The 72,089-nt window shown below is 41.1% G+C and overlaps 4 protein-coding genes across 13 annotated transcripts; 1 reads left to right on the top strand and 3 right to left on the bottom strand.

Moving 5' to 3' along the window:
• Positions 1-13,384: 13,384 nt before the first annotated feature.
• Positions 13,385-22,024, bottom strand: LOC127757291 (nuclear pore complex protein NUP1-like). Its single transcript, XM_052282792.1, has 9 exons — positions 21,560-22,024; positions 21,170-21,219; positions 20,663-20,757; positions 19,278-19,383; positions 17,957-18,226; positions 17,247-17,327; positions 15,775-16,338; positions 15,321-15,697; positions 13,385-15,046 (listed from the first exon to the last, which is right to left on the bottom strand). The coding sequence occupies exons 1-9, from the start codon at positions 21,912-21,914 to the stop codon at positions 13,762-13,764; spliced, it is 3,183 nt and encodes a 1,060-aa protein (XP_052138752.1). The 5' UTR covers positions 21,915-22,024; the 3' UTR covers positions 13,385-13,761.
• A 6,373-nt stretch (positions 22,025-28,397) lies between these two features.
• On the top strand, positions 28,398-31,408 carry LOC127757320 (iron-sulfur cluster co-chaperone protein HscB homolog). The gene is made up of 6 exons (XM_052282832.1): positions 28,398-28,881; positions 29,922-30,018; positions 30,111-30,200; positions 30,428-30,493; positions 30,675-30,743; positions 30,836-31,408. The coding sequence occupies exons 1-6, from the start codon at positions 28,565-28,567 to the stop codon at positions 30,971-30,973; spliced, it is 777 nt and encodes a 258-aa protein (XP_052138792.1). The 5' UTR covers positions 28,398-28,564; the 3' UTR covers positions 30,974-31,408.
• A 23-nt stretch (positions 31,409-31,431) lies between these two features.
• LOC127757318 (putative pentatricopeptide repeat-containing protein At5g06400, mitochondrial) lies at positions 31,432-37,969 on the bottom strand. 10 transcript variants are annotated; one of them, XM_052282826.1, is made up of 6 exons: positions 33,977-37,969; positions 33,754-33,809; positions 33,572-33,674; positions 32,649-32,720; positions 32,252-32,463; positions 31,432-31,770 (listed from the first exon to the last, which is right to left on the bottom strand). In XM_052282826.1, exon 1 carries the CDS (start codon positions 37,572-37,574, stop codon positions 34,185-34,187), a length of 3,390 nt encoding a protein of 1,129 aa, XP_052138786.1. In that variant the 5' UTR covers positions 37,575-37,969; the 3' UTR covers positions 31,432-31,770; positions 32,252-32,463; positions 32,649-32,720; positions 33,572-33,674; positions 33,754-33,809; positions 33,977-34,184. The 10 variants fall into 10 exon arrangements, with proteins under 10 accessions (XP_052138786.1, XP_052138788.1, XP_052138782.1 ...); XM_052282828.1 differs by lacking the exon at positions 33,572-33,674 and having other exon boundaries at positions 33,754-33,874; XM_052282822.1 differs by having other exon boundaries at positions 33,572-33,809.
• Positions 37,970-56,450: 18,481 nt separating this feature from the next.
• On the bottom strand, positions 56,451-57,092 carry LOC127758182 (uncharacterized). The gene has a single exon (XM_052283805.1). It carries the CDS (start codon positions 57,015-57,017, stop codon positions 56,724-56,726), a length of 294 nt encoding a protein of 97 aa, XP_052139765.1. The 5' UTR covers positions 57,018-57,092; the 3' UTR covers positions 56,451-56,723.
• Positions 57,093-72,089: the final 14,997 nt, after the last annotated feature.

Raw genomic sequence — 72,089 nt, 5'->3', positions numbered from 1 at the left:
GAAGTCATCTCAATCGGGCCGAAAAGTGCCCGATTGAGATATGGTCGCATAGACATGTTAGATGGGTATAAAACTTAAGCCCGTCACGGATGACACCTATCAGTGACGGGCCACAACTTTAGCCCTGATTGAGATATGGAATGTTATCTCAATCGGGCCTAAAGTTGTGGCCCGTCACAGATGACCCTCATCTGTGACAGGCCACAACTTGAGGCCCGTTTGAGATAACATTCCGGCCTAAAGTTGTGGCCCGTCACAAATGACCATCATCTGTGACATGCACCAACTTGAGGCCCGTTTGAGATAACAACTAGGCCCGTCACAGATGACTCATCAGTGACGGGCTATATACTTAATCTCTATCGGGCATTAACTAAAGCCCGTCACCGATGACTATTTTTCCATTTTTCATATGAAATGTTTATATTTGTAAGTTGACTATAGCAAAATAATTTTACGGGTAGTAAATGATTTCAAATGGAAAAAATGTCAACAACAAAGTTGTATAACTTATCAATATTTACAACTTTTAGTTCGGTCATTTTTCAATATAACATTTTTTTGAACAGTTTGAATTTGAATTTAAAAATATGACAACTTCAAACAACATTTTCAAATACTAAATGATTTCAATTGAAAAAGTCATCAACAACAAAGTTGAATAACTCATCAAGATCTAAAACTTTTATTTTTGTTATTTCTTCATCTGACGAAATGTTAGTAGTATTATTCACAAATTTTACATATATGTGTTATAGTTTATAAAACCAGATAAGAGATATGTCAATTTTGTGAACAATGTTACTATCACTTTGTCGTATGAAGAAATGACCAAAATAAAAGTTTTAGATCTTGATGAGTTATTCAACTTTGTTGTTGATGACTTTTTCAGTTGATATCATTTAGTATTTGAAAATGTTGTTTGAAGTTGTCATATTTTTAAATTCAAATTCAAACGGTTCAAATTGTTTAAATAGATTCAGATGGAGAAATGACCAAAATAAAAATTTTGCACCTCGATGAGTTCTACAACTTTGGTTTTGGTGACTTTTCCATTTGAAATCATTTAATAACCGCAATTTGACATCTTGGCCTAGGGCATAATAGGATTAATAGAATACTCATACTAACATGTTACAATTACATTTCCGGAAGCCAATCTCTAAAGAACTTTGATGTTAAGTGTGCTTGGTCTGGAGCAATTTTAGGATGGGTGACCGACCGGGAGAACTTCCCGCGTGGGTGCACACGGGCATTAACTCAGCCCGTCACAGATAAGAGTCATCTGTGACGGGCGCTAGTTGTGGCCCGATTGAGATAGGTCATCTGTGACGGGCTATAGTTTGACTGGTCGTCTGGGTCAAAGCTATCGGTGATGGGCTTTACTTAGGGCCCGATTGAGATAGAATCATCCGTGACGGCCGTTTGCCCGATTGAGATAGCTCTTCACATCAGTAACTTCTAACCTGTGATGGACGCCATGCCCGATTGAGATGGGGCTTACCGCCCGATTGAGATGAGGGTATCCGTTCTAGTGACACCCACCACTGCAGCAGCAACGCCGGATGTTAGAGACGACGAGTTCACCATTAAAGCTAGGTTCCACTAGCAGTTGTTAGTCTAACCTGAATTTATAGGCTTGGGTGTTTTCTGAAATTTATATCTCAAGTATAATCCAAATAGTCATGATAATGTTTGAAGAAAGAAAAACAATAGCTAGAAATCCTGAGAATTTTGGCAATCTCTTGTGCACGAAGCCAAACTCCAACAATAATCAGTAGCATATATGCCATGATTTTCATTTTAACCTTTGAAAGCAGCTTTCCGAATGGTTCCCAGTTCGTTATGAGTTGGATCGTCGGAGGCAAGGCAGTGTTCGCTTAGACCATAGTCTAGACAGTCTAGACCGCGTCTAGACGCTAGACGACGGGTTATCGTCTAGTTTAGGACCTAAACTGTGAATTAGACCATTTGACCATCTAGTCGGTCAACTAGACCATCTAGACCACACAATTAAACAACATTTAGACGAGTGTAGACCGTAAACCTATCGTTTAGATTGTGGTCTAAGCAATAGATGTGACATCCCGGCCCAATAAGGATTAGGCCTGTGTAGCCCATGTGAGCTGTGTGCGCATGTTTAGTACCACCTTGCTAGTTTAGCATGAGTGGAACCGACTTATAAGGCCTCTTCCCTCCAACCACATCACTCCCGGGTTAACCCTTTTACACGAAGCGAGGACGAAAGTGTAAGTGGGGTGGTGTGTGTAAGTGGGCCTGCTCATCGGTTGGGCTGGGCTACGCGGTTCTGGAGGGAGGGCTGTTACAAATGGTATCAGAGCCGACCCTCGCGGTTGCACGTACGGGTCAGTGTGCGGGCATATGGCGCATGGCGCATGTGGGCTCTGTGTGAGGCACAAGGCATGGCATATGACATCGACACTGGACGTACGGATGTGCGCTAAGAGGGGGTGTGTTCCTGGACATTTGCCTGTGTGGCTGGGTAAGTTGGACCGACGGGGACGTCGGGTCCTTTGAGGGGGGGTGTATGTGACATCCCGGCCCAATAAGGATTAGGCCTGTGTGGCCCATGTAAGCTATGTGCGCATGTTTAGTATCACCTTGCTAGATTAGCATGAGTGGAACCGACTTATAAGGCATCTTCCCTCCAACCACATCACTCCCGGGTTAACCCTTTTACACGAAACGAGGACGAAAGTGTAAGTGGGGTGGTGTGTGTAAGTGGGCCCGCTCGTCGGTTGGGGTGGGCTACGCGGTTCTGGAGGGAGGGCTGTTACAATAGACCAATGCATTTTTTGTATTGCTGGAGCTGAAGCAACAAACCTTCGAGCCCAGACCAAAGCCTTATGGTTTTGACCCCATTCCATATTTCTCTCCTCTACTCTTGGCTAGTCACAGCAACGAAATCACGTCGTCTCTCCTCTGCTAGTCGTCGCAGTGGACCTTGCTCCCACCTCTCTCCAACCCACAACTTTACTCGAGTGGCTACCCCTATCATAGCACTGCTAGTTCTCTAATATTCTGTGAAAAATGTTAAGCATATTTACATGTGTGCCAAGAAAAATATGCATGAATATATTACGATGCAAAAATATTTATGTTTGTAAAACTACTTTTATGATATATGTAAGTTACTTTTATCATATATATATATATATTACTTTTAGATTTGACTAAGTTACTTCTTAAACATTCATAATGCTCTAAAATAATTATTTTTATTATTTATTTTAGTCAATTCTATAATTTCTGGACTTTAAATTTAATTTTTAGATAGACCATATTTTTCTCCCTCCAACGAATTTACTTCTAATGGTGTAATAACTTACTTCCATTTTATGTTTGTCAAGGTTATGGATACCACATACCTAATAGTAGTTAACTAAATCTCGGCAGGACCCACCACATACCATGTCTTATACAGAAACAACCTTCGGATATAGGAGGAGTTCCGCATAAGGAAGGATGAATAGAGTTCTACATGGAAACGACAAGGACTACTCGGATTGTATCCATATTGGTTTCTCTAGTTCTATTTGGACAAGAGGACACCTATGGGTATAAATACAAGGCCCCCTAGGAGGAGAGGGGACACTGAACAATAGATCAAGACACAAAATGAACATACAAGCCAACATGCGCCAAGACAAGACGCTAGATATCGACTTCAGAAATAAGCATGGCTAGTCCCCTACGGTGTCTACAGATACTGTCAGGAGAGACATAGCGTTGTCTTTGATCTTGTCGGATGTGGATTCGAGGAGGAAGGCTACCGACTACGAGTCAGCACTTTAGACCGCCAGATCGACAACAGTTAGATAGGCTACCCCAAATATTGTACTGGTGTGATTATGGTGAATAAGAGCAACGACCGGCTTCAGCCAACAGGAGTAGGGTTATTACCTGACAATTCAGGGGTCCGAACCTGTATAAAAATCCTCGTCCCTATCTCTTTTATTACAATCTAGCATATATCCTAGTACCAACGATCCCCATACTATGCAAATACCGGAATCACGACATCAAACATCAACAATGTTAAGTTGCTTTTATGATTTATGTAAATTACTTTAAGACTTTATTGAATTTACTTTCATAAATGCATTTAATTAAAAATCTTCTCTACATTTTTCTAGTGAATTTACTCTACATATAATTTCTTATTTCAACTCAGTCATAACTTAGTTGCTTCTAATCTATAGAGAGTTACAATTTAAATAAATTACTTTTAAATTAATAAAATGTTTAAATATATTCAACATGGATCTTGTTTTATCATATATTTTATGTAGAGTACAATAATATAAATAGATCTTGAAGATAATATGTAATTTAAAAGATATAAATTATTAAAGATATTAAAAAAAGACATGCACCATATACTAAAGGGAGAATTATATATGGAATGGAGTGGTCTACGGTTAGGACTAAAGCACTACCATGCGAGTTCAGATCCCCTGGAGTTGAGGCCAACTCCACCAGATAGATTTGGCTAAATCTGAACCCTCCGTTTGCTTCTACGGCTGGCATCCCCCCCCCCCCCCCTCCCCTGCATTTATTAGTGTGGATTTGGAGGGAAAGTTTTCAGGTGTTCCTCCATAATTATGATCACGCTCTCGCTAAACAGAATACAAGGCACATTCTTTCCACAAAGAACAAATCAATACGTAGTGCAATAAACTAATCAAACATGCATCTCTTTCTCCACACACAACATGACTTGTTAGAGCAATTCAGAGCGACAACATTCAACACATTTGATCAGGAGAACCGTATGGTATATCCCCGAGGCCACGCACTGGCCATCGTCGGCACCGCGTGCCACTGACAAGCCATGGCCGCTGCGCTAGGCTCCACGCCTAAGGACGTACTCCCTCTGTCCCAAAAATAACTTAATCTACGATGGGTCACATCCTATCCTAGATTGAGCTATTTTGGGACAGAGGGAGTAGAAGCAAAACTTAGATTTTTTTTATAATAATTATTAAGAGATATGATCTCAGCCGTAGAAGAAAAGGAGGGTCTATATTTGGCCAAATCCACCTGGTGGGGCCGTCCACAACTCCAGGAGATCTGAACCCGCACTCTACCTAGTCACGTCCATTAGGCAAGATGGGTAAGCAGAAGGGCAAGACAAATTCGGATGGAAAAAATTCCACCTTGAAATTTTTAAAAACAATTCAAAAAATTTATTAATTAGCCGAAAGAATATTCTATACGGGGACCGAAAACTGCAATCCAAAATTCAAGATGGGTAAGCAGATGGGCAAGACAAATTCGGATGGAAAAAATTCCACCTTGAAATTTTTAAAAAAAATTCAAAAAATTTATTAATTAGCCGAAAGAATATTCTATACGGGGACCAAAAACTGCAATCCAAAATATGAGCCAGCCAAATCCTAGTCCTTTAAGGCAGAAGACAATTTTCCACGGGAATTAGTTATTGGTGACAAGAAATAGAGTGCAGGTATCTTCTATGATTATGCTATAATCTATATATGAACCCCTCATTGATTGAGCACGTTCTAGGATTGGAATTTGGATTTGAGGGCATTTCACACATTTCCCACATTTGTCTGTTATCGTTCAAATCACTTCATGTGCATCACTAAACATATACAGTACGTGTGTTCTCTTATCTTTTTTATTAAACTAGTGAACGTGCACGTGAAAGACACGTTATCGTAATATATATTATTGCAAATAGAAACATATCAATTATTAAGTGATAGTTACAAAATAACTTATCCCTTCTATTAAAAAAATGTAATTGTAAAACAATGCTGTCACCTTAGCAATCTGCAACCAACAAATTAATGTTTCATGACTATTGGATACATGTGAGATCCCTAGCTAGATATGTGAACTAAAAGCATGTAGGATTTCTTTCAAAAACAACACAAGGGAAAAGAAATCAGATTTGATCCTTATGGGCTTTCACCTTGTCAAATTCAGTGTCCTATACTCTCATTTGATCATACCAGATTATATAAGATTTCTTTCATAAACAACACAAGGAAAACAAAATCAGATTTGATCCTTATGGGCTTTCACCTTGTTAAATTCAGTGTCCTATACTTCAAAAAAAGGTATCTTGTTGCTGCCTCTAGCAAATCCTTATGCACATTCTAATTCTTGAAAATGTCACAAATATACATAACTTATGATTTTTTTTTTCAAAAGGGAAAAAGTCAATATCAACATTTGCTTTAGGCTTGTACGATGCTATTGTCTTTATGATCATCACGATTCCTCGTGTTTTTAGGAAAAATAAACACAATAAAATGATCTAGATTTACCTACAAAATATCAGCATACGTATAGAAAAATAAATGTAAAACTGGATCATGGCATCTTGCAGTTACAGAACAAATTGGGCAATTTATCAAACTTGGGAAGCCACACATAAGAGAGCAGATTTATATGCTTTTTAGTGCATGTACAATTCATACAACAGAAGTTAAACACCATTATATTTGCCAATATATTCTTGAGAAGTTAAATACATTTCCTTTCTATGGAATCCCAACTTCGCCTAAGCATCTGTAGCTAGAAGTGCTCATCTCGTCCCTTTCCTATGTGGTCTTCCTCAAAAAGACTCACCAGAGATGGATGCAGCGGTGATTAACTTTCTGAACTTATGTCATATCTTACAAAGATTCCTCTCCAACAAGCTCATTTTTGCCACATAATTCCTCATATTTGAGCTCCCTTTGGTGCATCTGCTTGTTGCCCTCCTCCAAACCAATGGCTAGAGGTGCCACCATCCCAAGTAGGTTGCCTCCTCTTGCATGCACAGATGAAAAAAAAAAGGTATATTAAGAACTCGTTGAAATGCTGAAATAATCCAAAGAGCAATACATATATAGAAATCCATATTTTAATTACATTGATAGCACACATTGTGCCACTGGTTAAAGAACACAGAAAGTGAGAATATCTGAATCTGTGATGTTGAACCTGATCATCACCTAATTCTCTGATATTTATACTACCAATTAGATTCCCCTTGACTGACCAGTAGGATGAGACAGCCTTCCTGATCCAAAGCACACCAATATATCGTCATCAGTATAATCCTTCAGAATAAAGCTCATAGACCACAACAAGTTCAAAAACACTACACTTGAATGCAACTTTAGGTTTATACAGACGTTAGTGATGCAGTACTTTGCAGAGTCAACTGAATGCAATCAAAAGAGGAAGTTACAACTTGTAAATATAAAGGGGTGGTTGTTGATGCAAAAAAACACACACTGGCCTGGGAGATCCGCTTAATTCCAGTGCACGTCCTAAATCTTGCTCTTGGGTTCAAAGGCGTGCCAGTTGATTTGATCTTACAATCAACAAGAAGGAAAAACAAGAAAGACAAGGTTAAATCCATAAACGATAACCGATCGGCTAAGGGCCGATGGCATATCGTTAATCATTGAACCGATGTTACTGGCATTAGATCGACAATGAAGAATAAAGCAATATAAAGTTAAATCTACTCGATCGGCTGTAGATATCAACGATATATAATCCTCTTCTCGAGATATATTTAAGCCAAGTGATTGGGATAGATCGAACAGTAAGTCGAGACAGTATAAATCACTTATGCTTAAAGGTACTTTAAGATGAAGATTATATATACGTTCATAGCATAGCCGATCAAATAGATCTAACATGTATCGACTAATACTCTGATACCACTCTTTATTAAGATATTAAAACAGACAAAATATATCAAACGACAAGTCTAATATACTTTAATGCAATAAGATCTTAATATAAAGGACAGATTTAGCATATCAAGTGAACATGTAAGCATTAAAGGTAACTAAATCAGGTAAGATCGGCTGAAACCCCGATACTATCTCTATTGATGATCATAAGACAAGCTAGATATTGTAATTATGAATATTACTTAATAGATCAAACTCAACCGATGCAGCATTAAGCATAAAAATAAATACAAGATCTAAACAGGTTGATGAAAACCTCTGAAAGATGGTAGATATGCTATATAATCTAGATTAACAACGATATCTAACTCTATCAGCTGCCTTCCAATGATAGATGTTGGCCGGTTTAGGGTTAGATTATGATATTAATAAATATTATGAAGCATATATGATAACTCAACGATTTACATAACTAAGATTAGAGTGTCATAAAGATGTAAACACTAATCCCGAGAATGCAAGCCATCATGACAAGTTTTACCTCTTGTTGAAGATCAAAATCGATGCAGCTCAACCCAAAAGCAAGAACTCGTCGAAACAATGAAAATAGAAAAAGGTGGCGATGCGCCGAAAGTGTTATTGAACTGTCGTTAGATGTTTACATGGGATCGGGTTATATTTATACCCGAGATACATGACTGGTCCTTGCCGAACACGACTCTTATCTCTAACAAACTCTAAGATACGAACAAGTCTTCACGACAGACTCTTGCCGAAGCATATCTCTAAATAAACTTTTTAAAATATCCTAATTAATAGATACAATTGTCTATCCGTGTGCTTATCTCAATCATGGTAATCCTTGCACAGCACGTTGATCAATCTCGGAGACGATTATATAACCACCTTAACGAGATCGGCTACATCGGCTGTCTTCTGTCTGATTTAGCCGATGCAGTCTTCAGCCAATGCCCTCGTAGCCGATGCGTACTCTGTTTCCAGAAGACAATTCCCTATCAAATCCGCTTCGATCCCGATGCCGAATCTAGTTCATGGCTTACCAAATTTGATCGTTAACAGTGGCCTGGACATTGAACTGTTATTTTTTTTCACTCACAGATCTCCTCGCTGCCTTTTCTCTGGTACAGAACAAAAAACAAATTTCCTCACTAGGGGATTCCATCGAGCACCTACTACAGAACAAACATGATACCTAACAGAGTTTATATCCACAATTTATGGAAACAAACATGGTACCTATCCTAGTTCCTGGACAGGTTTGTGTGACTATGGAAGCATTAGTCTCTTCACGGGTTACATTTTCTTGACCTTGAGCAGCCTTTCCATGAGTGGGAATTACAAATAGAGAGCATGTTTAAGAAAATGGATGAAGTATTATACTTGCTTGTGGTGTCATTCGAGGGCACCAGCCTCATTCGGGCATCCGGACTGGCAACGGCGGCGATGGGTGTAGCGACCTGGGGGCATGGAAGTGAAGTGAGGAATCATGTGCATATATGTAAATCAAAAACAATATCATTTCAATGACAATGTGAGAATAAAAATAAAATAAATAGAAAATCTAGATTATCACAAGTGGAGCATCACAGGTGGTATGTAAAATAAAAATATAATTCTGTTGTTTCATTCATACGAAAATTTCACACGTCCATTTGCCATGATCAATAAATTCAGAGAGAAGTATTTCCTCTCATAACAGCACGACAATGACTCGTATAGAAAAAAGAAATTCTTGTGAAAAAATCCATGTTTGTTTTCATTGTTCCATTTTCTTTTGAATAACCAAACACCATATTAATTTGCATTTAAGAAATTAACATAAAAGCCTGAGTATGGTCTGATATAAGATGCTTTCTTTAATGTGTAATACTCATAATATAAAGCTTATGTCAATTTAAGAACTATACATTAATGCAAGAAGAATTGTTGGTATGTGCAGACAAATAAAGGTTAGAATGTACTAATCTAAGAAAAGGAAATTAACATAGCACTCTTTGAAATTTGAAACAATAGGGATATGTCTCAATTTCTTAGATTATACATAGTTGGTTAGATGTTGCTCTGAAGAAAAATAAGCATATTTAATTATAAATAAACATAATAGACCATGCAGTTCTTATTCAATAGAACATATGCATCATGGGTTAATCCCATCTCTGTAGAAGCAGGTCATCAAGGCATATAAATACGAATTAACATTCATTGACAAACGTAACTAAACTCTGATTTTGCTTGGTGCCTATGCTTTCTTACCCTGCAATGCCATGATGTCCCTCTTCTCTACCTTGACGACAACAAAATCCATTTGTTACTCCATAAACAAAAATAATAAACAAGATCATGATAAAAAGGAAGATGATCACCAATAAACCATCATTGTAGGCAATACATATGTCAATTGTCAAGTCAGTGTGTAGTACCATCACGGTTTTAGTCAATTAGCATAACTCCCAGTAAACAGATTAACAGAAATTGTGCGACATCAAGGTAGTAGTAAGGTGGCTGCTGCTCCTCGCTGGAGTAGCCCTGATACCCCGAAGGAGAATGGTTTGGCAACAAGAATCTGAATCAATCAGGGAGTCAAGCAAAAACCTGGGTAGCCTCGTCATGGGTAGGATAGCCGCCGCCAGGATCACCATTGTATATAACAATCAGAAATTACCTCTATATTAGCCTTTGTTAGTGTCCTCTTCTCTCGAAAGTAATGAAAAAATACATAAAGATTTTGTTCATTTAAATTAACTAATAGAATGTGCATTCAAGGGAAAACCTATTTTCTAAATATCATGCCAGCACGCGCATCTACATTCAAAGGAAAGCAACCTAAGCCATTGATCCTGTTCACTTGTAAAATCTTGACAAATAGATATTTTAAATGACCATCAGAATCATGACAAGAGCTAGCTATATCGTTTGAAGATATATTATTTTCGTACCAACTATATCATTTTATGAATTAGGTCTGGATTTTTGAATTTATCCTAGTGATCGAATTGAAATTTTCTGTTTTTTGTGTGCATTTACATTCTTAAATTGATTGTTCAGGGTCCTGATTTGTTGCTACTTGATTAGCCCGCAAATCTTATTGTTTTGGATACCATCGAGTGGCTAGAGGCTGGAGAGCTACCTTAAGACACAAGAAGTGTCGATAATCATCATTTCTCACAACAGGGCTTTTCTGAATTTGTGTGCTCTGTGATGACTGATGAAGCAATCTGAAATTCTGAACGTGTTCGCTGTCTGTACTCAGAAATTCAAAGAATGTGTATTGAGTTTGTAGTGTATTTGTGCATTTTTGCCAAAATCTGAGAATGTCTACAACTGGTTCATTGATCAAAACGTGAGCATATGTATCTCTGATTTTTTTTGTCACAACCTGACCATGTAATTCTGCCATGATTCTGCAAAATGTGCAAATACATTATTCATCACTCATTTAATATAGTCCTAATGGCTGTGACTTATCTAAACTCATTTTTTTCAGTGATTGATTCTATATATGGACTGCACATCATAACCATAGGTACGGCACCACTGGTATAATACTCCCTCCGTTTCACCATCTAAGTCATTCTAGCATTTCCCACATTCATATTGATGGTAATGAATATAGACATATACATCTATTTAGATTTATTAGCATTAATATGAATGTGGGAAATGCTAGAATGACTTAAATTGTGAAATGGAGGGAGTAGAACATAAGGAGGCGATTGGAGGAAAGACTTAAAAGAACACCATATATAGCAGGATGAACAACAGGAAGATCTTTACAAGTTATCAACGAAACATAGCCATAGGTTCGCTGGAATCAAAGAATTTTTTTTTACCTCCACGAGACGACCAGTTAGCTAGGATACCGCCGCCTTCTCCTTCTCTTGATCCTCATTGACTTGCATAAAGTATGTACACTAGTAACATCGCTACTCATTTCTATTTTATTTTCTCCAGTTACTCTCTGCCCCTATCTGTAGCTTTCCCATCAACATTACAAATGTGAAATGTGATGCCCTGTACATGGCCAAGGTGAATTATACTCTCAGAAATCTTTGGTGCCTAGCTAAAGAAACAGAAAATTCCCATGTTTATTCATATTTGAATTTGATTGACTCAACAAACTCCAGTTTTCAGTTTTTCAATCAATTCCCCTCCCCCGTCCCACCCCCTCTCTCTCTCTCTGTATTAAAATAAAATTCATTGCCGTTTCTGATCAAATACAAAAGAAAGGACAAATAAGAAGCGGAAGGAGCAAATCAAGAAGACGATGGACGTGACCTGGTGGCGGTGAATCGGCGACGGCGCTAGGGATGGATCGGCACGGGGGCAGATGGGGCGACGGTGAATGCTCGACGACGAGCTTAGGGTCGGCGGCGGCGCCAATCTGGCGAGGCTGGAGGTCGGATATGGCCGATCTGGTGGAAGCGTGGACGACAAATGACGCGGGGCAGGTATGGCGGATTGGAGCGGCCATGCTGCGGGGCGAAGTCGGTGGCGGAGGGGACAGGGGTGCCGGGCGCAACGATGTGCGAGGGAACAGAGGAGGAGCGACGGGGCTGTAGCAGCTTGTAGCGGCCGCACCACGGGGCGAAGTCAGCAGTGGAGGGGGACGGGGGGCGCAGCGATGTGCGGAGGATGGCATGCGACGGCGGCGGGTTACAAATTGCGTGCGTGCTTTTCTGCCGGTGAACCCGCGAGCAGCTCCGGCGGGCGCGCGCCCGGAGTCGGCGGCGGATCCCGGTGCGTGCAAGGAGGCGGCGAGGTAGGGCGCGCGACTACGCGAGGTGGCGGCGAGCGGCTTCGGCAGGAGGCGGTAGGCGGCGGGCTGGCGAGCGAAGAAACTTTTTTCGTTTTCTTTTTCGCTTTGATCGATCCCTAACCGCTGTTAAGACGTGGGAGATCGCTAATTGCAGGGCAAATCCAACTCTTGGTATGAGCCGTTGGATGAATAGATCTAAGGATCAGAAAACATCTTATTTAATGAACTTACGTTTCATGCTTTGTATTTGGGTAGAAGCAAGAATTATGCCTGTGGTAGATGTATTTTGACCATGGTTCAAAATCTCATCTCAGTATATGTGATATTACTCAGAAGATTAATTGTTGAGTACTAAACTCCAACAAGGTATAGATTTTTCCTCGATTTCCGTTAGCACGTTTTTCAAACTGCTAAACGGTGTATCGTGCGAAAACTTTCTACATAGAAATTACTATAAAAAAATCAATTAAATCTATTTTTCAAGTTTTTAATAATTAAAATTCACTTTTGCTACACTTAATATTCATCTTGTTAGAGAATCTAACGGAGTCTAAGTACGAGATTTGTTAGAGGATGGAACTGGATGTATATGTACTCGATCAGAAGTACATCTGTCCACTATCTGGCCTATGCACCTACCTTTGACACGTATATATCTTGAGATGTGCGTACTTTCAGAAGGAAACAATTACTCCCACCTCAACAATTTTTTCCTGGTGTTTCTGCCATCGTGCTCGTGCCGTGAGCCAAAATCAATTCTGAATGACAGGAAATAAACAAAAAGTTAAAACCTAAATACATGAGATGGTACACGAGAATGCTTTATCTTCATAACTTGTCCCTACAATCCAATTTCCATCTGAACACGAATAGGAATCCTTCGTCTATATGATGCGACCATGTAGTGGCATAGAGTAAATGAAATTGTACCCGTTCGACCATATATCGATATGGGAGAATAGAGTAGAAGAGGTACACAGAATCAATGCCAGGTTTGTAAGAACAGATGACATTCAAATTTTAACAAATTCGCAATGGTTCATGAGGATAAATCATACAAAAATTCAGTTCAAAAAACAGTCCATTGGGTACCTCCATAGCTCATGTGCCAAAATTCGGATCAGCCAAAAGAAAACACTGGCATCTTTGCCAGCTCAGGCAAACACTCCTGGTATAAAATGAAGAAATGTGAATTTCTGTTTGCCGATCGCCTCAGCCCTGAAAAACCAGAGCAATTTGCAATGCAGGCTGTAATAAGTTCTCATGATCCTTGTCCTTGACAGAGGACGAAGTGACTTATTTCTTTCGCTTAACTTTTAGAATTCTTCTTGCTGACTTTTCACTGTTGCCACCAGTAGTGCCTATTGAGAAGCCACCTGGGGATGATTGACTATGCTGGCCAAATTGGAACATGCCCGGTGAAGCGGATGTAGCTGAAGCAAACTGAGTTGCTGGCGTACTAAACAGAGTTGGAGTGGATGGTGAACTGCTTGGAAGACCAAAGGGTGAAGCTGCTGAAAAAGCAAACGGGTTCTTGTCCCCAGCCATCTGACCTCCATTCATCTGATCAGTTCCTGTACTTAAACCAACAGTCGGGCTCGGTGTACCAAAAAGTGGTGTTGTAGGTGATGCATTTGGTATCGTAGGCGTAGCTGAGGTAAATGAGAATACAGGGCTCGAGGTTGAGCTAAAAGGTGAAGTGGCAGGGGAGCCAAAAGGTGGAGCATTTGTGCTAGTTAAACTGTTGCAAAAAATTGGTGAAGATGCTGAAGCAGGTGTTGCAGAAGTAGTGCCAGAACCAACTGCAAACGAAAACACAGGGCTTGAGCCTGGTGCTGATGAACCAAATGCAAAGCTTGGCGAGCTCCCAGGATTTACTTTTTCTGAAGATAATAGGTTTGAATTGCTTGAAGTCTGTGCAGATAGTGAATTGCTAAATTGGCTTCCAGACAGCAAAGTAGACTGAGAGGAGACTGCATTGGATTTGCCCTGGCCTGCAAACGGACTTGTACTGCCAAACTGTGGAGAGAAACTAAAAGGGGCACTGCTGCTTGCTGCCTTGGATTTGTCTTGGCCAGCTAATGAACTTTCACTGCTAGATTGAGAAGAGAATTGGAAGGGAACACTGCCACTGGTGGTGATGGAACTAGATTGAGAAGTAGCACCAGCAAATATCATTGAGGATGGCGATGAACTGCCCCCAGCTAAACTACTCACAGTGCTGAATGGAGCTGTTATAGCAGGCTCTTGAATACCGCTAGATTGCACTGAAGAGGTTGATGTTCGGAATCCAGGCTGAAATGAGAACTTTGGGAACGAAGGTGTTGAAGAGCCAGCATTTGTAGAACAAACTGACTTGGTTGATCCATTGGAAGGAAATACAGCAGCAGAAGCAGATTTTGTTGTATCTGCCAGGCCATTGCTTAAGGTTGTTGGTTTTGAGGAGATGACGTTAAATACTGGATTACTAGTGAAAGAAACAATTTGCCCAGAGCTTTGAGAAATTGGTGGTTTATCTGTATTCGACTTTGTATCACGTTGGTTAGAAACTGAGGCTTCTTCTGAAACTGGTTTGAAAACCCTGGAGAGAAAAAGACATGTCAGATTAATGTGCTGGAAATAAGTGAGTATCCTCATAAATTGGAAACTGAAGCATAATTGGCATGTGTCAGACTACCATATCTCAACTATAAAACGATAATCAAGTCAAAAAACACTATAAAATGATAACATAAGTACTTATGTGTTAACCTACTTGGTAACCATTACCCATTTTCATTGCAAAGGTACTTCAAATTTAAAACTATGCTTTTGACTGTAACTACATCAGTTCAAACAACCAATCAGAAACTAACCTTGGAATACTTTCCACTGAAGTAACTGGTGCACTAGATGATGCAGACAGCTGCTGCTTCTCAACAGATAGTACAGGTGGAGATGCCAAAGTAGGTGTTGGAGGGGCCTGAGAATGGCCAGTCAGAGCAGCCGGAACCGGGAATGAAAAGCCATTTGATGATGCTAGGATTTTGTTTCGGTCAATTTCACTGGATAATACTAGATTTGAAGGAGCATGACTTCTCAAAGGCAATGTTGGAGGCTTCTCCTTGTTTATTATTCCAGAACTCATATCATTATTCTCTGGGATTGGTGATTGCTTTCTCTCAGTTTTATCATTTCCTTGGTTGAGTGACAACTTTGTACTTCCCCTACAGTTATCCATCTCCAACCAATCCTACAATAAAGAAAATGTCAGTATGTTGATAAAATATTATGTACCCTAGGAGGAAAAAGGTGCCATCCATACATTACCTTGGGCATCAATTTAGCTGATTTGTCAGATGTAGCATCAACAGTATTGCTGTCTTTTGCGGCGGAGGTAAATTTAGCAGCGCAGTTGGAGTTATTAGGTAAAGACTCCTTAACTCGTGACGAAGATGGTTTCAAAAGACTGCCCTGTGCTGATACTTCAGTTTTCTGAGAAATAGGATCCTCAACATCTAAGATGTCCACATGCTTTTGCCTTGTTGCTAATGTGCCTTCCTTCTGTGAAGGAACTATCGTATCAAGCTGCTTCAATATCCTTGCAGCCATTTGAATTGACTGTGCTGGTGCCTGACCAAAACTGCTATCATTTGCTCTGTCATGTACACCACTTCGAGTAATATCACCAACTTTATCCAGACACCTACGTTTTTGACTTTGTACTGAGTGTTCCAAACCTTCATCAAGTTTGCTAGCATGACTACCACTATATCCATGGTGGCCTGACCGAGTTTGCAACAGTGGTGACACTCTGTTGTACCTCTGATGCATTTTGCGTATGGGACCAACAGAGGCACTCTCGTTGAGAGCAGCACTCTTCCTCTTCAGGACCTGCTGATTCATTATTAACAGTAAATGTTACATACAAGGTAGCATCAAATCTAAGCAGGTAGGACAGCAGCAAAGAACATTAAGTGGACTGTAGCCCACAAGTAAATTATGTCACCATGAAAATTTGCACAGGTATCCAATTCAAAATAATTATTAGGCATTTAAACAATGTTATGCACTATTGGTCATTTAACATAAAATATATATTGTCCAAATACTGTGTCACTAACTGCTAGCAATATATAAACTGTAAATCACATCCTGGAAATTAGTGTTTGCTATATTTATGCATTCGGTAACTACAATAGTAGGGTAAAACCTTAAGGTAGTGCAAACAGTGTAAATGCAGGGCCTGAAGAAGTTTAAGGTAAACAGTGCAAACAGTGGTGGATGCAGGGCCTGAAGACACTTGTAGGGACACCAGGCCTCACCATCACACAGCAAAATGGAGGGCATGTCATACCACTAGCGCTTGATGACGCCAGATGCTAGCTGAAGTTGTTTTTGCCCAAGATCTAGAAAACTTCTAGGTCCACCACTAATTGCCAACTACTATTACCAATTTACCATGATTAAAGAGGGTTCAAGAAAACATATTCCAGAGTCGTCTAGTTTATCTATAGATTTCAAAATAATAGCTTGTGTTTTACGCATAAAATAGGCAGCATCCGATCAAGAAAATCTGCAATTAACAATGTATCGTGTACTTTAAAGCAACAAAATTATGTGGTGAGTCAATCAGTAATCAATATTGAAGGTCCAAACATTTCATGTCATAAATCATTCACTAATCAAACAAAGAAGCCAAGATAAAAGTCATGCAGTAGCAGTTCAACATAAATCCAGAAGCCGGTAATAAACCCAAAACAAATTTACAGCAAAATAAGATTATGTTTTGTGATTAATACCTGCCTTCCAAATGTATGAAGGCTGCTTGGAGCCTGATATGGAGATACAGTACCAAACAAATCCCTGGAAGAAACAGCACTCTGAACAGATTGAGGAACTTGAGTTAGAGATGTAACCACATAGTAACAGAGATAGGGTATTGTGCTCAAGAATGAGAATAAAATAAGGCAGTATGTAGAGCACTAGCTAATTGCACATGTTTTTGATAGAAAAAGAACAATTATAAAATTCCTAATATTACTTAAAACAAATAAACTGATATTTGTTCGCTAAAAGACACATTTGGCATTGTTCACACACACTAATTAAATTTAACTCATATACTAGATATACATACGACAACTTGGTCACCTTGGACCTTTCCATGTTAAATTGTGATTTTAAGAGGCCAAATAAGAAAATAATGTATGGAAGGTTTATTTTCTACTAATGAAATTCAGAGAGAGCAACTGCAACAGTGTGGTAACATAATACTTGAATCAAGGTAACTTGATGATTGCCATGCTGCACTAAACAGATTGATTAAGGTGTAATACATTTTTAGTTGTCTCTTTGAGTTTCTCAAGTAGTCTGTGGCTACCTATTCAATTTTTCTATTTAACAAATATGCAAGATCTGATGTACTATTGTGCTCTTTGTGCAAATACATAACAGAAATACTGCGGGCATAAAGTAATTAGACATTAAATGAAGTAGGAAATAACAGAACCTTAAAATAAGGAGATGATGACATTTTGTATATTGCTGATCTATTTGGTGTCGTGTAGTTGCTCCCAAGACGATCAGAGGTGGTTGGAGCATGATTTCTTGCACTCGCGAGCAGAGAGAGGGTGGGAGGCCTCGTTATTTGTGTTGTATTAGCTTCTATCGATTTGGAAAGTACAGAGGGGTCATGCAATCTAAGACGTAATGGTGATCCCTTAGAAGATCTTGAACCCATGTATGCCTTTGCAAGTTCTGCAGGTGAAGCAACTTGATCCTGCAGGAATGAATAGCATGAGATTATGTTACCCTTGTAGTCACGGAACATATGGCATATCAATGGTATAAACAACAAATGTGTCAGGAGATAAAATAGTTCATGGTACGAGCTTTGCTATTTTGTGGCAAATGTAGATAGAATCGCAAGTGAAACTCATGTAGGAATAGAAAAAAGAAGTATGTGTACCAGGGACTACTAAAAGTTGGGTTTCTAAAGTCGAAAATTGCACGTATAGGCCCCTAAACATGTGTATGTGCATAAGTACAGGTTTAAACCATGCCTAATAAGCAACTACAGACCACTTATACAAGTATACCAAAAAAAAAAGTAGGATGACTTTGTTGACCCACTTATACAATTTTATGTACCCACTCAAATCCAGAGACCCAAGTGACCTGCAAAAATTTAGGGAATAAGGGGGACCTATGATATGCTTTCCTCAACTTCGAAAAAAAAATAACAAACTATTCTGCTGGTCAAGGGTTTTAACTCAACAATATGCCATATCTCTACTATTATAAAAATTGAAGATGTTTTTGCCAGTATTTTGGTATGTCATCCGGGTTTGAGTCGGTTTTTAAGTTCGTTCACTTTTAGAAATACAGATCCGTGTTTGAGTTGGATTTTAAGCTCATTTGCTTTTGGAAATACAGAAGGAGTCGTATAAGAAATATCATTAAAAAAACTCGCATGCTAACTTGAGATGATATACGGACTCTTGCAGCTTATGATTTTCGAAAAAAAATATCCAAGCAAATTCCCACAGTGAATTTTACCCTAGCTAAACCGTATAACAACAATAAAATTAAAATAGCATTTACCCATTGCAACGCACGGGCATTTTTTCTAGTATCTTAAAAATAAGAAATTATATTGTTGCTTCAACACTTTAAATTATGTTCTGTACAGTACAGTATGGGTGATTGTAAAAGAAATCAATTTCATCATATGAACAGGAATATTTAGTGAGCAACATGACTTGCGTATTAACAGAAGTGTTGAATGTTCTAAAGGAGAAATCAACAGGTAAGTCTCCAGATCGACTTGCCTTCTCAGGAAAATGCATTTTCTTCATATTACCAACTCCTGGAATCAATAATTTGGACCCAACCGTTCTAGATAACAACAACTCAGACAAATATTCAAATTCACTCCTGCAAGACAGAAAATTATTTGTAAGATAGAAATATGTTTTCGCATTTCTACTGTACACTTGGACATTAGCAAAACAAATTTGCAAGTTACAATGCAATAGGCAAAACAGGTATTCACAACAATAGGATCTAGCAAAGAAAACATGGCATTGCACTTCAACTCATACAGAAGCATGGAAGTATTAAAGGATAAATGAGGATTGAACTATCAAGAAGATGTGTTCCCCCAACTGCATTGCTACTCCATACAAATCATGTACGCAAATCATATACAACTGCAGGCTGATGCATTAACTGCTACAAAGAAAATGCGAACTTCTTTTTCTATGCAGGATGTATCAATTTTCTTAGTGTTCTCCAATGTATACCAGCCTAAATGGAACTACAATAAAGTAAGTTAATTGTGATGAGCATTGAGCCAAAAGGCTGAGGGCCATAGGCAGCCCATATAGAGATAAGATTATCAGTCAAAGATTAGATTGAGTCCTTACTTAAAGATCAAGTTATATAATCTATATAAGGATGGCATTGTGTCTATTATCATTAAGCAATGAATCAGATTAGTATAATTTCTTTCCTTAATATCTTCTTATCCCTAGTCTAAATATACATCCCTTCTCCAATAACCGGCGCCGCCCGGCTACCCTCCCAGTGGTGGTTATGCCATCATGGCCTCGGTTCATGACATTAACAATGAAGTATAACTTCACCACAGAAAATTGGTCTCGGTAAGTGAGAAAAAAAGAAGGGAGAAGGTACAGGAGAGAATGTGGTAGCATAAACAAACGTACGAGAAAAAGAAGACACGGGTAAGAAAAATTATCTAAGGTAACAGAACCTTCCAGAAATGTCAATGGTATTTTCTACAACTAACTAATACCAAGGTAAATGCCATACAACTGTCCATTTCTTAGTTCCCAGCTTTAGAACTGAAGTACACTTCTTTTTCTCCTAAAAAAAGAAAAACCAGTTAGGGAAACCCATGTTTTCTATAGCCTCATGGTTTATATTTTCTTGGTCACATAGAAATTATTATTAGTACAAATCATTTCATGGTAATAGTGTGATGCTGTGTTATGAACTTCATGGATGTACCCCATCATTGCAGATCAAGTTCAGTTCCTTAGGTGTATGCTGTATTTGGGGTATTATGCAATTAAAAGATACATCGGCGGTACCTATGCCTACCAGTTACTGAAATGCTAGCAACAAATCTAATACTGCTCAAATTACTTGCTAAACATGAGCCTATTAATGTTATACAAAAACAGGTACTTGCCTCGTGAATGTCCTCTGTTTCAATAGTTCTTCAAGATCCATAACGTCATAGCTATCAGACCTTCTAAGAATGTCATCTCCATCTTTGGCAGAATTCTGAGGATTGACAATGGACAGATTCCACATATAAAGCAACATGTGTTTAGGAACTTGATCATATGGAAGATTCAATAGGGTATCAAGGTAAAATAAGTAGCACTGGCACTGGACAAAAATGTAAGTGTGTAACTTAAGAAGACTTCATATGGTTACACATGTTATCTTATTATCCATTCAAAGAAGTATCAATTAATAAATCTTGCAAGAATAATAACGACCATATCTTTCAAGTGAAAGAGGTTAAATTCTACCGGCTTAAAATAGAAGTCAATGTTTTAATTTCTATATAAACTTATAGTGCTTAAAAAAGCATAGCAAACATCTAACCATGATAACTAGTAGGTTATTATCCGACAAGTACAACGTGGAATACGCAAATTTACAATATGCATTTACAGAGTCAGCTTACATTAGCCACGGTTCTGGTGCCCTCTTCTTCTTCTTCCGGAATGTCATCTTCTGTGCATACAAACAACAGGAAACTTTGTAAGTTTGCCAGCAGTCACTAACAACACGTGAACCGACAATCGCCACTTTGTATGAAAGCATCGATTACGCCGTCATCCCCCAATCGTCGGAAGAACGGACAAAATAAACAACAGCTACTACATAGTAACATAGCTAAGAGTCCATATGCAACGCAACATGCCGATCTACATTGATTGAAGCTACTAAATTAATCGACTACAGAGATTTAGAGTTGGTTTGGCCTATGCGAAATGATTGCACCAAACTGCACAACATCACACAACACCAACAGGGCCCCAACAAAGCTAGCGGCGAACGCGGTCAAACAAACCTAGAGGCGGAGGCGGAGGCGACGGCGGAGTATCGAGCGTCTCCGCCTGCGAGGGCGCCTCCTCGAGCAACTCGGGCAGCGAAGGCGGCTCGCCGAGATGCTCCCGCTCCCGCTCGTGCTCCGGCTGCGGCGGCGGCGGCTTGCGGAACACGGAGGGCAGGAGGAGCGAGGCGCCGCTGGCCACGAGGCGGGAGAACCACCCGCCGCTGCCGCCGCCGCCGCCGCCGAGGCGCGTCGCCGCGGATGCGGGGGCGGGGCGCGCGTAGGGCGAGGCGGCGGCGGCGCGGGACGGGGGGCGCCTCCGGATCTTGCCTCCGGCGCCGGAGCCGCCGTCGTAGGCTCCCCGGGAGGCCATGTGACGGCGCCGATGTGGAGGGGAAGGCGGGGTTAGGGTTTCGGGGATCGCGCGCTCGCGGAGGGCTAGGGTTTTGGGAGAGGCGAACGAATAACCGGGGGAAGAAGAGGCCCGTGGGGGACGGAGGGGGGATGGGGTGGGATGGTGATTACAAGGAGTTTCGAGGGGGTTAAGTGGTAAACGTTTTTTGAGGGCTCTTCCTTCCTGACGGCTTCATACTTTCGTAGGTAGTATGATGAACACGCGCAGCGATGTGTTCCGATTGATAATTCCCTTCTCTGCAAGGTTGCCTTCCTTATCATTTGAACGGTTTCTCTTTACTTCCATAATAATTCACGGCAGAAATAGAATTGGTATTTTATTTTTTTATGCTGGTATATTTGGGACATAAATTGCCAAAAAAATGATATTTTGAATCTTCCACAAAACTTGTTATATAAATGACCTATGATAAAAACTATGGTTAATTAGATCCATGCTACTGTAAATGTACCAAATTAGAAAAATATCACTACTATTTACGATATTGGCTAGGTGCCGCTGGAATTTTGGAAAATTGAATCCATGCCATCCCATCGCCTTTTCCGTCGTTCCCCCGTTAAATTCCTAACTCCGTGGTCCGTGCCGCCGTGGGGGCTGCCGGGACTAGACGCCATCACCGGGACATCGTCTTCGTCGCCGTCGAACCGGAGCACGCCGAAGCAAGCCATGGCGTCACCGTCGTCGCCTCGACGTCCTCTTCAAGAAGCCTCAAGAACCTTAGCCGGAGACACGGGGAACGGGGAGATCGGCCTTCATCTTCTTCACCTCCGGCGCCGTTCCCATCGTTGATTTCCGCAACGCCAGTTGCCGCAGCTGCGGGCCTCGTTCCTCGCGCGGCCGCTGCGCATTACCACCTTTCTCGCCGGACGCCGTTGAGGAAGAGGAGCTCATCCTCGCCGTGCATCTCCATGTCCTACACGAGCAGCTCTCGTCCTTCATGGCCTGCGTGCGTAGCGGCTTGGTCGGGGAGAGCCCCGCCGACGAGCTGCTCTGGTGGCTCGCCGCCTCGGCTCCCCGGTGACCACCACTTACGGTGGCGGCAGTACACACAACAGCAGTAGCACAAGGCCGCCGTGGCGCAGCCCGCCCCCAACGACGGCGCGGCAGTTGACGATTCGGGGCGGCGCGGCAGGTCGCGGGCGGCACTCCGGCACGCGCCGGGAGCGGGAGCAGGAGCAGCAGCAACGGAACCCCGCGGCGGCACTCCGGCGGTGGCGGTGGCACGGGGAGCGAGAGCAGCAGCGGGTGAACGCCGTGCCGTCGCTGCCGAGCTCGGCGCTGACGCCGCGTTGTACACGCATGGCGATGTCACCGTCAAGGCAGATGTTGCCGCGGCCGTTGACCTCGCCATTGCGCGCCACGGCCGCCTCGACATCCTCTACAGCAACGCCGGATCATAGGAGCACAGGCTCCGGACTCGCTCGGCGCGCTCGACATCAACGAGTACGACCGCGTCATGGCTGTCAATGTCAGGTCCATGTTCGTATGCGTCAAGCACGCGGTGCGTGTCATGGCGGCATGGCGGCGTGGATGCAGCCTCTGGACGGTCAGCACGGCGGCGTGGCGGCCACGACGCCGGCCGGCAACTCCGCCACTCCGCCTCCTCGACCCGTCGGCTCCGCCGTCCGCAACTTCGGCAAGCTGTTGTTCAACCACTCGGCGTCCGTCTCCATCCTCGCCGGCCGTGGCCGCAGCCGCTCCCCGCGCTCGCGACGTCCTCACCGGCGGCCGCCTCGTCTTCTTGCCCTAGCCGTGCCTACGTGAGATTAGAGGATGACGACGTGAGAGAGAACGACGGAAATAGTGACGGAGTGGCATGGTTTCAATTTTAAAAATTTAGTGGCACCTAGCCAATAAAACAAATAGCAGTGGTATTTTTCTAATTTGCCACATTTGCAGTGGCATGGATTCAATTAATCCTAAAAACTATAACCAAAAATATAAAAAAGCTCGTAGCTCGTGACTAACTTGGCTCGGCTCGGCTCGTTTGTATTTATTAACGAGCTAAGCCAGGGTTAGCTCGTTTGCTATAACGAGCGAGCTCAAGCTGGCTCGCGAGCTAAATGAGCCATGGAAAAACAAGCAGCCCAGGAGTGCTGAGGTGGATCGCATTGTTATTTGTAGGCCTAAGGCCCATCAGATCCACTGATTTCCACTAAACCCTAGTTATATCAAATAGATCGATGGATTTCCCCATTCCCCAATCTACAGCGCACGCTGTTTCTCTCCAGCATCACTTCGCCATAGTGTCGCCCAAGCCCTCACGCCGGCATCGTCGACGACCTGGCCGTCACCACCAGCCTCTAGGGGGCAGCAACAGCGAGGTTTGTGAGCTCACGGTGCCGCGCTTCCTCGCGTCGCCGCTCCAGCCGGTCGGCCAACTCCGTGGCAAGCGTGGCCTTGTCTCAGTCTCGTCGTCGTGAGGAAGACGAACAAGCAGGGTGAAGGTCCCCTGCTGCAGGATGCAAGAGCATGCAACTCCATCGACAGCGCTACAAGTTCTAAATCAAGGAGCAAAAGTTCAATCTTGCCGTCCTCGTCGCCGTCGGCAGTTCGGCACTTCGGCAAGTCAATCTCCCATGTTAATTTTGGTTGGTCTAGGATTCACTAGGGTGTTTGCTTGGTGTTTTGTTTGGTTCCAATATGACGAGACTTTCAGATCTGTTTTTATGGATGCAATGTGTAAAAAAAAATTTGTGGCAAGTCTTTGTGATTTGTCGGTTGTTTGATTTCTTAAGCAATTGCAAAAAAAATTGTTGGCAGCCAGAATCTCGAAGTGAGAGATTCCTATTGAGTCACGGATGTATTGGCTCGCGAGCTAAACAAGCTAGCTAGAGTTGCCAGTCGAACCGAGTTGGGATTCGGCTCGTTATCATAACGAGCTAGACCAAGCCGAGTCAGGTCAGTATCCACCCCTAGCCTTGATGTTGAAATTAGAAGCTTAGAGCCTGTTTGAAAAAGCTTTGGAAAACTCTATTTTTTCCCTGAATCGAAAACTCCCAAAATAATTAAGTTTTTCATTCATATAAGCTAGAAGTCAGAAGTTGAACTCAGTTTTTCCATATTATCAGAAGTTGGGTATCAACCAGCAGCTTCTTAGAATCTTTAAACTCTCCAAACGAATCCTTAGCATCATATATTTTGGCATCGAGTAATACACAAACTAAAAAACTATAAACCAAAAATAGATTTCTATCTCAGCGTCAAGGGTCATGGTGTTGAGGCCCACTATCATTGTTTCTAAATAAGGTGTGAAGGTGCTAGGTCCAAACCCACTTCCACTATCTTGTTTTTTTTCGCCACTTCAGAATCTGCGTCATCGTTGTTTTTTTGCCACTTAGGAATCTGTTCCGTCTTGTTTTCTTTTTTCTTCAGCACTTCGAAAGAAAAAGGAAACAATATTGCAGCGATAAAGATTCAAACATTGATCTCCAAGATAATACAGACACCATTTATCACTGCAGTACGCATGCTATAACCTGCACTTGCGAATTTCCTAATTAGCGCAGACGCGCTAACTAGCCATAGGCCCATGTCCTCGTACGTGATTTCTCTTCTGGCCTACGTGATTTCTCTTCCGGCCCACTTCTGTTTCTGTTTTTTGCGCGAGGGAACGCCGGGAAGCATGCTCAAGTGCGCCAGGAGAAAATAATCAAGATTATATTAGTTGACGGAATTAGTTTCCGATAATTATGTTTTTAATTAATCTTTTCTTTTTTTCATGAGGTTGTATTTTTTAACTAAAGATTTAAAAATATATACGTGAAATTTGAAACTTTCTATAGATGAAAAATTAAAAGTCACAACCATAATTTAAAACAACTCAAAATTTAAACTTTCAATTTAAAATTTAAAAACTTTTAACTCAAAATTTAAATTTTAAATCAATTTCGAAAACTTTCATTTCGAGTTTTGAAAACTTTCGACCCGAATTTGAAGACTTTCAACTCAAAATTTGAAAACTTTCAAATCAAATTTGAAAACTTTCAACTCGAGTTTGAAAGCTTCCAACTCAAATTTCAAAACTGTCAACTCGAAATTGAAACTTTCAAGATTTTTTTTAAAACTTTCAACTCAGATTTTGAAAATTTTTATCATATTTTCGAAACTTTCAACTTAACTATTTATGTATTATTTTGATAATAAAAACTATAACTAGATTAATCCATATGGTTAGCATTAATGACGCCTGGCCGTAGTGGACCCACACGCTTAACCTCCCCTGGAGCGATGCGGAACAGAAAAATATACAAAATGCCAAAACATGAGGAAGTTACGGAAGTGCGCGCTACAAAATTATCTGGCGCGTCTGCGCTAACTAGGAGCCCCCTGCATTTGTGCCCATTATTGTTTTCGTAGTATATTCCACGGTGTTAAAAGGTGTTGGGCCTAAACGCCAAAGCCCGTGGTGCTTTGGCATTGTAGTAAAGTTCCATTTCTAATTATGTTTATATTAAGGTCTAGTCAAAATGTCTCGCATAAATCACTCCTATGTCTAAAGAAACTGGTTGTTTTATCACTAGACATTTTATTCTTGTGACCTTCCACATAAATAATAATTAGCAAAAAAATACGAACACCCGTACTGTTTAAGAATTTGAATCTAAATGTGTAGATTTGACTATAAAAAAAGTTATGCTCAGTTCATGTTCTCTCGTTTTATTTTATATCCATGATAAATATTGATTATCCGTATCAGTAGCAGCGTCGTTTCAACTTGTCGGTAATTTAGTAGTGTCCACTAGAATTCAACTAGCGTATGGCATGATCAAACACTAGAGTTATCCAATTTGTCCGCTTTTGATCTGCAAGCTACATTGTTTTGGCTATTTTCCTTTTATCAATAGACATTATCTTGGGTTAGCACACTAATATCATTATACCACCTTGTGCTTAATTAATTTCAATTTCAAGCTACTCGCTGTATGGCCATATCAAGCTTAATAATATCAGTATTATTTTTTGTTGTAAATATTATCCTGTTATGGTCATACGAAAAATGTTGTTATCATCTCAACCATGATCTATGGTAGCGCATCATTTATTAATCTCTGCTCTTACATAGATTTCGAGTATCGTAATAAACTTGTCAAAATTACATGTAAACTTACAAAAAGAAACTTGAAAAAGAGAGAATCTACCATGTTCCGAGCAGATAGTACTAGTAGTACTTGCATAGAGCAGGTACAATAGCAAGCTATAAACCAGTTATAACCACATATCGAGAAGAAAAGAAAAAAGTGAGAAGAAAGTGAGCTATAGATTTATAGTCGGCTGCAACACAGACTCTAAGACGTTATGTGTATATTAGAGGTAGGACCGAGTATTAATGGAGTAGTATATTTTTATAGGTACTCCCTCCGTACTCATAAAGGAAGTCGTTTTGGACAGCGACACGGTCTTCAAAATACAACTTTGACCTATTGTTTCTATTCCTTTATAGATAATGTTTAAGTCAAACCTTGGAAATATAAATCATAAATAACTCTCAAGTTATTGAGTTTTTAACTTGAGTTTAAAAATGTAAAAATTATATGAATAGATTTGTCTTGAAAAATACTTTCATAAAAGTATACATATATCACTTCTCAATAAATATTTTTATAGAAATAATAAGTCAAAGTTGTGTTTTGAAGACCGTGTCACTGTCCAAAACGACTTCCTTTATGATTACCGAGGGAGTAACTATTATATCAACTAGGTGAAACCCCGCGCATCGCTGCGGGAATTCAGTATGATAACGATAAAAAAAAATAACGTGTAAGATAGCTAGATAACATCAGATTAAATAAATTAATGTAGTTTATGATAATTTAAATTTATATAGTATGTAGAATGGTGATTTAAACGTAAAAAGTAAGTTGGTTTGACTTTATGGAAGAAAAAAAGTAGGGTGATAGTTTGGACCGTAGATTAATCATCTAAAGGCTAAAAACAATTGATGTGATATGACTTAATTAGAGGAAAAAAGGAGAAAGATAATTTGGACCATAGATTAATCTTTAAGTATATAGGATATCATAAAACATAATAAAGATATACATTAAAACATTATGTTAATTATATTGGATGATAATTTAACATGTTTGTATTTAAAAAACTCTCAAATTATAAAAACTATAAAGATATAGTATGTTTGCATGATGTTTAAATGTGATGATTGTTAGTGGACGATGATGTGTCATCTTGTTAATTAGTGGATGATGATGTGGTATCTTGTTAGTGGATGATGATGTGGCATCTTTGCATGTCAAGCTTAAGGAGTTAGTGGGGGATAACTTTATAGTAAGATAGGATGAACTAGAGTATTAGATTAGTTATAGATGATTTAGAGCTAGCAGTTGGCTATATTATTGCACTTGCTCCTAACGTCCACAGAAGCCATGATGGGATCTAAACCAAAGCCATTAAAACCAACACACCTCCGCACTAGTTTTTCACGGGAGAAAGCTACTAGGGGCCCCACCTGTCAACCACCGAAACCCACACAAAATACTTGGCTCTCAACTCAACCGCATATCCCCCCCCTTCTCTCCGCGCCGCCGCCGCCGCCGCTCGCCGGACTTACCCGCATCCGCACAGAGGCGCCCCGCCGCAGAAAGCCCCACATGTGGCGCCGACCCGGGCAGCTCCGCCTCCACCTCGCGGCGGCGGCCGGAGCCGCCGGCCGCGGCGCCAGGAGGAGGAACCCGCTTCCCCCTGTCCCCACCGTGCCCTCCTCCTCCTCCTCCGCCACTACCACCACCACCCGCGATCTCGCAGCCTTCGCTCGGGGCTCCTCCTCCTCCTCCCGGAGCCTCTCGGACCGGGCAGGGGGAGGCGAGTGCTGGAGCTGCGGCGCGAGCGGCGCGTTCCTCTCGTGCGGGTCCTGCGGCAGCGTGCAGCCCGTCGACCCCGCCGTCGATTATTTCCGGATCTTTGGCCTGTGAGTAGCATCCCCACTTAATCAGATGCTAATTGGCTCATTATTGTCTTTTGTTTGTGAATGAATCGTGTCGTCTCTTTCGAATTCTAGTGTATTTTGGGTATAATTGGATTGTGCAGTGATCGTCATAACTGCTCAGCTCGTAGGCATTATGTATTGCAATGCTGAAATGCTACTTGTACAAGGACGGTTTCTATGTTCTTGGGCCTTCTTTGTATCATCTGCAGCGCAAATAAGTGTTCGTAGCTTGATGGGTTATGCAGAAAGGGAAACTGGACACCAGCTTTAGCTTTTATAGTTAGGACGAAAATTATCCTACTGGCAATTTTGATGTGATTGCGATAATAGGACTGGTAATTTGCAATGATTGTTACAAGATATGTGCATTTTGATGCGACTCTTAGGTTGGCCAAAACATGTTGTCATTTTAGGGAAATTTCTAGGGCAATGCAATTATGTTAGTATAATGTTTGATTGTTGATGCACTGATCTGTAATATTAAAAAAAAGAATTATTGGGAGGTGGAATTGGGATTAGCTGGATATAGTTCGAAGTTCATATTCCAACTTGCTCTATCCACCAATCCTACCTGGGGGAATATGTCTGCATAGTTTATTATGCTGATAAGTGATAAGTTCCCTTCTATTCATTTCCATGTTGGCTGTTTAGGTAATAACGCAAGTAGTTTGTTTGGTGATGGTTTCGTGATTTTCTACCTATTTGCTTAATGCTTATAATTTATTAAATTTCCAAATCTCCCCTTCAGAAAACTCGTGAGCGTTTCAGTTGGATAGTCTTGTATCCACACTGTATATTTTGTCCACCCTAAGTGTTTGACCTCTCCTGTAATGATATGGCAAATTCACAATTTGTTCCAATGATCTGCTTCATGATAAATACAGTGGTACCATCATGGTAATCACGTTATGAATTTTACTCTTAAAATAATATTTTCAAAATTTTCTACAATTGCATAAGTTTCTGTCAATATTTTCTATGCCTTAATCATACATCAATAATTTACTTCATTACTTTGGCAGAGAAAGGGAATACACCATAAAGGATAACAATTTAGAAGGGAAATACAAAGACTGGCAGAAGAAGTTACATCCTGACCTAGTTCATTCTAAATCTGAGGTCTCTCCCTGGGCCCTGGCATTCTTTGCAATCTATAGTACTCGTACCTTCGTCTTCAAAACAATTTGTGACTTGGCTTCTGTTTTGTGTAGAAAGAGAGAGCCTTTGCTGCTGAGCAATCAGCACTTGTAATTGATGCATACCGCACACTGAGCAAACCTTTGTCAAGGGCATTATACTTGGTAAGTTCTTCCAGTAATACTTAAAAAATACAGCCTATTTCATCTCATTTTAACCCATATTAGGTTATGATTATATGAGGCTAAACCATCTCCATCTCCACTCAAAATAATATAAAAAATATACTTGACCTGTAAACATATGACCTTTTTTACATGGAACATCTATGTAAGCATCCATCTACATCATCTTTTAAATTGCTTCTCAACCATATGAAACCATTCTGCAGCTCCAACTAGAGGGGATACCCATTGATGAAGAAAAGACTATCACTGATCCTGAACTTCTTATGGAGGTAACCTGTTTGAATCTTTTTTTCTGTGGTTCTGATGCAGCCACTTAATCACTAGTTTATATATTTCCATGACGCTTGTGTCAATAACTTCACACAGAAGTAATAGTAATTGCGATGACATGTATATTTCAATTCAAGATCAATTTGAAGAAACAAAGCTATATTTCTACATAATTTGCAGATGATGGAGATACGTGAAGCAGTTAATGATGCCAGTGATTCTCAAACCCTGGAGAAGATACAATCTCAGGTTCTGTTAAGCACAATTATGTCATGGTTGTTATTTCGAAGCATAAATACGCTTGACTGATTTCTAGGCTCACACTATATCACCTTTATCAGATTAAGAGAAAGCTGGAAACCTGGTCCCATTCCTTCCAGGAAGCATTTGAAAGGAGGGATTTCGACCGTGCAGTGAAAGCTACACAGAGAATGAGGTATTATGAACGCGCAGTGGAAGAAACCATAAAGAAGCTCTAATTGTAAAGTGTACAGTGGCAACAGATGTGGAGGCTAGCCCATGTTCTTGTATTCCTGGATGACCCATGTTTACTACATTGCTCTTAGGATGAAATAATGCCGGATGCTTCCTCACCACCACTCAACCAGCCAGCGCTCTCTTCACTCCATGGTTGCAATGCTGCAGGAAGGGGAAAGACATATTTCCACATTTCTCCTCGCTGTAAAAATATTTCATCATAGATATATACAGGCAGCACTAGGCAGACAATGAAATGGAAACTGATATTTGTTATTACCAAGAATTACATTCATTCTTTGCTCAATAAGTTATATGTAAAATGTGCTACACTTGAAAAGTTCAGTGGGTGCAAAGCAGTTTGTACCTTCTCTTGTGATGGAATTTTGGTTTAGACAAAAAGCATGGACAAGTTGAAGTTTAAAGCTTGTGGAGCCTAACTCTGTTAATTCAGTGAATCCTCGAGCCAACACAGTTACGTTCTTATTTCAGATTTCAGAATCCCATATGATGAGTTCAAAATATACATTACATACGTTTCATTGAGAAATGATGGATAGGTAGAAACTTTCACGGCAATGTCACAAAATTGAATACCTTACATGGTATATTGAAGCGAAAACATCATCTTAGAATGATTAATATAATAACAATATGCTGCAATTATGCAACACCGTCCTAGAACTTCGGAACCATGTAACAATATATTTGATGATTCACACCAATTACCAAGCTGAATTCCAAGAGTGCTGCAGCCATAGAAGACGCCCACCAGTCACCATTATGAATCACACGTGGCCTAGACAAGTCGTGTCCATGATTAGAATCTTAGAAATTGACAAAGATCATAAGTAAAATACAAATAGCATGTACCAGTTCGGCATGGTACTTAAGTACTTAGCAGAATTTTAAATCCTTTTTTAAAAAAAATCAAAATTCTCTATTCAGAGATTATCAAGATTCCACTTAGGCTTTACTGAAACACTAGTAAACTTGAACATGGAACCCATTATGAGAGCTAGAAAATTGGTAAATATCACGCTTATATCTCTGCATACTAATGAACCACAGAATCTGAAACTTAGCTACATCATTACATTACACAACTATAGTTTAGCAAGAACTCAAAGCAATATTGTAGAAAAACAACAAACCACCAAGTCTTCAGGAATTTGTTTTTATCAAGGAAGCAGACTCTCACTTTGCAAGTTTGCATCAAGATGTAATCGTACCGTAACCCAAGCTTTAACGTTAGTTTTTATTTTTTACTGAAACATTACCTTTCTATTAAGCACGTTTTAAATGGAACTGAGGATGGTTCGGGGTCTTTGAGATAGAGCAATGCAAAGGCTTTGAACCTCTGTTATCTGCCATGGTCTCCTCTGGATTTTTTTTTTCTATTCTCTTCAGTTGGAGACCCTTCCTGTTGCTTTCGGCCTTGTACTAATTCTTTTGTAACGTTACCTTTTCAGTTCAAGTCATGGGCTTCCTTCTGAACAGACACAGAAACGAAGATTAAGTAGCAAGAATAGCAGCAAAACTTTGCAACTTTGGTTCAACACATAGTTTACAGTTGATGTATTGCAAGGAATCAAGCAACAACAAAGGTACTTTACTTATACCTATCAAGCCATACAACAATAGAAAAGAACTATGTGGTTCATTTGTTGCTCATACCATTTCCTAAGACTTTCATCAGTAATATGACAAATTAAGACCAGAGCATGAGGGCAGACTTCGGTGTGAGCTCTGCGATTATTAAAACGCCAGTCAGTGGCTCAGTGCTAAAATTTCTACTATCAGATTACAGTACAGGGAATCAGCATAAAAAAATTTCTTAAAAAATTTCTACTATCAGATTCCAGTACAGGGAATCAGCATCAGGAATTTCCTAAAGAAGGAATGGTCTACCCCCACATATTACAAAGACACAGCTTTGCTTATAATCTCTGAGCAGTCTTGTAAGTGAAGCAAAGTAAATAAAACCAACCCATAAAGAATAACTGTGATACAAATAGCAATACTGAAACTTGATCATGCGTACACATATTAACTGCGCGAATAGATTGATGGAAGTTACTTCAGGAGGAACTTTAATCAATTATACTGCAAATTACAAGCAAGTGAGCATATTCAAAGTAGGGTACCTACAAAACACAGACTGGTGTTGAGAGGTTCATAACTATTTGCCAAAACAGCAAATGTCAGAATTCAATGAAGCTAAAATAATGTTGTGTGCCTGCAAAGAGCATTGCATATGCGCACGCATTGAATATACTAGTCACTTCCAAATTCAAGGGAGGGATCTGCCCTCCTGAATACTGCTCAAAAACAGGACAACCTATAGAAGACTGGATTGCTGGATAGAACCATTAATAAGAAACAACATTCTGTATTGTTCATTGGGAAGAAAATGCTGGTAATCTTGTACAGCAACGTCTCATAAAAAAATAAGGTTGCACTTGCATGTGAAAAGACAGAAATGGAACAAATAGAAACATAAAGCAAGTTTTCACTCAAATCAAGATTGGTGTTGCCCTCAAAATTGTCAATCAAAGTGCAGCATGTCGAATTTGTTCAATTAAGTGTGCTTGTAATACCTTATCTTGAGCTGTCTGATTTTGATCCATGCATGACATTGCAAGGTACACATTTCTACATGCATCAAACAGTGTTTATACAGGCAGGAAGAACAGACATTAACTGCAGTATGTGTCAGCAGATTGAATGACAGTGGTTCGTCAAATTCTAATCAGTAGAGTATCAACGAATACATACCCACCTCTACATCCTGGACCACGATCAGTGGAGATAGCACTGCTGCCATCGAGAGGTATCCTAGTTAGAGAAGAATGAGTGCACCAGGTTAGCTCACGTAGAGGAGGGGAATGGCAAGGGACAGGCTGCGGGTTAAGAAATCAACAGGGGCGGTATCTTTAGTGATCACAGCTAGGTTGCACTGTTGAATGAAGAAGAAATGTCAAAGCAAGAGAAAGAAGGAATACCTTATAAGGTCCTCATGCAGCCAGTGTTACAACAGTTCACTGCTCTAAATTGGATAAAGTGTTCCTCTGATTACTGATCTGGGCATTCCGCATAGTGCAATAAATAATATTTCTTGTTCAAATGCTCGTACCACATACAACTCTTGTTCCAATAAATAAGTTGAACATGGAGCACTACTCATGATAAATTTTCAACAGAGAATGTGAATTAAGCAGATGAATTGACAATAAACGAATCTGAGAAGGTCCTTCGATTCCGCAATTGCCATTTTGACTGGAGAACAGAATCAGCTAGCTTGTACTTGCCCTCCATATTCAGACCATGGACAACAGTTCTGAAGTTCACTGCACTGGGGATGATACCACTATTCAGCATGTCATGAATAAGCTGCAACCCATCCTCTGATCTACCTGCCTTACAAAGGCATGACATGAACATTGAGTAGGTCTCAAAGTCTGGCACAGGTCCCTTCAGTTTCATGCGTTGGAAGACATCCCAAGCCTCTGAAACCATACCCATTGCCATGTGACCACGGATCAATGCAGAGTAAGTGACAACAGTAGGCTCACATCCATTTTCTGTCATCTCCTTAAGTACATCCATCGCTTTGGAAACATCCCTTTTCCCCAAGTAATAGATCATGAATGAGGTATACATATGTGTGCTTTGAGCTATACCTAAATTCTTCATTTCTGCAAGCTTAGCTGAAGCATCTTCAAAGCGATCCCTCCTCAACAATGCGTGAATGAGACTCCCATACATGTATGCACTCCTTGAACATCCATAATTCTTAATATTATCGAACAAACTGAGAGCTTCGGCCATTCTATCAGACCTGCACAATGATCTAATGAGTATGGAGTAGCCAGCCTGAATAGAAAATCCATGTTTACATAATAGTACTACTGAGCTTTCAGCACGATCTATCATCCCACACTCACATAACACAGAAAGATATGTGCAAACCATTCCATTGTCAGGTATATAGCCTGCACGACACATTTCATGGAAAATCTTGACTGCAGCATCTACTTTCCTCCCTTTTCTGCGGCTGAGGTACATTATTAGGTGACTGTAAGTAGTTTTGTCAGGCTGAAAGCCACCCTGCTTCATCTGGTAGAATGTTTCAAGGGCCATTTCAGTCAGACCAGCATTTCCATACTGACAAATCATGACATTCCATGTATCCACTGTTGGGCAACATTCTGCCCATATCATCTCTCTGTAAAGATGCCTCATGTGCTTAAAATCTTTTGCAGAGCCAGCGAGTTTTATGGCTGTGTTATATGTCTTTGTTGTCTGCATGTAGTAAGATCGTTTGCCTACCCAAGAAAAAAATTGTAAAGCAGCACGACTGTTTGCCTTACAACGCTTCATAATGGCATCAACAAGATCTGGAGTAAAAGATATTGATGTCATCTCTAAAGCCTGTTCTATTGAGCTCCAGCAATCAGAAGATGACAGAATCCGACATATTTGTTCAACGTCTTCATTGTTGTAATCCTTTGCTTGTTCTAAATCCTGTGTGTCATCACAAGGAAAGCTCCCTGAGACCTCACAGTCTTTATACGAAGGATGACCAACAAACTCCACTGTCCTTTCCTTCTCTTCCGGACCAGATCCAGATGATTTTTCAAATTTATCAGTGTAGTCAACTTGATCCAATGCTCTGCGTTGCAGCTCTTCTATAGGGCTACAACAATTAAAAGATGCTCGCATCCTCTCAATATTGCTAGCTTCTTCCAAATAGTGATTGTCACACAGAGTGGAAATAATCCTGCTAAAAGTTTGTTCGGAAGGCCTGAAATCTGATTCCAGCATTTCCTTCAGAAGTTTTAGTGCTTCAAGGGGCCTGGAGGCCTTACAGAGCTCTTGGATGAACACTGTATAAGCTTTCAATGTGGGTTTCTGACCGTTCTCATTGATATTCCTAAATGCATCCCATGCTTCAGATATATGTCCATTACGAACATGCCCACCTATCAGTGCTGTGATTGCCACAACATCTGGTTCAATACCATTTTCCTGCATTTCCTCATACAATCTACATGCTGCTTCATGTTGATCAAATGCAAAGAGGTGTTGCATGAGCTGAGTATAAGATGATGCCAATGGAACACATCCATATTCCCTCATTTCCTGAAGCACCTCAAGTGCCTTCATACGCTCTCCTTTCCTCAGGTAGCCATCAATGAGGGAACCAAAGGTGGCACTGCTCGCAGATGAGTTGCTTTTCATGTACTCCATAACTTGAAGAGCTTTATCCATCCTTCCATCTTTGCAAAGGCCCCTCAATAGGATTTCAAATGCAGATGAGCTAGCAATGGACTTGTTCATCATCTGCTCGAAGATTTTCTGAGCCTCTTCTATTTTTCCTGAAACACAGAAGCTCCGTAGAGCTTCCAGATAACAATACTCCTCTGGATACTTCATGCTCTTAATCATATCATCTCTGACATAAAAAACACCTTCAGCATTATCTGATCTTGCAAGACAACACAATAGAAGTCGAAAAATGTCAGATCCAACCTCTGTGTTCCTTGCCATATCTTTGTAGAACTCAAGAGCAAGCTCGGACTTTGCAGAATTGCATAAAGCACGAAGTATCGTCCTATAAACTTTACTATCTGCTGCCACATGTCTCGATTTCCCCATAGCCTGAAAGGTAGACAGCATCTTGCCAATCTGCCTTGCCTTCCCATAATTGGATATGACGATTGTCCATGTCTTGATGTCCTTCAAACACATCTCCTTATCCATCTCATCCATCAGCTTCTCCATGGCCCCAAAGTTCCTCTCCTCACCCGCAATGTACAGCATTGCATTGTACGTCTCCGTGGTGTGCTGGAATCCAGGAACTTGCCTAACCCAGTCAAAGAATTTGAACCCCAAATGCCTCTTCTTGAAGCACCTGTTGAGCACCAAGCTCACAAGCCTCGGTGTATATGTAACTCCCAGGTTCTCCAGCCTCTGTTCCACAGACAATCCAGGCACCTCTGCCCGCAAAACTTCTGTTACCCTATGCACAACCTCACTGATATTCTCAACATCTCCAGCATTTCCATCGCCCACCTCCTGGATAGATTGTTCACTGTCCGGAGCACCGCCTGTTGCAGTGCTACGAGGCCCAATCCCACCATCAGGAAGGAACCCAAGAGCGTCATTGTTCGGACCGCTACCGGTGAAAGAACCAGAAGCCGCAGCGGCTCCCTCAGGGGCAATTCGTCGAGCACCTTCCGCGCACTGCGCAGTGTCATGGCCGAGGAGGCCACACCGCTCCTGCCCATCTCGCCGAGGCTGAAACGCGGGGTCATCGCTGGCGGATGGGGCGACGAGACCGGAGAGTTCTTGGAAGAGGCACGGGCGCGGCCTGCCGCCTTCCTTGCGAGGCGGTGGGCGGCGAGGAGGCTTGCTGCTGCTGGAGGAGGAGGAGGTGGTCTTGGAGCGGGAGGGCGGATGGAGGAATGGATGGCGGCGCCGGCGTCTGGACCAAAGGGGAGAGGCGGCGGCGGCGGAGGAGGAGGAGGAGAGCAGCCTGGCGGCGGCGCTCCTCGTCGCCATGTACATTCTTCCCCGGTTTGATTTCGCGGCGAACATATCCCCGTTGTTTAACTACCGTTTTGCAGACCGGAGATGAGGAAGAAAATGGAGTGGTGTGGGCGGGGGGAGGAGCGGGTTAGTGTTACGGCTCGCCGGCGGAGAGCGGTGGCGCGCGGGTGGGAGAAGAGGCGGGGGGCGGCGGCGGACGCGACGCTCGACTCGGTAGAGGGTAGAGAGGAAGGGGAGGGCTGTGAGACGATGGATCTCCATCCGACGTCCGAAAAATTATCCGTACTTTAAAGGGTAGCTTTGCTCTTTCTTTCTTTTCTTTTTTTTTTTGAGAAACAGGGTAACTTTACTCTCGTATGGATAGGATATATGCCACTATTACTTTACATTCTGATGGCTAGGTTAGCCCAAGATTATCTAAATTCGATGTTTTTGTTTGGTTACTGTAGAACGTTGGACCTTTCGAATGGGTTGAACAACCACATCGCGAGGTGATCGCCGGCCTTAGGCTGAGGATGAAGGGCAATTGGAGATAGAGGTTGAGATAGATACCTTACATGTGGATCCAGATGTATTTCAAAATTTTTTATGTGTTTTTTTTCTTTTATTCAACTAGAAATGAATATTATAATAATGACGTGTTCATAAGCTAATTTTTACATTTACCGGGCCTGCAGAGGCTTAATAACTATATGTTTCAATTGAAATTGATGTTCTGACATGTTTATGATCTTTAGATCATGCTTTTTGAATTTCACTCTTCCTGCTCCACTACTAGAATAAGCTGTTTTTTTTTCTCAATTCCGACAAGTGTTCGATGGTAATCATAAAGTTTCATGACGGGGATGTGAACATGCGTTCTTAGATTATATTTTTCTATTTAGTAAGAAAAATTGAATTATTGCAACGATATTTTACTTAACCAGATCGCCATTATAATATACAGGTGAATGAGCTTATTTGATATACCATTAGTTGTCATTGATTGCAAACAATTCCTACTTGTTTAATAGCAGAATATATCTAAGGGCCTATTTAGATCCCCTCGAAAGTTTTTTCACCCTGTCATATTAAATGTTTGGACACATGTATGAAGTATTAAATATAGAAAAAAAACTAATTACACAGATTACGTGTGAATTGCGAGACAAATCTTTTAAGCCTATTTGCTCCATGATTTGATAATGTGGTGCTACAGTAAACATTTACTAATGATAGATTAATTAGGCTTAATAAATTCGTCTCGCAGTTTACATACGAAATTTATAATTTGTTTTGTTATTAGATTATATATAATAGTTCAAATGTATATCCGTATATCCAATGTGACACCTTAAAAATTTTTTGCCCCTGGATCTGAAAACAGTCTTAAAAAAGAGTATTAGGTCGATGCTACCTTTCCTTTCCTGACGTGCTTGTCAGACAGTGCAGATCAAAGAACAAACAGTGGTAAAAAAACAGTGGCTGTGAATATCCGTTCCAAATATATAACCCTTATGTATTAATCAATTACTTTTTAGAAAATAAGGTCTCATTTATATTTTTCACTGGCCCCCCAAATTGTCAGGACGGCTCTGACGTTTACAGAGTGTCCACGAAGTCATAATATCTTATAGCAAAAAATTTTGAAAAAAATGTTTGGGGGACGTTTCTCCACCAAATCTGGCTTTTTTTAATTATTTGATTCTTATTGCTTGCCTCATGCTTGAATTTAGGGGTGGAAAAAAAGCTCGGGCTTGACTCGAGTTTGGTTGGCTTGGCTCGGCTCGTAAGCAAAACGAGCCAAGCCCAAGCCTTCTTTTAAGCTCGTTGTTGAAATGAGCTGAGCCGAGCTAGCTCGCGAGCCACTTGTTTTGGCTCGCGAGCCTACGGCATCGTGTGTTTATATCGATTATTTTACTTTATATGGCGTTATTATTTGTCAACTTGAAATTTATCATTAAGATTTTGAAGTATTAAATATATAAACTTATTTAAATTTTACATGTTGATGATTGCTTTTTTAATAATTACAAAATATATATGAAGAGGTGTTTTAACAGGAAGGCTTGCAAGCCAGCTCGAGCTGGCTCGAGCCAGGAAACGAGCCGAGCTGAGCTCAAGTTTTAGCTTGTTTCCCTAACCAAGCCGAGCCAAGCCAAGCCTAGTTTATTGCGAGCCACTGCAAGCCAAGCCGAGCCAGGCTCGACTCGGCTCGTTTCCACCCCTACTTGAATTCAACCATGCACTCTTTTGCTACTCTAATGGAGTGTCCTCTTCGCCATCGTGTTCTATTCTTAATTAAGCTGCTATAAGACGGTATGTATCCCCCATGAAAGAAGTTCAAATCGAAGAGCATCTTTAAAAGAGTGGCCATTTTTGGCTCTCCAAATACCTATTTGGCCAACCTAACAAAAGTTTAGAGAATCAAATTTGTATTCTATTCCAACAGACTCTCCGCGTTACACTCTCTATTAACCAATGGACCCCACCTGTCATTCTCCTCCCCCCTTTCTTCTTCCTCCCCCTCTCTCCAATCCTCTTTCTCGTCGAGCCGCCCCGCCGCCGCTTCCTCCCTCCCTCGCCACACTAGGAGGGCGCCTCGGCGGCAACGGCGCCTTGCTCGAGGCGGAGCTCCGGCATAGGTTCAAGACGCTCGTCGTGACGCCGCCCGACCCGTCCGCGGCGGTCTACAAGGTCCACCTCAACCGCTCCGCCCAGCTCAACGCCCTCAGCCCGGACGCCTTCGCGGAGATCCCACGCGCCATGGCTCTCCTCGACCGTATCCTAGCCGCGCATGCCGTCGTGCTCTCCGCCGCCGGCCCGCACTGCCCCGGGAACCCCACCATGGCCCCCTCCTCACCGGGCGGCGGTGACCCCGCGCCCGCGGCTGGTGGGCTCCGCTGCGCCATCCTGGAGATGCAGGTAGCGCTCACAGCCATCGAGCGGTGCCGGAAGCTGGTGGTCGCGGCGGTGCACGGCGGCGGCGTCGAGGTCGTGGCTGCCTGTGCCGTCCTGGAGAAGAGCCGAAGGAGATGGGGGTGGAATGTGTATGAGGCCCACGGTTGGCTAGTGATTTTTAGCTTCCTAATTTGACTAGTGGAGGGAGGGTGAGGGTTTTGGCCAGCCGGATGGCTTAGCCATCCAGTTGGAGAGGATGTTGAAAGACGTCTTTTAGCTAGAATAGCTAAAATTTGGCTTAGAGAGTCACTTGGAGAGGTTGTTGGAGATGCTCTGAGACAACATAAAGAAGCTTGCTACTTAAAAGAAGAGCACCAAGCACACCCAGCCTACATACATAATGAAGTAACTTAATAGAATTCCTACTAAGCATCAGGAAGTAACACCATTCGAGGAATGGGAAAGGAAGAAATTAAATCTCTCTCACCTGCGCACATGGGGTTGTTTGCCCAAGGTAAATGTACATATAGCCAAAAAGCGTAAACTTGAACAAAAAAACCATAGATTGTGTGTTCCTTGGTTATGCTATCCACAGTGTGTGATATAGGTTCTTAATAGCAAATTCTGGAGTACCCGACATGCGTGTTGGTACAATTACTGAGTCCATAGATGCCACATTTTTTGAGAATGAATTTCCTATGAAAAATGCACCTAGCACTTCTAGTCAAGAACCTATTTTATCCCCTGAACACTTTGTGTCGATAGAACACATTGATCAAACGCTTGAGGAAAATCCTGAGGAGGATAACATTGTAGCCACTCGAAAGAATAAGAGAGAAAGGACTACGAAGTCTTTTGGAGATGACTACATTGCATATCTTGTGGATGACACTCCAAGAACCATTGAAGAGGCATATTCTTCTCCTGACGCTGATTAAGTCGCAGGGAGATGGACTCAATTATGTCTAATGGTACTTGGGAAGTCATCGAGCGTCCATATGGGTGCAAGCCTGTAGGATGCAAATGGGTTTTCAAGAAAAAACTAGGCCTGATGGTACAATTAAAAAGTACAAGGCAAGACTTGTGGCCAAGGGTTATACCCAAAAAGAAGGCGAGGACTTTTTCGACACTTATTCATCGGTTGCTCGCTTGACTACGATTCGAGTATTGCTCCTCTGGCAGCCTCTCATGGTCTAGTCGTCCATCAGATGGATGTTAAGACAACTTTCCTCAATGGAGAGTTGGAGGAGGAGATCTATATGGATCAACCAGATGGGTATGTACTAGAAGGTCAAGAGGGAATGGTGTGCAAGCTGTTGAAGTCATTGTATGGTCTCAAACAAGCGCCTAAGCAATGGCATGAGAAGTTTGACGATACACTTATATCTGCTGGCTTTGTTGTGAATGAAGCTGGCAAATGTGTGTACTATCGCTATGGTGGGGGAGAGGGAGTGATTTTGTGTTTATATGTCGATGTCATATTGATCTTTGGGACCAGCCTCATTGTGATTGAGGAGGTCAAGGACTTTTTGTCCAAAAGCTTTGAAATGAAGGATTTGGGAGTGACTTATGTTATTCTTAACATTAAACTACTGAGAGGAGATGAGGGCGGGATTACACTTGTGCAATCTCATTATGTGGACAAGGTTCTGAGTCGCTTTGGTTATAGTGGCTGCAAGGTAGCTCCTACTCCTCATTATTCTAGTGTGCTATTAAGGAAAAATTGAAGAATAGCAAGGGATCAATTGAGATACTCCCAGATCATTGGTTCATTGATGTACTTAGCTAGTGCAACGAGGCCTGACATCTTATTTACTGTGAGCAAGTTGAGCCGGTTTGTTTTAAATCTGGGAGATGATCATTGGCATGCTCTTGAAAGAGTAATGCGCTATCTAAAAAGGACAATGAGCTATGGAATTCACTACGCTGGGTACCCAAAAGTACTGAAGGGCTATAGTGATTCAAACTGGATATCTGATGCTGATGAGATAAAGGCCACAAGTGGGTATGTGTTCACACTTGGAGGGGGTGCTGTTTCCTGGAAGCCTTGTAAGCAGACCATCTTAATGAGGTCAACAATGGAAGCAGAACTCACAACTTTAGATATTGCCACAGTTGAGGCCGAATGGCTTCGTGAGCTCCTGATGGACTTGCCGGTGGTTGAAAATTTCAGTACCAGCAATCCTGATGAACTGTGATAATCAAACAATGATTATTAAAGTGAACAGTTCGAAGGACAATATGAAGTCATCCAGGCATGTTAAAAGAAGACCGAAGTATGTTAGAAAGAGGAAAAACTCCGGAGTGAGCATTTGACTATACCCTGACGGCTAAAAATCTGGCAGATCAGTTTACCAAGGGGCTACCACATAATGTGATAGACTGTGCATCGAGGGAGATAGACTTGAGACCCACTTAGAGATACACAATGGTGGTAACCTGTCCATTGGGATCGGAGATCCCGTGAATTTGGATGGCGAAACAAACTATTGGGTAACTGAGAGAAGAGACCCTCAAAATGAGCTTATCTTCATGATGTACTTCTCTTCTATTCTGTATGGTACGATGGTATACACTTTAATGTGATCCGAGTGGCTTTTCATAAAGCAGAGATGTCATCCTACAGAATATCTTAGAAGGAACACACCTATATGAGTCCAACTGCTAGTCACAGTCTATGAGATCTGGGTAATCTCTAGATACTCATGAAAAGTCCAGGAGTATGACTTATATGATCCAAACAGAGGGGATGCAAACGGCAGCCTAGTACCAGTTAAGGGTTTAAGTGAAACCTGAATCGCACAAGACTGACAATTCAAGGCATAGTCCATTGTTCAGTTGTGATATGGTGTAGCTCTTTTCCTAGGTGGAAGTTCAACTTAACAGTCTCCATCAAAACACTGGTATAACTAACAGGTTCAGTTTTGAGAACATTTGTTGTGAGCCATGAAATTTGGTGGGGATTGTTGGAATAAATAGGCTAGACCCAATTTAATTCAACTAAAATCTCAAGAACCCACAAGTAATGTTAGAGACAATAATACTGCCTTGAAAATTTAGGTGGAAGAACCTCAACTTAAATAGGGTGATATTGGAGATTTCTTATTGACCGGTTGAGGTGATGGTTGGACTGCCACACGCGCGCGCGCGCCGAGTTGGCCTCGGCAATGGGCGTGGCGAGGCGGGGCGGCCGACCGAGCCGAGCCTGCCTGCTGCTCTTCCGTTTTGTAATAGACGAGAATAAAGTCACCATTAACAAATGAAATTCATTGTGTTGTAACCTCCACAACAAATGAAACATTCATTGTGCTGTAACATCCACAACAAATGAGAGATTTATTTGTTGTAACCTCCACAACAAATAATAGATTCATTGTGTGGTAACCTTCACAACAAATAAGAGATTTATTTGTGTGGTAATGGAGATCTCTCTCTATATATAACGCAAGGCAGAGGGTCTCAAAGATCGAATCTTCCTCCTGCTGCTGTTCCTACGTGATACTCTCCTTCAGTTCCTGCGCTATCTCTCTGTTTCCCCGGTTCTGTTCATCCTGCGCACACGGGTGATCGGAACGAGTAGGTGCCTCCGAAACTCCGTCCGCTTGAGAACCTGCACGGGTAGACGGGCGATCAAGTTTTTGGGGAGCGCTACGCGCGACTGCTTTTGTTGGTCTTCTTCTGCATCGTCTGCGCCAACATGTCAAACACCGGCGACAGCAGTAACATTGGAGACAAGGAGAAGGAGGCTCCCGTCAACACCAACGGAGGCAATACTGCTTCAAACTCCAACGGAGGGCCGTTCTCAGGGATATAACGATTTACTATTACCATTCGTTCTTCATTTCCTACTACTATCAGTCGCAATGTTATTACGTTGCCTTATCTATGCTGATGCTTATTTTATATTAAGCATGCTGATGTTGTACACATCTAGCACTATCACTAGATCTATTCAAATTGTAAATGTTATGCTTATTGTTTTAATATTTTGGATTAAAATATATTGAATTATGACCAAATTTCCAACAGGTAGCAATAGTGTCGTCCAAGTCCAAAGACATTGCAAGTTGTGCTACCTCCTATTGCATTTTCTCAATAACAATGAAAATACACCCATTTATTACACATAGTCGTCCTTACATGTTACAACACGTTAGCAACACACAAGCATCGTCCAGACATGCAGCAAGTCCTGAACGATACTTGATAAAATTTGACTTACATGCACACGTAGTACGCGCTGATCTAGACAACGTTAAAAATAATGGAAACCGGAGACAATCATGGTTTACTCGATCTTTACGTACGCTAATTAATTAAGTGCAGTGTGTGCGGCAGTCGTCGCCGCAGATGATCAAGCATCCTTGGCTCATCGCCAGCACGCAGTTCTGGCAAGCCTCAGGCGAGCAGCCGCCGTCGCACTGCGGGGCGCACGCCGTGGCGTCGGTGTCGGTGTACTCGCACGAATGGGCGCACGTCTCGTCGCAGCTGCCGCAGAACATCTTCGCCGCCGCTGGCGCGACGGCGGAGGAGGAGAGGACAACCAGCACGACGCAGGCCATGGCGGCGACGGCGACGGCAGCCGTAGGAGAGGCTACGCCGGTGGCCATCTTGTGTGGATTATTGTGCATGCGTGTGTTTGGTGTGCCTGCAGCTGCAGGATGGTTAATTGACTAGCCGGAGTGGTGTCCAGTGTAATGGGGCATGCAGCCGACGATATTTATTGGCAGCAAAGCTGAGATATACTTATCTTCTCAATCTCACCTAATTAGTATATGTGCAAGTAGCTTGCAAGTAGAATGCTGTAAGATGGTGGTTTTCAAAGGAAATATCAAATAACCTAATTGAAGTAACTAAATTGGGTGCTCAGTCCGCATGTACAGGGCTGTCAACGAGCTGAGCTCGAGCGAGCTTCCCTATGTAGGCTTGAGCTCGGAACAGACTCGAGCCTAATTTGACATCGAGCTTGTAATTAAGCTTGGGCTCGGTTCGTTCGAGCCTCGAGCCTTTTCTCGAGCTTGCTATTGGAAACTCAGCCACGAGTTTGCTCCATTCAAGAGAAAAGTAGAACTGTGATGATTTGATAGAGAAAAGTAGTACTACTAGTACTACTTTGGAAAGTGAGACAAGAAGTCAAACAAATGCTATACTCTCTTATGGATTTGACAGTACCGTATTGTTTTGTTGATGGAAGAATTCAATGAGGAGAGAGATAGAGGGGATGGATAAAGGAGAGAAACAAAGAGAAGGTGGAGCTCGTCGAGCTATTCGAGCTCGGCTGAGTAGGCTCGCGAGCTCAAAGGCAAGCTCGAGCTCGATTTGATTATCAGACGAGCCGAGTTTGAATCGAACTTATAACGAGCCGAACTCGAGCTGCTTGTGAACCTCGAGCTTTTTGACAGCCCTACCCATGTACAAAGTACATTTGAAACTACCAAGATCTTCATCACATCTATATAAGCCAATACTGCTTAAGTCCCTCCGTCTCGAAATAAATCAACTCGAGAGAGTTTAGATTGTGAGGAAAAATATCCACAATTTATAAATAACTAGAAAAGAAGCCCGCGCAGATGCGCGGGCATCTTATTTATTGTTTATATAAATAATGCTAAGAGAATTAAGTTATATCTCACCATATACATATAACAAATTATAGATTTTGCCTCGTAGTAATAAAAAATAATGTTGTGAAATAGACCGTAGACTTTAATATAAATGATAAGAATGTCTCTTAGATTTAATCAAAATTCACTTTTGTCCAGGTAAGTGTAAACTCTCCTATTATCACCATTACTTATTATCATTGTTCTTAAAAGATAGATATGATTTTAATAAATGGAACTCCATCTAAACCACCAAAATAAGTCTAATACATCATTAATACATAAAACTTTATTTCAACTATGTACCTAAATGTTTATGCCAACACTTATTTCTAAATCTACGGATAAGTATTCTAAAACTAACACTTCTATTGGTTATTAGGATAGCACCGTTAAAAAATAGACATGCCCCTCTAATGGGGGGAACCATCAAGATTCCTTCAAGCATAGGTCGATATAGTCGTGCCTCTCACAGTCTCACGACCATTGTGGAGCACAATTTTAATTAATCCTAGTTCACTGTCGACACCCTTAAAGACGATTGCACCAGTAAGTAGGAAGTTGAGCACTATTATCAATGTGGCCTCCATTGAGCATGCATCAAGTCAACCATATGTGTGCCCCATGCTATAGTTGTGGTATCTATGCTCGTTGCCCTCTAGGGAAACAAAGAGAAGATGGATATGATGCAAATAGTTATTTGGTTCTTCCCATAAAATATAGTTTCTTTATGTTTTGTTTAGACACAATTTTGTTTATGGTGTTAATCAAAACTGCTTAATTTTTATGGTACAAATACAATGTCATCTTTAGAAATGAGTGAAGTTGATCACTAAAAATATATATAGCTAAACAAACATGTGACCGTGACAATGTTCAGAGTATTATATTATTTTTTATATTTTGACAAAGATCTATATTTTAGCATCTTGTTTGTTTTCATCACCTATTGTCCATAATTGCATGACACACCTTTACTAATTCTAAAATTGTATTTATTTCCCAAAATTATTTATAATAACTAATTTGTTGAGGTGCACTTGTAGTTATGCCACTGTGGTTTATGTCATTACATTCATCAATTATCACTTATGACCATTATATTATAATTCCTCTACTATAAGAGAATATATCATGAATAGTTTCATGCTCATGTTATAGGATTGTTCATTTGTTATCAAACCTATTTGGCAAAGAAAAAATGTATATGACCATAGTTCTTATGATGGATTAAGGGGTCGTATTATAGCAAGATCATTGCCTGAGCATACCAATCCAATAGTTATGAAAAATTAAAAAAAAACTTTGAGAATCTCAATCTCACACAAACTAAAATTAAATCAGATATAATTAAAAAACATAATGTTGTTTCATTTTTCATGCATGTAGATTTCAGTTAGTGTTATATAATTGTTAAGTGATATTTGACCATAAATTATGATGTGAAATTATTTTGAAGATTATCATGACATTACTTATTATATGTCAGCTCCAGGTGCTATAATGTATTTAGTTATAATATAACTATGATATGTTATCAAGATTTGAATACACCTGATTATAAGTTGACTATAAAATTTAAAAATAATCTAAAAAACTTTGCATGTAAACACATTTAATTTGTTTTTTATATTTATCTAGTTTAACTTGCTTCAATCGAACATCGCTAAATGGTTTCTCTCGTATGCATGAGATTAAAAGGAAGCGGGCTAATCAAATAATCCAAAATAATATATCCATCATTTTGAATGAAAATTGACAACAAAATTATAGAATTATAGAGTAGCACGTAGCATTCTAAGAGTGCTTGCTGAAATGCCACATGGCCATATTTGTGGAGTGATAAATTATATTTTTATATTATGGCAAATCCTATTTTAAAAAGACCATCTATTACTTACTTTTTTTAAGGGAACAGTATATCTAACTGTTTATTTTGTTTTATAGCTTTTTTAATCGTAGTACGTACTCTGATAAATATTTTTTAGGCTTTATAACTTTATTATCGTATGTACGTATGGTTCTTTGTATTTGTTTTTCAATCAAACATCCAGTAAATGGTTTCTCTCGTATACATAGGAGATTAATAGTAAGCGGGCTAATTTAATTATCTAAAATAATGGATCCATCATTTTGAATGAAAATTGACAACAAAATTATAGAGTGCCACGTGGCATTCTAAGAGTGCTTGCAGAAACGCCACATGATCATATTTGTGGAGTAATGAATTTCATTTTTATAGTATAGAAAATCGTATTTTTAAAAGACCGTCTATTTTTTCCTACCGACGTATATATATTTTTAGGGTCTTATGGCTTTTATTTTTACTCATGTATCCGTACGTACTTTTTCTAGGGAACAATATGTAAAGGTTTATTTTATTTTCTAGTTTTTTTGGGCTTTATTATCGTATAAATGTATATGTCTTTGTATTTTTTCAATAGAGCATTCGGTTGTATACCCAGGAAATTAAGAGGAAATGGGATGATCTAAAATAATGGTCCGTTATTTTAAATGAAAATTGATAGCAAAATGTTAGAGAGCCATGCATGTGGCGATTTAAGAGTACTTGTAGAAACGCTAAATCATCTTATTTGTAGAGTAATAAATTTTGTTTTTATAGTATAGAAAATCTTATTTTAAAAAACGTCTATTTTCTTATACCGATGTAAATATATTTTTTATGTCTTATATATATTTTAGGTCTTATAGCTTTTATTATTTTTACTCGTGCATATATAAGTAATTTTTTTTCAAGTGAACAGTATCTTTCTTTTATTTTTTTTAATATAGCTATTTATCTATCGTACGTGCGTATGTATGCTGAAGGGTTCGTTAATCGTTTGATCGTTTCTTTCCATAGTACGTACGTATGTTTTTCTGGTGTAAACGGTTTCACCCATATCTACAGAATATTAAGAAGAAGAAGCAATAGATCTAATCTAATGGCCTAAAATAATGGGCCCACTAATTTAAATAAAAATTAATGGTGAGATTATAAACTGCCACGTGGCAATTTAGGAGTGTTTTTAGGAGCGTCACTTGGCGGCTTAGAAGCGTTTGTAGGAAGTTTAATGGACTTTGAGTATATAATAGAATAGATATATTGATAAGTGAAGAGTACTGTAGAGATAAAACTTATCAATTGAACTATGGATTAGAATATAGGTAAAAAAGTATAAATTGATTAGATTTGTGACAAAGTTAAATTTTAGGAGTTCATTTATTTTGGAAAGAAAGGAGCAAGTCTCTACGTTTCAGCAAGAAGACACTATAACTTTTGGATGGGCCATGACAGGAAAACTAGTCATGTAGCCAGGCTTGTGGCTTTATGGGTATTTTTGTTTTTTGTTTTTTATAATTTCTCTATTCAATTGGGCAGAATATGTTCAGTAATTATTCATGACATGCTTTTATGATACCAGTCAGTAAATTGCATAAACTTTTGTCATTTGGCAAATTTTGTCAGAGAACGAAGGAGGGGAGGCCGATGACTGGCGGCGAGGCAATCTAAGGTCAAAGGGAACGAGACGATCGAAACAATCGAGGTCAAAGGGCACGAGAACATAGAAGCCACTACTAAACTTTTAGCATTAATTAGAGCTGGAATACAATAGCAGACTACAATCTAGCTATAAATATATTTTAAAGAATAAAATAAGAGAGAAGAGCAGTGGGGTTACAGATCTGTAGCCAGCTACAACACGGATTTCAAGACGTAATGTTTATATGACAGGTGGGACCAGATATTAATAGTGTAGTAAACAACCATAGTATGAATTGGCTATTACATTGGATATAGATGATTTAGAGCTAGTAGTTAGCTATACTATTAAACTTGCTCTTAATTGGCTGTGGGAAAATGGCAAGCGATGGATGGGCCTTGCCAGCTTGGGCATGAATATTTCTGGTCAGCAAAAACCAAAACTGTTACTCCCTCCGTCCCAAAGAAACTTAATTAGGAGGAGATTTGACCTCTCCTAAAATAATGAATCTGGATAGAGGGTCTGTCCAAATCCATTGTCCTAAGAGGGGTCACATCTTCTCCTAGATTGAGTTTTTTTGGAACGAAGAGAGTACACCATACCGAAGTTTGCAAAATTAAAAGAGAACACAAAACTAATCATCGCGCCAAAGCCCAAAGATATTGTAAGTTTTGCTATAAAGTATTTTACTTTCTCAATAACAATAAAGAAATACATTTTATTACACAAAGTCCTAACACTATAAAAAAGGATGATTATACTTGTTAGGAATCGGACATAGGTGTTGGATTTTTTGACCGGTACCCTGCAGCGGTACCTTTGAGGTTTCAGGAATGAAAAAAAAATGCCAGCTCAATGCATCGCCACGAATCAAGCTGATGCATTGAATAGCTCCCCATCACCACTGAGATCATCATCACTCCCATCACCCAAGAACACAACCACAGAATCGACCTTCAAAAACAAAATCAACATATGACACCATCCCCAAAGTAAATAGAGAGAGAATCAAAATCAACTAAGAAGAACACACAGAGAATACCACTGTCACCGCTGCTACCATTGTTGAACAGGCCATCCTATGGTCGTGTTGCCGGATCCACCCGTCCCCGTGCTGATGGTGGTAGATCCGGCCACCCTCGAGAGTGGTGGAGACGATGCGGGTGAGGAGGGCTGTCGGTGGCTGCAGCAGCGAGAGGAAGAGCTGTCATGGGCGAAGAGGACCGTCGGCAACTGCAGCTGCATTAGTGGAGAGGAGGAGGCGTCGTGGGCCAATAGAACCGATTGCGGCTGTGGTAGAGGAGAGGAGGAGGCTCAACAGTGGAGGGAGTGGCATCTGCCACCCGCATTGGAGAGGTATCCAAGGACGGGAGACCGAGGAGAGGAGAGGCGACTTGGAGAGGAGAGGAGATGGGGAGATGGAGAAGAGGATACGGATGGGGGAGGGGAGAGGACTTGGTGCCACCAGTGACTTTAAAAAACCATGTATCTTCTCTCATGGTCTCAAGCACGTCGGCTCGGCTCGACTCATGATAGGTGTCAGTTTTCTATTATGCTTGTGCCATTTTTTTTTAATAAACCGGCACTTATAAGGGATAAAAATGCCGGCTTTCAATTTTAGACACGTTCAAAGAATGAGAAAGATCATAAGTAAATCAGGAGCTTTAAGTTATCCCTATGATGATTTCTATACTAGTGTAACATGTTAGGGAATGATAGGCAAACAAACGATAAAGAACAATAGATCAATCACAGAAGACACGAGATTTTAACGTGGAAAACCCTCCCAAAGCAGGAGAGAAAAAAACCACGGGCGCTAGCCAGCAAAATATCTTCATTATATCTGGGGTGAGGTTACATCGCTGCACGGCAACTTACAAGAGGTATATATATGGTGGAACCCTAAAAGGGATGACGATCCGTACCGTGGGGGCTCCGCCCCCGCACCCCCGGGCGTCCCCAGGTGCACGGGCCTCCGCTCCACTACGGCGAAGCAGGTCTTTATTAAATGCAAATGAATTTAGATCACAGCTCAACATAACATTCTTACATGTAGCATGAAAAATACACAAGCATGCATATCTTTTTAAGATAAAGGATAGAAATCCGAACAGCTAGCCTCTGTATCTGCAGGTAAACAGAAGCATCCACATATATATGTGTCAAGTCCAGAAGCTAGAGCTTGACGTACAACAGGCACGTTGAGACGACGTACATCACAGGGGTTGATAGATAATTAAGTGCAGTTCTTGCGGCAGGAGTCGCCGCAGCTCGTCAAGCATTCCTGCCTCAGCGCCTGAAGGCAGCTCTGGCAAGCCTCCGGCGAGCAGCCGTCGCACTGCGGGGCGCACGCCCTGGGGATAGTGTCTGCGTAGATGCACGAAGCAGTGCAGATGTCGTCGCAGCTGCCGCAGAACATCTTTGCCGCGGCCGGCGCGACGGAGGAGGACAGTACTAGCACGGCGAAGACGGCGGCGACGGAGATGGCCGCCGTAGGAGAGTTTGCCCCGGAAGGCATGCTAGTTGTCAGCGTACTACTAATTGTGTGGGTCAAGCAAAGCTAGAGGAAGAAGCTGAGATAGATGGAGAGCGAGGAGGAGACTGAGATTGATGCTCGGATTAATGGACCAAACCGATGCGGTGCACTGGGGAAGATGCACTGTGTTGACTATATTTATAGGCAGAAAACGCGACGCTACTATCTGCTCCCTTCGTCTCTAAATGTTTTAACCAACACAAATGAAGCTGGAGGATAAAAGTCCTTCGTTAATATGGAGAAAAAAAAACGACTTGTTATTAAAGAGCTCTATAGAACCCACTATAAAATACAATCAATGTGAGATAATTTGAGAACTTTTATGTTATAATATATTGGTGGTATATACTGATAGTACAAGTGATATAAGCGTTTAGATTATTTTGTCCTCTCTTATTGTAGTAGGAAATTTGAAGTGGTAAAATTGTCTTCCTATACTATTAGACGGTAGCAATGATAGATGTTTTCCTCGCTTGATCTCATTCCTCGTCATCCTTCACAATTGCGACACCGCCATCAACCACCACAATATATAGGATGACTCGGCATTAGTTAGAAATTAAAGCATGAAACTACTAAAATTTTATTTTTCATTTCATGGCAAATTTCTAAATTGTCTTTGTTATCAATATATACTTAACGTAAAAGTTATAGGCTAAAATCAGGTTTGGAAATTTTGGTTTAGCCGATTTGATCAGACCTCGTCGAAATGCTGAAATTTCCGTAATTTTGAATAAAGTTTAGTTGAATTTGAACAAATATTACCAAAATTCATTAAAAAAAATAAAAAATTAAAAAAATTCTGCCGAAATAATATCGTATCGGAGGGGTCCGAAATGACCGATTTCGTTCCATAATTTCCAACCCTGGCTGAAATTACTTTGAGGGATGGAAGGAGTAGCTAGCTATCCCTAATCAGTAAATTACATGACCATGAATGCTAATTGTTGGCTTTGAAAGGAAAGAATCTAATCTAAGCTACTGATAAATTGCGCGTGCTCAGTTCCCCATGCATTCGAAGCAAGAGAAGGTATGATGATGCTGATTTTCGTTTAAGAAATAAAAATCGCCCCGTGCGGGTTCGCCGAAAACTACAGAGAACTGATAAAAAAACAACAATTTTCAGTCAACACCGTATTAAAAATAGCTTAAACCAAGTCTCACTATTGTGATGATATTATGTAAAGAAATATCAATAATAATAGGAGAGATCAAACCGCTGCTACTACAAGAAATAGAAACACAAGATCTACTCCCTCCAGTTCCACGATTTTCAATGTTTTGGACAATGACATCATCACCAAAATATATATTTGACTATGATATTCTGTTGTAATTAATAAAAGTAGTAAACATCTAATTTTGTAAAAGTATTCTTTAAGACTACTCAAACGTCGTGTGTTCTAGTGTTTTCAAACTAAAAGTTTTAAAAGTTATTGATAGACATGGTTCTAATTGTTTGATTCTAATTAAGCTTATCTAAAATGTGAAGTATAAAAATATAACAAAGAGGCACCACATATTTGAGTGCAGAACATGTAAGCAGAAGAATGCAACCAATAAGCTAACAAACTCCAATACGCGCAAAAGTAGATGACCAAATTATCGGCTATCATCTTCATTCATCCGACATAACTGCAAACCAATGTCACCACCTAACAAGCCAACAAGGAGATAGTAGAAATTAAAAACAAAAGGCTCTAAACAAGCCTAGCTCCAAGATTATCCAAAGCTATCTAATAATGTAATTATCCAAATAATTTATTGGTAAAACCCTAAAAACTTGCAAGACAGGTCCTACTAGCACTAGTGGAGAAACCATCTTTGCCCGGTCGATCAAAAACCACAATAGTCTCGGTTGCAGTAAAAACCGGGACTAAAGAAGGTTTTTAGTCCTGGTTTATAAGTAGAACGGGACTACGTGATCTTTAGTCCCGGTTCACATGCTGTCAGGTGTTGTCAGGCTCCTCCAGGATCTTTAGTCCCGGTTGGAGTTACGAACTGGGAGTAAAGATCAAAACGCACTATATAATTCCTATTACTTATCCTCTTTTCTCATCTACTCTTTTCTCATCCACACAAACTCCTCTCTCCCTCCATCTCTAAGCCTATCTCATCCCTTCTTCCCTTCTTCCCTTCCTCCTTATCTCTTTTCCTTCTTATCCCTTCCCAACTCCCCTTCCCAACTCGATCCCGTGTGCGCAGCAGGAGGGGGTGGGTGGCCCGGCCGGCGGAGGGCAGCGCGGCGGCGGCCGGCGCGGAGGGCCGCGCGGCAGGGGCCGGGGAGGCGGCAGCCGGCTCAGCCGGCCGGCGGCTTTGCTTCCTTTTTTTTCTTTTTTTTTCAAAGAATTTGTGATCCATGTATAGATTGAGATGAAGAATCTGTGATTCATTGTATGGATTGAGATGTATAATTTCTTTTTTGGAATCTCATTATATAGATCTGAGATGTACATGATTTGTGTATTTGAGATGATTCTTTGATTTGGGGTGTATAATCTGTAGTGTATATGATTGATTGATTTGTGTATTTGGGATGGTACTTTGATTTTAGGGTTTGATTTAGGAATATGCATCCCACCTAATTTGGGAGAAAATAAATTATAGATTAAATAGTAAATAAATGAAAAAAAACTATTGCCCACTCCCATCTTTAGTCCCGGTTGGTAGTCCTGGGTATTTGAACGGGGACTAAAGATAGGGATCTTTAGTCCTGGATTCGTAGTCCCGGTTTGAAAACCGGGACTATAGGAGGGTTACGAACTGGGACTAAAAACGATTTCTCCACCAGTGTAGTTGGATCCAATAAACACACTTGTTGATTTAGTTCGTTTGTATGCAATTTAATTGGGAATCAATTAGATAAGATAAACAAGGACCAGATCTAGTCAATGCACGCATCCAATTACCAGATCTAGTGACATTAATTTGGTCACGGATTGTTTAGGCTACTCGATCCCTCATCCCAAAAAAGCTGTTGTTTTAGAAAATCAAAGGCATATCAAGAAATATGTCAACAGACTATCATATCCTCCATTAATAAATACAGAGAAAAAATAAGGAGGAGAAGGGAGTACTATTTATTGGTTGGATGGCTAAAATCTGAAAAAAACATGAAGTGATGTTAAGAGGCCTAATATGGACCCTGCATCTAAAAAGATACTCCTTGTGACACATATATATATATATCAAAAGGTAAATATAGTATTATTTTTCGGATGCAGAGGGAGCAGGAACTTATGGTTCTTAAACGTTAATGATTCATTAATTACCCTATAACAGTTCACCATTATGCGTGATCCATTACAGATAGAAGTACCCAATCATTAATCACACATCAGTAACTAAAGATAGAAGAAGCCTTTAGATCAGTTCTTGGAGGTCTTTCTTTAAAAAAGACCTTTACCTTCTTCTTTTTCGCCTCTCATTAGATGATAGACAAATTCTTTTAGATTAGTTAACCCTGTTGTAAATATTATTTTTGGTTTATTAATATAACTTTTACTATGGGGACTTTTCCTACGGTGCTCCCAAAAATGCCTTTAGTGCTACATGGGAAGCCACATCAGTGCAGGTTCCCTAAATTGAAATTAGAAAAAACTTTGGGCATTTATGAGGGAGGGCCATCAGTGCTGGTACATTAAGAATCAACACTAAGGGTATGTTTGGCACAGCTCCAGCTCCAGCTCCACCAATCAAACAATTTCAGCTCCACCAAAATTGCGAGTGGAGCTAGGTGGAGCTCTCTCACAAAATGAACTAGAGTTGTGGAGCTGGGTTTAGGCAGCTCCACAACTCCACTCCAGACCCAACTCTTAGAGCTAAATTTAGGAGTTGGAGCTGTACCAAACAGACCCTAAGGTCAGTCCCCCAACCCATAGTGTCCATAAGTAGTGTCTATGGTACCATATTAATAAGACATCACAATATAAACTACACTCTACAACCCATGGTTTCTTAAAGTGGGCCATTAATAAATACATCATCGCTCTTCTCTACCAATCATATTTATTTTTCATCTATTATGAAGACACTATTCTCTCCCAATGCAAAACTTGATAGTGTCTAATGCATAGCTTCTCGTGTTGAAGCTGGGTCTTGCATGAGACCCAGTTTCTTCCTCTCTTCTCTCTCTTAATTAATATAGTGCCACATAAACTAAAATCCTACATGGCAATGTAGTTAATGCCATAGACACCATTCTAGGTGGAGGGTTGGGACTGCCCTAATAGATTTTACGGAGTACGAACCAAAGAAAGAAATGAAGCCGTCTCGACGAATCGAGCCAATGCTTCAAGTGCAACATTAGGGGTGTGCATATCATTGACATGTAGTGGATCACTGTCCGGTTTTATTGGAACGATGTGATTAAATACACATGCATGTAATTAATTCTTGGTTTTATAACCCCGTCTACACGTCCATTCCTTGTTATTATAGGAATGGAAAACCGGTTGCACTATATTTACTCCTTTATTTGAGTTCCTCACTGTTCCAGTAAAGGTAGCACTAGCGCCGAAGTTCAAAGATATTGCAAACTTATGCTACCTCCTATTACATTTCCTCAAATCTCAATAAGTTTCTGAAAAGTTAAAAAAAACACTTTCATTTTTATTAAACAGAATCCTAACATTACAACCTGTAGCAATACACAAGGCTGCTGGCACGCAGGGTCTCGTTACTCCATACGTTGTTAAGTGCAGTTTTTGTGGCAGTAGTCGCTGCAGCCCGTCAAGCACTCCTGCTTCAGCGCCTGGAGGCAGCTCTGGCAAGCCTCCGGCGAGCAGCCGTCGCACTGCGGGGCGCACAGCTTGGCGATGGTGTCGGAGTTGACGCACGAGGCGTTGCAGATGTCGTCGCAGTTGCTGCAGAACATCTTCGCCGCCGCCGGCGCGACGAGGGAGGAGGACAGGACGACCAGCGCGGCGAAGACGGCGGCGGCGGCGGCGACGGTGGCCGCCTTAGGGGAAGCAGCGCCGGGAGCCATATGCTTCTGCGTGTCAAGCTTGCAAAGCTTGAGGAAGATAGCTAGGTAGCTAGAGAGAGAAGAAGACGAGATCGATGAATATGTGTTAGTAATTGACAAGGTAAGCCGCAGTGGTACGAAAATTTATACACAGGATGCAATTGCAAAAAGGAGCTAGCTATAGCTTAGCCTAATTAGCCCTATCACTAAATTACATGTGTGAGTAACATGCACCAGCCATGAATGCTAGTAAATGAGGTTGGCTTTGGGAGGAAAATTTTCTCATGTAATTTAATCTCAGCAGCTATAAATTAATTGTGTCCGGTTTCCCACGTAATTTAAGCTAGCTAGATCTTCTGATTTATTTAAGCCAATACATAAGCCTATATTTGGCATACGATGGTCTGACTTTTGGATGAGTCTAGGACGTACGTGGAACTTGTTAATTACTCCCTCCATTTAAAAATGTGAAGTATTTTCATTTTTTTTGTTATTTTAAAAACAAATGATCATATTTATAGTCTCTACATACTAAATAAATTGTCGACTGATATCCAATGAGCCATTTTAATACTAATTATCTCTTGGTTCTAGTTAATTCTTATTTGATCTTAGTAATAAAAGAAATATGTTCGAGGGAGTATTATGGCCGTGATTGAAACAAGTAATGGCTGATTAGCACATTACCTAAGATGTTTAATTAATGATGATTAGTTCCACCACAGTGTCGAGAGAATTCTTATTGGTGCCACGTCAATCTTTTCTGGTCATACCCTCTAACTCTTAGGGCAAGTTTTATAATAGAGGTGGTGGTCACACCTCCAATTTTATCCACGTCATCTATCAAAAAAATAAAACTAACTTATACACTAGTCTCAATACACTTGCCACCAATCAGCCCCTCTCATTTTCTTTTGTTCTTGAAGTTTGTGTGTAGGGTTCCCCTTATACGAGGGGTGGCTGCTTCTCTCTTTCTTGTCTTCTCTCCTCCACAACATCATTTAAGCATAGACACTTTGGAGTTTGTGCTTAGAACATTAGAACCTTAGTGCAAGGCTAATAATATAACCAGCTGTTTACTATATAGATCTTTACAGTCTACCTCTCAGCTAACTGGTTAGCTCTTAACTATTAATATATGGTCAATATGTCTCTCTCACATATTTTTTTGGGTCTTGTGCCTAAGCCGGCTGTAATCGTGCCATCTGCTTCTCCTCTCACTCCTCTCCTCTCTCATCCACCTCAGTATTCAGCCTTCTTATGGCCTTCTATTATACTTGCTCTTATAGAGTTATAGTACTTGCCCTTTGCTACATGCATGTTTACCAGATTAATTGCACAACCTTGTACCTTTGCAAAAATTTCATGGAACTTTATATCCTTATGTCCGGTGAGTACAAAAGTAAAGTGGAAGGAATAAATTTTTTTTTGTTTGCGGGGAAAAAGGAATAAATTTTAGAAGGGTAAGTACAAAATGCAGGATCTGGGGTACTTGCCCATCCTGATCAGTATACTTATAGCTGTGTCTCAGATATCCATTTCACCTATAACTTTTCAACATGCCAATGCACGAGAAGCACTCTTACCAAGAATATCACTATCAACACAACTATACAGAGTACAAGTCAATAGTCTTTGGTACTAGCTAGCTAGATCCAATAAACACGCTTGTTTTAGTAGTGCGTCTGCAAGCAATTAAGCTAGGAATCAATCAGATAACATAAACAAGGACCGGATCTATAGTCGATACTACTAGATCTGGTAAATGCATGCGTTCATTGACTAAATCTACACAGCCTTCACTAGGTGATATCGCTTACGTAGTTGGGAAAAAAAAAAACTATAGTTGTTTTGGAATTGTTACTGACATTTAGTATAGTCACTGCTTGCATAGGACTAGTAAATGCATCCATAGCGTATAGTTCATATGCGATACTAGAGAGGTGGGACACACATCAATCATAACAATTAGGAAAATTTGTTACAGGGTATAAAACACCTATAGAAATAATCATAGGACTCACCCATATTAAAATAGAGGAAATAATAGAGAGGTGTAGCTTGCAAGCTGTAAGCACGATTTATCTGACATGAGGGTCCAAAGACACTCTCGCACCATTGAAACCAAGGACGAGTACTAGTACTTGGTCTCAGGCTGAGGCCTGCTAAAAATATAATCATAATGTATAGGGCTAGCATCATGCCCTTATCTCTCGAGAAGGCTAGTTGGCGATCAGTCGCGTGCCCCCCTCCCCGCGCGACTGGACATGTGTCGCGCGCGGAAAGGGGGCGGCGGACGCGCCGCACGGGTAAGGAGGGAGAGCAAGTTTTCGTTTTTTTCCCCCTTTTTTCCGTTTCTGTTCGGTTGGTTTTCCTTTTTTTTTTCCGGTTTGGTTGGTTTTCCTTTTTCTTTCTGGTTTCTCTTCTGTTTTTTCCCGGTTTTTTTAAGGTTTATGAATACAAAGTTTATATTCGTATGTATACAAAGTTTGTATACACGTATGTAATATTTGTATACGCGTATACAAATTTTGTATACGTTGTGTATTTTCTAGTTTTTTTATTTTTTAATACGTATGTATATAAAGTTTGTATTTATCGTATACAAAGTTTGTCTATATCCTATATAAACTTTGTATACATCGTATATAAACTTTGTATACATCATATCTATACAAACTTTGTATATGTGTATATATTTTTTATACATTAAAAATATACTTATATATATACGCATGTATATACTATATATAGTATATATATATATATATATAGTATATACATACGTATAGAAGTAGTAGATTAGATACAGAGAGACTAGAGGAAGGGGGCGGCTGACCGCGTGCGCGCCTCCCCGCGTGGCTGATCGCTTATCAGCCGTCCCCCTTCTCTCTCCACTAGTATCCCTCTAAATCTACAATGCAGATGCTATTACCGATGGTTCTTAAATTGGTAGTGCTTTATCGGTCTCCAACAATTCACCATTATGCATCAAATATCATGTTAAAAGTCACAATAAAAATAAATGGCACCTATATAACATTTTTAATGAAATGAATGGTCGAATATCATATTATCTAATAAAAACCGGTGTCATATTATTTATTGAACCATTATAGTTGTTTAGCCAACATTGTGGGATTCGATTGAAGAGCTGGTATAGATTCAATGCCCTCTAATGCAGTGGCGGATTCACAAAATTTTATGAGCCTAGGCAAGTCAAATGATAGATGATAAAAGCGCACAAATCCGTATAACTCTGTACAAACCATTTCTCATTGATGTAAACAATTTGACACTACATAGTTATTATTTTGGAGAAACTAATGCAAACTACAAATAATGATTTGAACCTCAATTACTAATTTCATAATTTGCGTGGTTAATCTTCCCTTTATTAGAACTAACAGAGTGTATGTTCATGAGGCGGAGCCTGGGCAATGGCCCAGGCTGGCCGGGCCTTGGCTCCGCCATTGCTCTAATGGTTTAGAAGTTGTGAACTATCCTAGATATCGACAATCCTTGAAATAAAATAAGAATTTATCAACCATCATATGTGAATAAAATAAACGGGAGAAAAAGTACTGGCTGCGTTTCATCATCTCTATATGATCTGTCGTTACTGTATGCACCGTTGCCATCATGGACCAACCACTTTCTCTTAACCGGATCTGGAGAAGAAGCAGTGTAGGAGAAAAGGCAAAAACCATAATGGAGGAGGACGGACATATACACTAGTACAGATTCTTCCATCTGTGACGGCCCATAACAACACTGGAATTTGCGGGCCGTCACAAGGAAGTAATCTCAATCGGGCCGAAGTTTCGCCCGATTGAGATATGGTCGCACAGCCATGGTATATAGGCATAAAACTAAAGCCCGTCACGGATAACACTTATCTGTGATGGGCTATACTTGAGGCCCGATTGAGATAAGTTTGGTGCCCGTCACAGATGACACTCTTTTTTGACGGTCTTTTATTAAGGCCCGATAGAGATTACTTGTATGCCCGTCACGGTTGATTGTTTTAGGGCCGTTACAGATATTTGTTGCACAGTATAAATACCCCCTACCACCTAGTGTAATTGTATCCCACTGTTCACTATTTTGGTGGGAGGCTGTAGGGGGCGATTTTTTGTCCTTTTTCCAAGGAAAACAGAAATTAAATTCCCAAAAGTGATCAAAATAGATCAATCAAGTGAGTAATATTAATCATTAATTGAGCAATTTCATCACGTCTTACTTTTGCAATACTGATCTTATAATATGTGCCTCTAATTTGTTTTTTTTATTTTGTAGCAATTGATCGAAGTTGGATGTATGCGAAAAATTTGAAACGTCATTCTACGGAGTACAGAAAGGGCGTAATAAATTTTATGAACGCCGCGGAGGAGGATCGGATAAGAAGAAACAGTGATTACATGTGTTGTCCATGTGCAGATTGCAAGAATGAGAATATATTTGATAGCGGAGAGGACGTACACGGTCATCTGATACAACGAGGATTCATGGAGGGCTATACATGTTGGGTGAAGCATGGAGAGCAAGAATCAGGAAGTGGAGTAGCAGCAGACAGAAGTGGTGCGCATAATCAGGAAGATGAAGATGAGCATGACATGTTTATACCTTCTCCATTGGGCGGTGAAATGGTTGATGTGGATCACGATCTGCTGCAAGACATGTTACGTGACGTTGAGGACCCAGCCCAGAATGAGAGAGATGGAATGAAGTTCAGCAGGTTGGTATGCGATTCCGAGACGTCTCTGTACGCTGGATGCAAAGCAAAACACACTAAGTTTTCAGTTACCTTGGACCTAATGAAGCTGAAGGCAAGTAGTGGATGGACAGACAAGAGTTTCACAGAACTTTTAGGAATTTTGAAGGCTATGCTTCCTGTTGAGAACACATTGCCCGAGACGACATACGAAGCAAAGCAGGTTCTGTGTCCACTGGGGTTAGAGGTCTGTAGAATTCACGCTTGTCCCAACGACTGCATATTGTACCACAAGCAATATGCGGACTTGGATGCTTGTCCTGTCTGCAAGGCTTCTCGATACAAGCGAAAGAAAAGTGCTGACGAAGGAAATAAGTCAAAGAGGGGTGGTCCAGCAAAGGTTGTGTGGTATCTACCTATCATTGATCGTTTCAAGAGAATCTTTGCCAACCCGAACGAAGCGAAGTTAGTACGTTGGCACGCCACGGAGAGAAGGAATGACGGTATGCTTAGACACCCAGCGGATTCGATTGAATGGAGGAATATCGATCGAAAACACAAAGACTTTGCTGCCGACCCTAGAAACATGAGGATATGTCTGTGTACGGATGGCATGAATCCTTTTGGTGACATGAGTAGTACTCACAGCACTTGGCCAGTTCTTATTGTGAACTATAACCTCCCGCCATGGTTATGCTTTAAACGGAAATATATTATATTGTGCTTGTTAATCCAAGGTCCAAGGCAACTCGGCAATGGTATCGATGTATTCCTGGAGTCTGTTATCGACGATCTGGAGATTCTTTGGAAAGAAGGTGTGGAAACTTGGGATGCATATGGTCAGGAGAACTTCAAGCTAAGAGTTCTATTGTTCTGCACCATTAATGACTACCCTGCACTCGGTAATCTTTCCAGAGAAACCATAAAAGGAAAGAAGGCATGCTCCGATTGCAAGGAACATACATAAAGCCGGTGGCTGAAGAAATCACGAAAGATGGTATACATGGGTCACCGGAGGTGGCTCCCGCTATGTCACGCATTTAGAAGAAAGAAGAAAATTTTTAATGGTAAGAGAGAACTTCAGCCTGCTCCCAAAGATTTGTCCGGAGATGAGGTCCACAATATGGTCAAGGACATAAGCAATGAGTTTGGGAAGAAAAGAAAACGTAGCAAGATAAAGGAGAAGGGTATGTGGAAGAAAAAATCCATATTTTGGTGGCTACCTTACTGGAAAGATCTTGATATCCATCATTGCATTGATCTCATGCATGTAGAAAAGAATGTGTGTGAGAGTTTGGTTGGCCTGATGTTGAATATTCCCGGGAAGACAAAGGACGGGTTGAACGCGCGCCTTGATCTACAGGACATGAATATTCGTAGTGAACTCCAGCCCATACGAGATGCAGAGACAGGTAAATTGTACCTCCTTCCAGCCTGCCACACACTGTCGAAGGATGAGAAGATCGCAATGTTATCATGCTTGAAGGATATTAAAGTTCCATCGGGCTATTCAGCGAGGATAAGTAAGTATGTTAAATTGGACGATCTAAAACTTGTTGGAATGAAGTCTCACGATTGCCACGTGCTAATCACACAAATCTTGCCAGTTGCTATCAGAGGCATTCTACCACCGAAAGTGCGTCACACGATCCAACGTCTGTGCGCCTTCTTCAATGCAATTGGACAGAAGGTTATAGATCCAGAAGATCTAGATGGGCTGCAGACCGATATTGTGAATAAGCTCTGTCACCTGGAGATGTTTTTCCCACTGTCTTTCTTTGATATAACGGTTCATCTCCCTGTTCATCTGGTGAAGCAAACAAAACTATGTGGCCCGGCTTTTCTGAGGGAAATGTGGCTGTTTGAAAGGTACATGGGAGTTCTGAAGTCGTACGTTCGTAATAGAGCTAAACCCGAGGGGAGCATCATTGAAGGTTACACAACCGAGGAGGCTATTGAGTTCTGTGTCAATTACATGTCCGATGCCGATCCTATCGGAGTTCCTGCGTCTCGTCACGAGGGAAGGTTGTCATGTATTGGCACAATCGGAAGGAAAAGAATTAGGCCTGATCAAGCGTCGTACGCGCAGGCTCATTACGCTGTGCTCCAACATATGGCAGAAGTTGGCCTATACTTTGAGGAGCACTTAGCGAAAATCCGAGATGAGAACTTGGGGTGATCTGATGCATGGATTAACAGAGAACATAATTCTCGGTTTAACGAATGGTTCAAGAATCGTGTGACAATGTCCACAGATGTCCCAAATGAGACAGTACAGTTGTTGGGGATGGGACCGTCTTGGACCGTAGACACATGGCAAGGATACGATATAAATGGATACACATTTTACACCGTCAAACAAGATGACAAAAGCACAGTGCAAAACAGCGGCGTCCGTATAGATGCGTTCCAGGATCAAGTTGGGTCAAACACATACTACGGCCGCATTGAGGAGATCTGGGAGCTAAACTACGTCAAGTTCAAGGTTCCTTTGTTCCGCTGCCGTTGGGTGAATCTACGCACTGGTGTCAAAGCCGACAAGGAAGGTTTCACTTTAGTAGATCTATCTAAGGTGGGATACGCCGATGAACCATTTGTACTTACGAAACAGGTCGAGCAGATATTCGACATAAAAGACCCTTCAAACAAGAAGATGCACATCGTGAGGGATGGAAAGCGCCGAATTGTAGGAGTTGACAACGTCGTCGATGAAGAAGAATACAACCATAATCTTCATGTAAGACCTCACATTGACCTTGACGATGATCCCCAAGAGCCTGTGGCATATGCTCGTTCAGATCATACGGAAGGCATAACCTTGTGACTGACGCATTTGTACTTATCTATTGTAATGAATGAAGTATTTTGTTTTATTACAAATGACCAAAATAAAAGTTGTAGATCCTGATGAGAGGATCAACTTTGCTTTTGACCATATTTCAATTTGAAATCATGTAGTATTTACAAATGCTGTTAATTAGATTTGTCATATTGTCAAAATCAATTTCAAGCTGTTGGGAAAAAAATTATATAGAAAAATGACCAAAATAAAACTAGTAGAACTTGAAATGGTCTACAACTTTGTTGTTGACCATATTTCCGTTGAAATCATTTACTATCCAAAAATGTATTATGACTAATAAAATGAATTATTACACAACAGCTGTATATTTTGCACCCACAACAAATGAAAGATGGAAAATGAGTCATCGTGACGGGCCTTAGTTTACGGCCGATAGAGATTAATCTATCTCAATCGGGCTTTGCCGTAGAGCCTGTCACAGATGACTCATCTGTGACGGGCCCAAAGATATTGCCCGATAGAGATAGATTAATCTCTATCGGGCTTGAACTAAGGCCCATCACCGATGACTATTTTTCCATTTTTCCAGATAAGTCTTTATATTTGTGAGTACAAAATATATAGCTGCTGTGTAATAATTCATTTCATTAGTCATAATACATTTTCGGATAGTAAATGATTTCAAATCGAAATATGGTCAACAACAAAATTGTAGAGGTTATCAAGAGCTACAACTTTTATTTTGGTCATTTGTCTATATAAGTTTGTTTCCAACAGCTTGAAATTGATTTTGACAATATAACAAATCTAAACAACATTTGTAAATACTAAATGATTTCAAATGGAAATATGGTTAAAAACAAAGTTGATCCTCTGATCAAGATCTACAACTTTTATTTTGGTCATTTTTCTATATAACTTTTTTCCCAACAGCTTGAAATTGATTTTGAATATATGACAAATATAAACAACATTTGTAAATACGGCATGATTTCAAATGGAAATATGGTCAACAACAAAGTTGATCCTCTTATCAAGATCTACAACTTTTATTTTGGTCACTTCTTCATCCGACAAAGTGATAATACCAATATTTACAAAATTGACATATAGTGTTGATGTTTATAAACTAGATGAGAGAAATGTGATTTTTGTGAATAAATAACTATCACTTTGTCGGATGAAGAAGTGACCAAAATAAAAGTTGTAGATCCTGATGAGAGGATCAACTTTGTTTTTGACCATATTTCCATTTGAAATCATGTAGTACTTACAAATGCTGTTTATATTTGTCATATATTCAAAATCAATTTCAAGCTGTTGGGAAAAAAGTTATATAGAAAAATGACCAAAATAAAAGTTGTAGATCTTGATGAGAGGATCAACTTTGTTTTTGACCATCTTTCCATTTGAAATCATTTAGTATTTACAAATGCTGTTTAGATTTGTCATATTGTCAAAATCAATTTCAAGCTGTTGGAAACAAAGGTATATAGACAAATGACCAAAATAAAAGTTGTAGCTCTTGATAACCTCTACAATTTTGTTGTTGACCATATTTCCATTTGAAATCATTTACTATCCGAAAATGTATTATGACTAATAAAATGAATTATTACACAGTAGCTATATATTTTGTACTCACAAATATAAGGACTTATCTAGAAAAATAGAAAAACAGTCATCGATGACGGGCCTTAGTTCAAGCCCGATAGAGATTAATCTATCTCTATCGGGCATTATCTTAGGGCCCGTCACAGATGAGTCATCCGTGACGGGCCTAAATGTCATCTCAATCGGGCATTATTATGGAGCCCGTCACCGATGAGTCATCTGTGACGGGCCCTACGGCAAAGCCCGATTGAGATGACTCATCACTCTTCTGTAACTAGGGTTCTCAGATCGGATCGAAAAATTTTCTAAGTCCCGCTACAGTTTCCCGCCTCCTTAGAACCCTAGCGCCGCCGCCAACTCCTACTTCGCCGCCACCGCCACCGAGACCACCACCGCCGCCACCGAGCCTGCCGCCGCCGCCACCGAGCCCGCCGCCGCCACCGACCGGCGACGCCCTCCACCGAGCCCGGTGCCGCCGCCACCGCCCTCGCCAAGCCTGTCGCCGTCGCCACCGACGCTGAGCCCGCGGCCGCCGCCACCGAGCCTCCTTGGCCCTTCATTCGGATCACCGCCGCCTCCTCACCGCCGCCCCCCACCAAGCCCGCCGCTGCCGCCACCGAGCCTCTACACCGACTGGACCGGTGTCGGCCTTCCTCGTCGTCGCCGCCTGCGTCCTCACCGACGCACGTTGCCGACCCCCCACCGAGCCCGACACCGCCCGCACGGCGCTGTCCTACCCGACCGGCATCTCCACCGACCGGCGCCGCCCTCCACCGAGGCCGGCGCCGACCCCCAAGTGAGTCCTCCATCGCGCATGAATGATGAATTGATGAATGTGGTTCGATTGATGAATGTGATGAATAAATGATTAGATGAATGTATTTGAATAGTTAAATGTGTATGGATATATGAATGTGGATGAATAGATGATTAGAGATGAATGTGGATGAATAGATGAATAGATGAAATATTTAATTTATTTATATGTGATATTCAATTCATTTTACATGTGGATGAATAGATGATTAGATGAATGTGTTTGAATAGATGAATGATTATGCATAGATGAATGTGGATGAATAGATGATTATAGATGAATGTGGATGAATAGATGAATAGATGAAATGTTTAATTTATTTATATGTGATATTCAATTTAGTTTATTAGATTTGTGAGATGTGCAATTTAGTTTATTTATGTGAATAAGTGATTTTAGAACTTTGGATTCTAAGCCATTGAAGCACTGAATTGTGTATTTTTGTTATTTTGAAAAAAAGTAGACGATGTCTCAGCAAGGTGAACCAATGTCGACGACAACTAGTAGGTCCTCAAGGGCACGTACTCCTAGGACAGGGAACAAAATCCCTAAGGAACGGTTCCGCATAACAGCGGTGGACGCCGTAGGGTTGCCGACATCTCCAAGGAAAATATTGAGCCGATTTAGGTCTATCTGCGGGGTCATAGGGAGGCAGAAATTTAGTATTCTGCAAGATGACATCAAGCTCGTGCCGGCCGTAGAGAAGGACATTGCTTGGCTAACGTTCAAGAAGAGCTTTGATTATCCTGTGGAGCATGAGGACCGTCTCAGGCGGGCTGCTTTCAAGGTTATGGGCAATGCTTGGAAGAACTTCAAGACTAGCTAGTCGGCGAGTTCGTCTACAACCCGGCGAATCCAGATCCAAGAGAGAAATTTCCTTGGATCACGGAACAGGTCTGGGAGGAATCCATGCGAAGAAGTCGACCCCCGAGTCCAGAGCTAGAAGCGAGGCATATCGCTTGCTCCAGAACAGGAACCAGCATCCGCACCGGCTGGGCACCGCCGGATATGCCGGTAAGGAAGAGGAATGGCAGCGTGAGGATGAAGAAGTGGAGGAATCATGCACACCGGTCGTGTTTGGCGATATCCCACACCCTCGGGCTAGGAACTGGGCCAGGGCCAGGTACCAGAAGAATGATGATGGCACAATCTTCATACCAAATGCAGAAGATCAACGAGTGTACGAAGCTATAGTAAGTGTCTAGTCAAACTAGATGTTTGCATTGTTTCCCATCGTGCAGTTTATTTAACCCCACTAAATTGTAATGTAGATGGAGTTGGTTGCTGAGCAACAAGCCTCGCAAGAGGCCTGCTCTCAAAGACGTGAGGATGACCTCCTCACGAAAGCGTTAGGCAACAAGGAACACCGTGGACGGACACGGGGCATTGGGTCTTCTGTTCCCTGGAAGTATGGATTTCCAGACTACGCGTGGCAGTACAAGAAGCGGACTTCCAACAAGGCGGAGAAAGATGCACGCCTTGAAGCCAAGATCCGGGCGTCGATAATAGCTGAGCTGACATCTGAATTTGACGAAAAGCTCGAGTCGATGAGGGCCAAGATTAGGCAAGAGATCCGAGAAGAGCAATAGAACCCCCAGGCCGCCGCTGCTTTTGCGCACGAAGAGTTACGAAGTCCCACCCAAAAACGCAGCAGTTGCGCATCAACTGAGTTAGCGGAAAATCCAACATCGGTCGACAGCGCCGCCGACCACATAACGGTAACCGTGAACTTACTCAATACATGAAAGACTTAGTGAATCCATATGATATATAATATTCTAAAAAAATTGATTAATCTATCGCAGGAACCAACGAGCTGCACCCTCACAGTTAGGGTGATGCCGACCTTCACGGTTCCAGCAGCCGAGGGACTTGCGTACAAGCCGACCCCAGAGACAAGAGTGCATGGAGCGCAACTCAGGGCCGACTGTGCAAAAGTTCAAGTCGACTCGGTGAAGCCCGAATACGAGCTGTTCCCTCTGAAGTATCCACCGAACGACGAGGTCCTCTCACTAGGAAATGCCTGTGGTACCTTCATCCAATGGCCCAAGGACCTCATTGAGATCAGGGTTACAGTGAGGCCAACCACTGCACCAGGTGGTCGTCCACCAAAGAGACCCGCCTCTACTCCTTCAGCCCCTCCTGCTCAAGATTGTCATGCACAATCTTACGATGTGCAGTTGCAGTACGACACGGATTTTGGGGAGGACCGAACGGAGGCCGACAGCAAGGTGATTCATGAACCCCCACCGATGAAGAAGAGCAGGAAGGCACACTCTTTCCCTTAGAGAATTACTCTCGATAAACCCGAAGCAAAGGGGAGAGGAAGGGGAGCAAAGGTACAGGCCTCGCTTCTAGCTCCAAGGAAGCTAGATCTGGGCAAGGGCCAGGAAGAGACAAAGGGCAAAGAGGTCAAGAAGAAATACGTTGCTCCACAGGAGTTCCAACTAGGCATGCCATTGGTTGGAGATGACGTGCTTGCCGCAAAGGGCACCGCTTGCAAGGACCTTCACTTATACTACATGGAGAAATCTAGAGCCAGGAAGTAGAGTAAAGCTATCGATATCCTTGGAGAGCACGATGGAAAGCCATTCCTTGGTCCAACAAATTATGTCGTGGTCGACTTCAAGGATCTTTTCGACCACTACAGGCTCTGAGCGGTGGACACAAGCCTCCTTAAGTGCTACTCCTTGTAAGTATTGTCACCCAACTCAATCTGGTAATAACAATCGGTTTAACTTGCTTACAAGATCATTTATCCTGTGTGTAGGTTAAGTTGGCAATGGTGTCAGAAGCATGCACCGGAAGTTGCCTTCCTTGATCCACAAGTGGTCACTGTCACAAATATCCAGAATGACCGTCAAGGAATGGTCAACTACATCTACGACACCTTGTGGTCCCGCCGAGACAAGGAGTACATTATGTGCGCCTATAATCAATAGTAAGTGTGTTAACTAAATATACACAACAAAATGATACATTCCTTGAGTACTTAATTAACTTTCACTATATTAATGCCGCAGTGCCCATTGGATCCTTCTGGTCATAACACCTAAGTGGAGTACATGTCACTACCTGAACTCCAGAATTGATAAGAACGCATATAATTGGACCCCAATTCAACTAGCGATAGATGAAGCGTGGGCCCAATACGTGCAAAGAGGAGACCTCAGGAAGACAGGACATGACACCCTCATCCACAAAAAAGACTTCCTAGTGGAGCAACAAATAGGTGACCAGTGCGGATTCCATGTGTGCCACAACATGCGCCTTCTGTATAGAGAAAAGGTGAAGACTTTGGCTGAGTTTGAGGTCGGTGGTCTCAATTGTGATAGACTAAATACATTTTAGTACTTATATATGATCGATCAACTAATCTGGAATTATGACAATGTAGGGCACAATAACCAAGTCTCTGCCTACCAGCTTTGAGGAGGTTCGTGAGGAGATAGCCAGCTTCATCCTCCGCGAAATAATTAACCCCAAAGGAATGTTTAGGCTTAAACTAAAATGATGAACAATGTTGAACTTTTATGTTTAGGCAATGATGAACACTTATGATGCAACTGTGATGATGTAACTGTGATGTTTATATTTATGTATATATTTCATATGTTTATGTTAAAACTTGCTAAATAAATATTTGATCCAATTAACTCGGTTTTGCAGGTGAAATATGATAAATATTTGAATGGATGTGAAATATGTGAATGGATGTGAAATATGAGATGGCTATGAATGTGTGGTTGTGTGAAATATGTTGATGTCTGTGTATGTGAATACATATATATATGAATGGGTGATGCTGGGGAGCTAGGGATATTGGATATCTGTGTTTGTTTCTGTCATTTTTGCAGCGGGCATCGCTAGCAAAGGCCTGAGGCTAGCCAAAAAACAAATTTTTTTTTGTGGATTATAGTCATCTGTGACGGGCCATAACTAAATGCCCGATTGAGATGAGGTGTCACGCCCAGAAATTCCCGAATAGAATTCCAAGCAGAATGTGCATTAAAACCCCCGTCCAGGACCGGCCGGGGTACACAAACGACAAAGTTGACATACAGATCCACGTCTTACAAACATTATAAAAGTCTTACATAAATGCAGCGGAAAATAAAAAGATAACTGGAGCTAAGCCTTGACTTGCACCGCAGCGGGAACACCACTCCACAGGCATCCTCGACGGCACGGACGAAGCCTACTCCTCGGAGAAGCCACCATCTGATGCATACTCAAACTCTAGGGTTTGGGGAAAATAGAGCAAGACTGAGTACTACCCACTGTACTCAGCAAGTCATACCGGAATAGGGGTATGATGCAGGGAATTATCAAGGGATAGCTATAATGGTTCCTTTGCATAAAGCGAGCATTTATAAACAGTAGTTGAAAGTAGTAAAACCGTTGTAATAATTAATCAATATTAATCATCCACTGTCCAACGCTATACCACGTTGCAACAGGCCCAACCATCCACCTATACTATTCAATTCCATTAGACTAGTCTAGGGTGAATCTAATCACGGTGAATCTGGTTGACCGCCCATAACCGCGGGCACGACTATTCGAATAGTTTTACTCTGATCAGAGGTGTACAACTGTACCCACAAGACACAGCCCCACGACACGTTTCGGTGTGCCAACATGCCACCACGACATACCAGAAAGAGGCTGTGACAGGACCCTTCGCATAACCCCCTCTAGCCAAGCACACCACACCTCAGGTTTCACCTCCGTCCCCAGCGGGCAACAGGCAGTCCCCTCTCGTGCCTAGGTGAATCCAGAAGCGACACAGGCCGTCGCAGGGCCCGCCCTACTCCATCACGCCCACCCTTGCCTGGATGCGTCAGTTAGAGGAAAGCTACACTACAAGCCCAGCCGTTGCCCACGCTGGCTTGTGGTAAGTACGAGGAATTCTTCCAGGGTTTCCCGCGAACCAGTCCTTAAGTGCCATGGGCGCGACTAGCAAAACCATGCACCCACAGCCCACCATAGGATTCATTTTAATTAGCAACACCAGGACGGTGGTACTAATCCAACATCAACACTAGAACCTGAAGTCTATATATTAATATGATTTCTCCCATTGTGTGCTAGTTGAACTAAGCATGGCTAAGCAATCCCTAGTCCAATATCTAGTCATGTCAT

Source organism: Oryza glaberrima, chromosome 12, assembly GCF_000147395.1.
Source record: "Oryza glaberrima chromosome 12, OglaRS2, whole genome shotgun sequence".
NCBI classification, from domain to species: Eukaryota; Viridiplantae; Streptophyta; class Magnoliopsida; order Poales; family Poaceae; genus Oryza; species Oryza glaberrima.
Note: the sequence above shows the minus strand (reverse complement) of the source record. Positions and strands in the feature narration are given on the sequence as shown.

What these genes read in the sequence shown, in the direction of transcription:
- LOC127757291 (XM_052282792.1), bottom strand. Translation starts at nt 21,914, where the DNA reads ATGGCCTCCCGGGGAGCCTACGACGGCGGCTCCGGCGCCGGAGGCAAG. An exon ending in AAATGCATTTTCCTGAGAAG is followed by an intron (nt 18,227 to 19,277) that starts GCAAGTCGATCT and finishes TCATTCCTGCAG; the next exon opens with GATCAAGTTGCTTCACCTGC. An exon ending in CAGCTAAATTGATGCCCAAG is followed by an intron (nt 15,698 to 15,774) that starts GTAATGTATGGA and finishes TCTTTATTGTAG; the next exon opens with GATTGGTTGGAGATGGATAA.
- LOC127757320 (XM_052282832.1), top strand. Translation starts at nt 28,565, where the DNA reads ATGTGGCGCCGACCCGGGCAGCTCCGCCTCCACCTCGCGGCGGCGGCC. An exon ending in TATTTCCGGATCTTTGGCCT is followed by an intron (nt 28,882 to 29,921) that starts GTGAGTAGCATC and finishes TTACTTTGGCAG; the next exon opens with AGAAAGGGAATACACCATAA. An exon ending in TAGTTCATTCTAAATCTGAG is followed by an intron (nt 30,019 to 30,110) that starts GTCTCTCCCTGG and finishes TGTTTTGTGTAG; the next exon opens with AAAGAGAGAGCCTTTGCTGC.
- LOC127757318 (XM_052282823.1), bottom strand. Translation starts at nt 37,574, where the DNA reads ATGTTCGCCGCGAAATCAAACCGGGGAAGAATGTACATGGCGACGAGG.
- LOC127758182 (XM_052283805.1), bottom strand. Translation starts at nt 57,017, where the DNA reads ATGGCTCCCGGCGCTGCTTCCCCTAAGGCGGCCACCGTCGCCGCCGCC.